The sequence below is a fragment of the Echiichthys vipera genome (assembly GCF_963691815.1).
Source record: "Echiichthys vipera genome assembly, chromosome: 17".
Classification (NCBI taxonomy): Eukaryota; Metazoa; Chordata; class Actinopteri; order Perciformes; family Trachinidae; genus Echiichthys; species Echiichthys vipera.
In genome coordinates, this window is record NC_139842.1 from 17,119,040 (window position 1) to 17,190,793 (window position 71,754).

The window sequence follows — 71,754 nt, forward strand, 5'->3', positions numbered from 1 at the left end:
AGAAAGACACTTCAATAAGTCAACCCGTGCCCTGTGTAAGTGGCAAGAATCATTTGTGATCCCACTGTAAGATACATTATAAAAGAACGTTCATGCAACCAAGCCTCTTCCTCTGGTGTCCAGCTACAGTATGGTGGCTGTGGTGGAACTTTGCTGTTTTTATAGACTATTTTTTTTTCCTTTTTGACCTTCATCTGACCCGAGATTTAAATCTACTTTTTGAGATAGCCCTTGACAAAATAAAATAAACCAACACCTAATCAACACAACCAGAAGGGACAGTGATAAAGAAAAAAATGCATCAAAGCCAGACATTAAAACAACAATTTCCTGGGAAACTATACAGTAAAACATTTGCATTCTCTCATTTCAGACAACATAATGGCTGAGGAAACGTGAAATACATGCATCTAATATTGCCATCCTGAAACATAATCACATATTACTTAACGCAAATATAAATATACATGAGGCACTTGGGTGAAATGTAACAGGATGTCTCACTGTTGTGCTTCTGTGAGTGGAGGCAGAAAAAGACAAGGACGGAGTGACCTGCACAGTTATTGTGGTGATGAGAGGTCATTTCCTTTCGACTGCCTTGACAATGGTGATTTTTCACTATTAGGTTCCATTAGTTTTAGTTTAAGGCTTTAAGAAGGAAATTATCTGGTATAATTTGCTATCACAGCGTGTGAGAAATGGTGCCGAGGTTACTTTAGTAGTCTATGCTGCAGTGGGGGAAAGTCACAGCCTTTTATACTACCATAATGCCAAAGTTAAAGGAAGAATATATTTAGATAGAAATCTGAAACAATGAAAGACTTTATGAAAATGCATTTGTTGTGGATGAAAATATATTCTAATTGATTCTCTATCTAAACCATATTTATATGATACATCAAGTAATACAGGGAAGGGTGGAATACCCCTTATATAGGTATTTGATGGATTTGCACGTATGCATCCATAATATAGAACTTTCCGTGTAGGTGGGCTTACAGTTACAGTATCCCCACACAGGTTTGTCGAAGCAAAGAGGAACTAGTAGCAATGGGTGATTCCACAAGAGTGTATGAATATTTTAACCTTTTAGGAAATTTGTTTATTGGTGAATATCATTTTTATGTCTGTGCATTAAGAGATAGAGTTTGAAAGCCATTAGATCCTCTGTTTTCTTCTTTCTTTACTTCTCTTTTTGGGCTGTTTTTTATTTGAGCGCTGATAGGTGTAGTTATTCTGTGATAAAAGGTGCGTCACTGTGAGTGCATGCATCACAACCAGACAACAGTTACACACCATTGCAGACCATGAAGATCTTCATTGTTGATTTTCCACCAACTACATCCTAAACTGAACTGAGTTAACAAGACTAAGTGCTTAAAATGAATATTTTACCCAATTGAATAATTGCATTTGTTATCTGAGGGCAATTTTTATCCAAAACCCCCGACATAATGATTAAAAGGTGTAGATAGAAAATAAATATTGAATGGTCTAAGACAAGTTTAGTCTGCAAACTTGCAACATGTGGACAACAGAAAAACTGGTCTTCCTCTTCCTCATTGCAGAATCTACATTGTGATTGTTCAATGTTAACGATATTAACTTGTTTTTAGGAGAAGTAATCTTGTAGAATATCTTCAATTGAAAGACATCTGGCGTGTGGGTGTTAAGCTGCACTGTACATCCAGTAAGCTAGACAGCAACACCTCAAGGCTGACTAATTACCATGTGATATTGAAAAAAAAATTGTGGTTTCAGAGGGAGTTACATGCTGTTACTATACTTCTGTGCAGCCTCTCTGCTTGTCCCTTTGCTACATCATTAAGTCACTTCCCCTGCCTGTTGTTCACAAAGAAATGATTACGGAACAAAAAAAACACCTAAAGGTGGATTGGGGTAGATGAGTGTATCAGTCTATAACCATGATCACTCACTGCCACAGGTGATGCAGACTTTTGAATTCACAAATATATGATAGGTACATTAATTTCTTCACAATCAAAATATGACATTTAACTGTCCTATAAATATAATAATAATAATATTAAAAGGTCTCATTTTCAGGTTCACACTTGTTTTTGGAGTTTCAACTAGAACATGTTTATATGCTTTAATGCTAAAAAAAAAAAAAACATGTTTTTTTTTTTTATACTGTCTGTCTGAATATTCCAAGTCAAAACCACAGCCCAGTGGCCACTTGGGGCAGGTTTCAGGTTTCATAATAGAGCATTTTCTCATTGACCCCTATGTTAAATAGTCTGTTTTCATAGCATAATTAAACATATTTAAGGCCTGGTACAAAAAACAAACATTCTAGTTTGTATCTTCATGTCATATCTCCATGGCAACACTAAGGGGGGTGATCTTTTTTGTACAAGGCTAGTTCCATTTTATTCGAGGTTAAAGTTTATGAATAATTAGGGGCACGGCCTCTTAAGTAACAGCTAGCCGCTGGCCCTCACTTCTCCTTGGAGATATACGTCAGCCAGATGGACGTATCTCCCTCCCCCCAACGTCACTCAATGCCTTTTTTGTTAAGAGGAAATGAGACAGAGTCAAAGTCTGACAAGATGGCTACTCCCGTAAGCGAGGACGATTGGGTCAAGTTGAGGGGAACGGACCTGGACGAGATTCTACATCCACTTTATCTACAGGAATATACCTGTATTGATGCTCTGGCTGAAACATTTAAAACGTTTTAGCGCCTGTCTCTAAGACCTCCTCCTGAAAAAGAACAGTCTGCTCTGATTGGTCAGCATTTCAGGATCTTCCGCATCAGCGCTCTTGGTGTCTCTGTACCGTCATTGAAGCTGGGAAATGACTGTAACAGCACTGTAGCAGCACTGCCTACCTATGTATAGCATTGTTGTGACATCACAACCATACAGAAGCCCTGACGCCTGGTTTAAATGTACAGTTTCTGAATAAAGGCTGTGTGCATTTCTCTGTGGATTGAGCATTGATACTTTCACAGTACTTATATAGCACCTCAAACTGCTTTATAATTAATTTGCAAAATTGTATGGGACATTTAACCGCTAATGCCTGGCATTTCTTCTTCTCCTTCTTCCATCCCTAAAAAACTAAAATGATACAGAGCAACAATCCCAAGTAATCAGTAAGTTGTTTTTCAAGCATCATGTTTTCTTTTTGCCTGAGGTTTGCTCTTTCATGGCAAGAGATGTTCTCTCGTTTAACAGAGGGCTGAGAAAAATGGATGATAGAGCGATTCTGAAACAAAATCAGAACAATAAAAGTGGATACAAAAGGACTGCTCATCCTGCATAGCGAGGCGAGTCCTGTCACAAAGAAGTTTTCAAAATGGTGGCTCCAGCCTAGGCTGACAAGAAATGAAAAGGATGGCAGCAAAACACCATTTTCATAAAATAAAGCCCAGACGGGAAAAAAAGATGAAGCCACCATATAGTGAGGCAGTGGAGATTGGGACTGTGCAGCAGAAGGACGGTAACAGATATAGAGAGTTAATGGGACTCAGGTGCTGCTCATTGTCTCATCAGACCGCCCTTCATTTCTCTCCGTCTCCTGACCAGCTACCCAGCTCAGCCCTGCTTTGCCACGCACATCCATCTTTTACTGGACTTTTTTCTATTCTTGTTTTCATACCATTCATGTTGATGTGTCTTTTTACACAGCATTACAGAGACCGCCAGATAAACTTTCATTCCGACAAGTGTCTCATAAACAGATTCTTAAATTGTTTTCTTCAAAGGCTTTTTATAGTTTCCTGTGGCAAAAAGGCAAAAACAAGGAACACCCCAGAGCGGCCTTGTGCACATACAGAATATATAAAATACCAGTTAACTATTTTCCATGGAGACTCTGGTTTTAACATAAATTTATACTGTAAAGAAAGAAACTCAAATCAAAGTCCAATGATGAGCTGGATTATGGAATTTGTTCCACTGTTTGAGTGATATGTTGTCTGTTTTGATAGATTACTGTATGCCAACACTGACAATGATAATCAACACCATTTTGAAGCTGAAAAGTCCTTCGTGTTAACAGGATCTTTGCAAATGATATGAATATTTCAAATCACAGCTTGAATCCAACAAAACTGCTTAAAAAAAGGTACCAAGTATAATTCAGTCCTCTTGCATAACAATGAGGACATGCTTTTCCTCTACATTCATCAACCTCCTGCTGCGCTGCACTCTGAGAGAATGTTAGATGCTTTGCCAAAAGTGTTGTGTTTGTATCCTGCTGGTAGAATGACAACTCCCCCAATAGGTGAAGTCTTACACCTTCCAGGAATGAGACAAGTCAACCATAACAACCAGTAGAGCACCGTGAGAGCATGTAGACAGCTCGTCCGATCTCTTTCCCATTTTGCTTGAGAAAAACAAACCCCAACACAGCACCTCTGGTTGCAAAACCGGCTCTCCGTACAGTGCTGACATAAACCCACGAGGCACCCACTGTACAACCATGTCAAGTTCTGCCTTTAGCAACTTTGGAATGATTAATGAGCAGGCGCACTCCAAAAGACTCCCCTGCTTCCTCTCTTACTTTCAAAGTAATCCAGGGGGAGTTCCAGTCATTACCTGAGATCTAAGTGGGTGAATTTGGCTTCAAAGTCTTGGATTTGATTACATCCTTCATTTATATACTTGCAGCCCAGCAGACTGACATAAAATGGTAACAGTGACAGCATAAGTGTCATTTTGTCCCAATGGCTTAAATGTTTTTCAGAATAAAATGAGAAAATATTTACAAGCTGAGAGAAAATGGGTATGTTTAAGTAAACAAGTGGTTTATTAAATTCATAGAGCCGTTTTAGCATTTTGCCCGAAATAATATAAGCCTTCTTGTCTAGTATGTAAATATGCAAACATGAAGTAAGATGTCATACAATTAGCCTTTGTACCATCTGTCTTCTGCCCAGTCTTCATTCCCAATTGCATTTTCTTACTTTTCTATCCGCCAGCAAGCAGATCGGCTCCATGTTCCCCAGAAGATAGCTCCAACACCTGTCCCATGACAAGTTAATTAATTGGAAAAGAAAACAAAAACCCAATTAAATCATCCATGTTTCTGCTCTTTGCACAGAGCACTTCAACTCAGAAATACTCCATGCATGCATGAAACAACGATGATTCATTCCGTGATGATTACTGTAGGCTTTTCTTTCTTTATCAGAACCGACTCAAAAACAATGTTTCTTTTAGGTAAGGTGGAAAAAGGCCCCACAACCATTAAACACAAACACAGAGATGTCAAATAAAAAGGAAAAATACTATCATTGCAACCATGTCAACTCAAGTCAAGTTTGTTTGTATAGCCCAAAAACACACACAATGTCTGAACAGACCAACATCATTGTGGCGTCATGGTAGCTTTGGGGGTGTACGATACTGACCGCGTAAACGCAGCATCCACGTCTAAAATCTGCTCGGGGATCTTTGTTGCATGACATTACTTCTCTCTCTCCTCATTTCCTGCCACTTCTCTACCATCCACTATCAAATTAAAGGCAAAAATATGGTTTAAAAGTCACAACATCATTGGTTTTTGACCCAATTTAAGCTATGTAGGAAAAGAAGCAAAGACTCCTCATGGCAAATACAAACTACGAGTGGAGGAAGAAGTACTCCAATCCTTTACTCAAGTAAAAGTAGAAATACCTCTATAAATACTTACTTCAAAATGTTACTTAAGTAAGAGTTAACGTAAATATTAAAAATGCTTTTGTGTTTGTATCACTAACAAATACATGTCAGAGCATTTTAATGTAGTTTGTCAATACGGGGCCAATTTTAGATATTTTGTATACTACTACTGGATGTGTTAGTAGTATAGTACTGCATCATGTCCTTTATAAATGTTATAGTAAGTGTCAGATAAATGTAGTGGAGTAAAGATGTATTTATTTACATCCCACCACTGCACATTACTCATATGAATAGGATTTTCTAACATCTCAAATTTCATCAAAGTTGTTGAGAACTTTAATTGCAATTTCCCAGCTTGGGATCAATAAAGTATTTCTATTCTATAATTCACATTAATTCTATAATTAATTATAATATAATACATTTCCAGTTTAAAATATATATAACGTCCTTTTTGCCTCCTCATTCGAGTTGATACGTATGTAGAACAAATTGGTAGAATGTAGCTGAGTTGAGTCGGATTAAAATTACGTTACATGAGATGAATGGATTTTCATTACACTGAATTTTCAAAGACATTTTAAAATTAAGACCATAAAAACAAAAACAATGATTGATTGGATTGGATCTTGTATTTATTCTATTGTGAACAAGTCTGAATTTTAATACTTGTCAACTCTAAATCAGTAACGCATTAGTGTTTTCATTATTCTATCCAAAGACACATTACAAATGCTACTGAAAGAAAATCTATACAAAGATTTCTTTCCCAGGACTCTCTCCTTTTTGAGTGACATATAAAAGACAGGTCGTTTGGGTTATTGTTATGTGCAGGCAGAGCTGAAGTGCAGCACAGAGGGACAGAGGTGACAGTTGTAACTGCCCTCTCAGCTTCAGTTTTTTGCCGTGGCTCCATAAACCTCATCCATGAGCAAATGGTCTGTTTGTTCTGAGATGATAATGAGATTATTAAAAATTTAGACCTTCATAGCAGGATAAAGTTGCATAATCAAAAGTAGTAGGGCTTCACAGATTGATGCCAATAACTGTGAATAATCTAGTTTTTATAGTCTAAAGCCTGTTTGTTTCTCTCCTGTCTTCCTCTCCAATCAATCACAAACTGGAAAGGTTGTAAATTATATTAACTCATCTGTATCTTGACAAATAATCTGTATTTACGCTGAAAAAAAAAAAAATCAAATTCATACTTTTGAATTAGCTGATTCGTAGGAAACATGATATTAAGATCCGACACTTGAAGTGTGTACAAAGACTGATAACTGGTCTTTGTTTCTAGTCTTCAAAGGACAGCTGATGATGATAATGAAGCATTATAATAAATGAGCTCCAGTGGGTTTAAAGCTATGCTCAGTTTTAAAGGCTTTGAAACAGAAAGCTGCCACTTTAAGCCATAGCGTTTCATGAGCTCAAGTACTGCAATTAGTAATAGTGAAGACGTAGCTTATCAGTGAAAGAAAAAGATGCGTGGGAACATGTGTTTAAGTGCAAATGCAAAGAAAACAGTAGAAAGTGATGGTTCTGATGTGACAAACACTATATATAATCCTGTCCTACTCTTCCTCTTCCACACATCAATTTAAAACAGTCCTTCCTCGCCAAAAACACAACAACAAACACCATACACATCTTTTACTTGGCATGGTCCCAAGTGCTAAGTTGGTCTTTGTTAAGACCAGTCTTTATAACAAACTTTGCGTTGCAGCAGCCAAACTTAAGCCTAGTCTTTTAGTGATGCGCGTTCATGTGAATGCCCATGTATGTAACTATGGCGATACATTGTTAACAGTCTCCTGCTGCCTAGGATCATCGTGAGGATAGGCGCAGAGACCTAATAAACGGCTAAAACAATGTTTGAAAACAACCGTAAACTGCCTATCTAGGTGTGACTGCTTATAAACCTCTAAGTATTACAGTTTCTTCGGAGATTGGGATAAGTCTTTAATGTAATGTTAAATAATTTGGGAAACGTTGTTCTTTGTAGAATGAAGAAAATCTAGCCTCGCAAGACCATACTGATCTCGCAAGCTCCATTGTATTTTACTCGCAGATCAGTCTGGTAACCTACAGCAGAGAAAATTTGGAGAAGTTTGCCAAAGCGACTGAACAAATCAGGATTGGTTTTGAGGCGTCTCGAAGTGTGACGCAACAAGAAGAGACTGTTCAGTGTAAACAACATGGCGGCTTCAGCGGATGAGATGAGTGCAGCTATCGAGAAAGCCACTCGCTAACGTTTTTTTTCTCTTGGATCCTTCTGTTGGAAAATGGACCGGGAACCTGATATTGTGCCTTTTATCCGTAACTTCGCGTTACACAAATGGGAAATATCCCTAACCGACATGTTGTTTACTTTCTGAGCTTTGCCTTGACGCTGTTGGTACGTCATATGCTTCTTTGATCTTATTGGTTTAGTTTGGCCTGTCTATCACCAACATAGGTGGTGATAGGCTGGTGATTCATCCAATCAGCCAATGGTATTCTCGCCTCTTCCAAAAAGTTCTCCAACCAAGAGTTCCCAGATGGATATCCAGAGCAAATGCGAATTATGCGAATTAATCCATCTGGTGGAGACAGGTTAAAGAAAATCCACATTGGTAGTGAAAATGTTAACATAATTAGCTTTTAGTTTCCATCTGCATATCCCATTCCACACACACTCGAAAATGTCAGGCAGCTCATATGAGGATGCAAAATGGTGCAACTGCGTGCAACCTGTGCTTTGTTCTCCATGACCTATGTTTTGTTTCTCTCTTGTCCCTGTAAGCCTCCTCCCACAACCATCCTTCACCCTGTTTGCAATAATGTTCCTGACATTTTCCCGCAGGACTGACGCAACCTCGAAAAAGTAAAGATCAAGAGAAGATTGTTTGATTATTCACTGACGTGTGTCCTTTTGTAAGATAGCGCCAGAGAGGAAAAACATTTTAGCACGTCACGGTCGGAGACGCAATGGAATTCTGTGGCTCCATCAACATTTTTGAACAGGCATGAATATTTTAATTGCATGCTTCATTTTGAACTCCTGCATTTTCAGAGAGTTTCATTATGTCAGATGGCTTGCCAAAACATCGACGTCATTAACCGAAAGTGGCACCAATAAAAATAAAAGAGTTGCGTCATTGCGTCCTGAGATTTCAGATTCATTTAGCTGTGAAGATGGTATGAAATTATCATCATAATAGTAGTCATTACTTTGTGTCAGTGAATGCCTGTTTGGCTCAGTCTGCTAACATTCAGGGACAGGCTCAGGGAGTGATGAATGTTGTCACACAAGCAATTCATTTTGGCAGCTCAGGTCAGCCAAGGGAATGAATGGCATGGTGGTTAGAAATGATATTACCATTTCTTTAATTTCCTGTCAATTTGAGTGTACCAGTGTGTTAATATTAGAGATTCTGTTTGTTTTATTATTGAGATGGAGCGAAATTTAAAAAGGAAACATTTTCTTTTATACTTTGCTTTGTGGCATCTCATGAACATCTCTTGCACTGCATCTGAAAACGATAACATTTTCTAATTGTATGTCTTCTGCAGGCCTTTGACCCCAGAGCAAATAACATCAAATGATGAGGCTGTACCCATTTAGAACACACTCGAGTGAACACAACTTTATTCATAATAACCTGTAAAAAGAAAAAACTTGTTTATGCAAAGAAATTCCCAGGTAATAATTGATTAAGGTCACACTAAGTGACAGCTGATTATACTCATTATTAAATCATTAGTCACCTCTTACGCATAAAGTGATATCACCGATATGTAATTTACATTGTCAAAAGAAATATACAAGCTTCTTTATAAGGGATATTAGAGTGTGTCATCTTTGATAGCCTGAATAGCATTGCACTATTAAATTGCATGCAAACATATCCAACAAAACAGAGAAATCAAAGCCATATAAGGAGGGTTTTTGCAACGGATTTGTTTTCGAAATTCAAACAATTACAGAGTCGATTACAGTATCTCAAAACTGAATTCAAAATGTGCGCCTCTCCGACTGTTTTTCCTCTCTAAACTTACTAATATTTACATCTGAACCTGCAGCTGGCCAGAGAAGAATGAATTAACCTGTGAATGCATCATCATTCATCATGAATACGGGTGCTCAGCTCAGGTTGAATTTACATAAATCTCACAGTAATTTTGGAATAATTTGAATCTAAATAGCAAAGGGCTGAATAATCAACAAGTAATGAGAAGTAAAATTGGTCATCTGATCAAATATTTTGCTATCGGCCTCATCAACAGGCATGGCTGCTCCCATTCATTCCAAACAATCATATTTAGAGGATGGTCCCTTCTATGCAGTTTATGGAACCAAGAGGCCTGAATGGTTCAGTTCATACCTTATCTCTCATCACTCCTGAGACAGAAAGGCTAAATATCAAGGCTATATTAAAAGGCTATAGGTATAGTCTGATTTTTAAAACAATACTAATGTATCAGTAATTTGAAGGAGTTGTTTTACAATTTTAGTTATGCTAACATACATTCAGATGGAAAATGTAATAATAAAAATAGAAAGGCAATTACTATAATACATTTTTACATACTAAAAAATACCTATTGACTTCTATAAAGTTCAGTGTTTACCATTTTTTTCTAAATTCATAAACACAAGAACAATACAGCATTATGCACATCATCCATAACACATAACATACTAACTGTTGATTATGAGACGTTATTAATCTGTCAATGGCAGCAGGGGGCCCAAACATAAGGACGGCACTCAAAAAGTTAGCCTAAATAGTCAATTACTATCAGTGGCTTAAGAAGGTAGATGACAGATTTCTTTGTATCTAAAACAGTGTTCTTGTTGTTTCCCACCAAGCTTAGTTTAGCTTAGCTTGCTGATAAAATAGGTAGTATTTCTCTTTCCTTCATATTTCCATGTCTTATTATTAAAATGTAAAGCTCTTCATAATCTTCCCCCTGCTTATCTCGAATACCTCTTCCAAACCTACACCCCCCTCCTGCTCCCTGTGGTCCTCATCAGCAGGTCTACAGGCACGACCAGCCATCAACCTCAGCACAATGGGTACCAGGGCCTCTGCTGCACCCAAACACCTTCACATCTGCGTACTGGACTCCATAACAGAATTCAAAACTGATCTTAAAACCCATCTTTTTAAGCACACAGTACTCACTTTAACTGCAACTGTGTCCAATTTTGAATTGAAATAATTGCTGATCTATGCTCTAATTGTTTTATTACTGATTTGGAGTACTATGAAAGGTGCCATTAAAAAAAAGTATTATTATGATTGAGGATATGAGACAAGGGGAGCTCATAAAGTGGCTATAAAGCAACCATTTACAGCTAAAAGACTTGCATCAAACATGACACCTGTAAAGTCTTTGTTTCTTAACCATTTCTAACTGTAGGGGCCATAAGATCCAACTCTTAGCAAATGTTATAGTAAAAGTATCTTTGAGTAATATTAGCTTAAAGTGGTTTAAAAAAGGTCATTTCTGATTGCCACTAAAACTTCATTTATACCTTAAGCGTTTGTGTGTCTGCATGGGGCTGGTTCGGTCCACATGGCGTAAATGAGCTACGCGTAGCAAGCACCCCTACAGTGGTACTCAAGGTGTACTTCAGTCCAGTTGGTGACATATGCACTGGTATGCACCTCGACCGTACCTGATTTTCCAAGTACAAGAAGGAGGAGAGGAAGAATACGGATAGCAAAGGCATAACATTGGGCTCTTCTCATTTCTCCATTTTGTGCCTCCTCGTCTCTTCCATCCTCCTGCCTGTAATCTAGAAACTGATCTCAGCGCGCCACCTTGAAGGGCGTCTCTATGCCTAGAATCATCTTGAGGAGGGATGAGGCTTTCCGGAGGAGCTACGAGCAGAGGACGCACAGTCTTTTTGGTACCTGAGACGTATAAAAGAAGCGTGACACAAAGGTTGAACAAACAGACCATGGAGGCTGTGACAGACGTCATGTCTAATTGACGTTGCTCACATCTCAGGTAGGAGGGACTAAGATGTGAGGAGAGGAGGTGAGGAAAGGAATGGAGGATGGAAAAATAAGAAGATGGATGCTACAAATACAAATACCACCAACCGCCATCTGGAATAGGGCTTGGAGTGTTGTTTCGGAAACGCTGGTCTGAGTGGACCCCCTAAAAAGGTATGAGTGGAACAACATGTGCATTCGTGTGGCTGGTAGAGGTCTGCAGATGTCAAACGTGGAAGGTTTATATGTGTAACTGAGCCTTTAGAATGCATGAATTTGGCCGTTTCTGTCATCTTTTATTGTTGGCTATGCATAAAATATTATTTACTAAAAAGAGAAGGGGGCCGACTGAGACACCATATGCAGGGGACCTAAATTATCTTGCTATGCCCCTGGTGGATGGAGTCATTGGGCCAAGTCAAAGAAGAATTATTGTTATATTTGCAAGGCCATACTGTGACTCTCTATATAGATCTATGTGACATCCAATATATGACTGTGTCTTTCAAAATGCAGCTTTGATAGAAACATCCTTTTATTTCATTACCTGCGGTTCAGAGCTCTGGTCAAAACAGAATTAAATCAGTATAAAAAAAACACTGAAGTAAACAAAAGAAATAGTACTTTCCAAAGTGTCAAACACAGTGATTTAGTCTTAAAAGAATCTCAAAAGAAATTCTGTCTACTGGGCTGAAAATATTTTCACAGGAAATGGACATCTCTCTGCACTGTCAGAGAGCAGAGCACGACAACACTTGCTGTCTGCCAAGCCTCAGTATCATCCCACTTCCCATTAGTCATGCTGTATGTGACTCTGTCTTAGGTTGTCCCTTCAGAAGCGCTCAATGAGAGAATGATTACATATTTCTACATGGTTGGCAGTGCAAATTATTAGCATAAGCAGCACTGGTAAATTACTCTCAGTAACTAAGCAAATACCAAACTGATTGTGTAGAACACACTATGAGGCAAACAATAACTTCAGAGAAGACACAACATTGGGCTCTTGAGGAATCTCACACTGATGATTCTTGCATAGGTTTCCATATTACTGATTCATTGGCGCTACTGTGTTGAGTATGTAGGGATAAAAATCAGCACCGGTAGTTTGTAGTGTGTCTGTGCCTGCAGCCGTGAGCATCACTGATGCCTCAACAGTGCCACCCTTTGATCAAAGTTATTATGTAAGCCTCTTATTCATGTCCCCTCATCAAAAGCACAATCTGTGAATATCCACAAAAACATTTAAAACAGACAAATTGTTAATTTCCGGATAAAAGACAGCGCTTATCATTTTAGTGACTTTCTGTACATTCTAGCGAGGAAATATCTCTCCGCTGACTCCTTCCTGCTGGCGTTTGGCTTTAAAGTTTTAACACTACTGAATACACTCAAGAGAGTCTTTTGGAGTTTATGAGCGAGGATCCCGTCCCAGTATTTACAAACCAGAGAGCCCCCCGGGTGTAAAATCTTCTCAGCCAATTCTATCAAAGACAAACACATTGTGATGAGCTTCTCGTGGTCCATCCCCTGGAAACCGCTGGCGTTGGGCGCCATGTCACTCAGGATGACATGAGCCCGGCCACTGGGGAGCAGCTCCAGCAGCTTGGTGTGTGTGACGGGGTCGGTGACATCATGGCTGGACAGGAAGTGGGCACCGTCCAGAGGTGGTATGTTCAGCAGATCAATGCCAACAACTGTACCATGTGGTAACGCTGGATCTAGGACCCGAGAAAACATTTAAACTAAATTTACAAGAAGTTATTATGTGTTTTATGTCACATCATATTTGATGTGTTGTGGACTGACAAAGCAATGTGGTTGTGTTATTGAAATCCACAGTTGATAAACAGGTATTTCCACACAAATAAGTGCTGACAATATAGCATTACCTATTTGGAAAATACAGCAGGGTCCCATCCTATAACTCAACAATCTGTTACTTCTTTCCTTGTCTAAAAGTGTTTGCATTAAACATCCCATACTATACTGTTCATAGTTTAATATTACTCACACAATTATAAAGCTGTAATTAAGGATATAAAGTAAAGTAGTGGTTGGTTGAATTCACAGTTGGCGGCCCTTAAAACCCATTGAGGTGCTTTTTAATCTATCTAGTCACTAGTTTCCATTAGTTAGTATGAAAATACACTTGTATAGACTTTTAAAGGTCTTGAGATTAGAAATCCATCACATTCAACTTCTCTTCTGCTTTTATATTTGTTGTTTAAAACACATTAATGCAGTGGAGACTTTTCAAAACAGTCAGCACACTTGCAGACTGCATGTTTAAAAATGATATCTCTGGACTTTTATTTCCTACTGGATTTTTTTAGAGCAGCTGAGGGCTGCATGTAAGATTCAACCCAAGTCGCTGCCAAGGACTGGGCCTTTATAGGGCGTGCACTCTACCCTGGTGAGCTAGTGGCTGCCCCTGCATGTTCATTTTATTTATTTCAATTAAATGAAAACCAGAAATTGACTGCAAGGTAGGGAAGAAAAGTCCAAAATCCAAAGTCTGAAACTGTAAAAAAAAAATCTCATGAGCAGCTAGGTAAGGATTGACAGCATTTGTATTGCATGGACAGACTTAAACAGTCCGTTCAAAATCTCAGATACTATAAAACTGGATAACATCAATGTGTCGCTCTGATTTACTCCCGTCATTTGTATAAAATTTAGGGGCTGTCCCGACTGTCAACTGCAGTGTTGATTTAATGTCTAACACTTGTTAAATGAGTCACTTATTGCTGATTGCTTTGGAAACTCTAAAGCTTTTTATTAACCTAATAATGATAACGCAATAACAATAACAAAAACGTTTGAAAACTGTCCATCATGTATAACTTGCTGCAGCTCCGGCCTGTCAAACTGTGGTTATATTGTTTTTCCCTAACATACAGCACCACAATAACACAGAATGTATTACATTATTACATCAGAGATGGACAGACACTAGATAAGACAAATAAAAAGTCCTATCAAATAAAACAAAATGAAAAATACTCAAACAGAGATATTGAGTAAAATAATTGCCTAGAGTTAATGTTTTAAACCACATGCTCCTATCTTGGTCAATACTAATAATATTTATATATATATATATATATATATATATATATATATATATATATATATATATATATATAGCACAAAAAGTTACAACGTGCTTTACAGGACAAAAATAATAAACTTGATTATGATGAAAATGAATGAATAGTTTCTCCAGTAAGTTAAGAGAATGAGATATTTGTAATATTTTGCTCTTTAAAGTCAAAAGCATTGGAAGATATAACATTCTCCAATAAAAGATAATGAAAAACTTCTCCAATATTCAGTCGAGGGCCTAATAATTCAAGGAGGGTAGCTTAGATCTACAGCAGGCCGGCTTTATACCTAAATTAACTGAATCATAACCTCTGTGACACAGCCTCAACAACACCTGAAGATCACAGCTTTAGTTTTGTATCACACGTCCGGTGGTGTCCCTGTTATTTGTTCCCCTCCTCCTCCTGTGTGTGCACCTGTCTCAGCTCCCTCACCTGTCCCGGCGGAGTTGACCCTGTGGACGGCCACCTGGCTCCAGGCTCCAGGTGCAGCTCCGCAGTCTACCACACTACATCCAGGCTGTAACAGTCTGAACTTATCATCTATCTCCAGCAGCTTGAAGGCGCTTCTGCATCTGAAGTGTTGTGCGTGAGAAGCTTTGACATACGGGTCTTTGAGCTGCCGCTGCAGCCAGCGCTGCTCGGCGGGACTTTTACTCTTTAGCTTTTTCATTAAACACACCGAGGAGTGGAGACGTCTCCTCTGTAGGGAAAAGCACCACATTGCTTTTCACTGTGCGAGGTCATGTGTAGCGTAGGGTAAACTGCGCATGCGTGGAGAAAACAACTCATCATTGGTCAAAGACAAAATACTGTGCGCCATTTATATGTCCCCTTACTGCAAAACACCGACAACAACAGTTCCTACTTGGGATAGTCGTGTTTTTTTTCAGCTCAGTGTCACTGACACTACGCTCTTAAGAGCAAAACTTTTTTTTTTTAACATTTAAATGGAAACTATCTGTCATGCATTCATCACATCCCATGCAATAATGCCATGATTTATTAAGGGCCTTAAACATACCTGAAGAAATCTTATGAACACTTATTTTAATGTAATTTGTGTATTTTTGTTACTTCAAGTATTGTATTTATACATTTCTTAGAATATTAAACTTAATCAACAAAGTTTAAAATGTTTTATGTGATAGAATATTCCTATTTTAATTTGGTATTCATCTAGTTTCTACATATTTAGACTGTTTATTGTACCCTAAAGTTGTAATGTGGATTTCCTCTCTGGAAAGCAATAAAGTCTTACATACTGTATATATAATATATTAGCCGATTGCTTCCTCTGATATCTTGAGTTGTCTGATTTCAAGCTTTTTAACCAATTAATGATGCTTTATAAATACAGTATATTATTATTATTATTATTATTATTATTATTATTATAGTTATCAATTATAATAATAATAATAATAGTGCTAGTTGTAGTATTATAAAAAATGGTATTGTGTTAGAGATCAACACAAGAATACAAACGTACAATGCAGTTATTTTGTATTTTCAATATTTGTCATAATATAACCATACATCGAAAATATTACACAATATTTGCACGTAATCCTCGCATTGTGTATCGTCTTAAATTAATAAGTGTAAAATGAGTTGTGAAGAGTTTCATTGGAGGACACGTTGGTTGGTTTCTAGTCGAACATATTTCAAGGTAACACATTTCATCTGATCTCCAATGCAGTCAGACATAGACATATAAAGATGAGACCAATCCGTGCTTTTACACATCAGCGCGTCACATGATGACGTCTGCAGCACCTCAGGCGGGAGTCATTCAACGTGAAGTGTGTTTTTAAGCACTAGTTTGTTGTTTCTCCCGTCATTCTTTAGGCTCAGAGCAGAAACTGAACAGGTGAGGATGGTAACGCACACCTGACTGAGCCCGTACAGTACAGAACACGAGCTGCTGTTGCTTCAGGCAGTGTTTTCATTGTGTTTGTGTCGCTAAACTTCCTCACTTCAGATGAGCTCCAAGCTGCTGACCCTGGTGCTGGTGGTGCAGCCGGGCAGAGTGCTGCTCGGCATGAAGAAGAGAGGATTTGGGGCTGGGAAGTGGAATGGGTTTGGGGGCAAAGTTCAACCTGGAGAAACCATTGAAGATGGTGCAAGGAGGTAAATTTGTCAGTGGTTGTTGTTGTTGTTGTTGTTGAAACCCCTCAGTAATCAGAGACCCATTTGTTAGATTTCAATCATGTGTCTTCTTACATATTTCTTTCGGATCTTTTGAAGGAAAAAACAAAGTTTGATCAGCTCTAATTGATGTCACAATCCATTTTTCAGCTCCACAGTGCATATTATCCCATCACATAGGCTATGGTAGGCTCACGCCTTTAACATGCTTTAATAAAAACAACATAACACAATATATGGAGCTGTAGGTTTGACTTTAAAGTGTGACATCCCAGAAAAAAGATTGTGGGCTATTTCGCTTCCATAACATGTCTTCTTTCAGACTAGTGGAAAGGAAACATCCAAAATACACATTTAGGTGTTTATTTCACTACACTTTATCTGGTTGCGTTGGTAATTTCACCTAAATTCACCAAAAGTTAGCACTGCATTATTGCTCACTTACATATTTAAAGATAACATTTCAGCTTGAAATAAAGAACGAATTGTCTTAACGTCAGTAATTAACTGGGGAAGTTTCATATTAGTAAACAGTTTTATCTGATTTCCCTGCAGTGTCTTGTAAAATGTTTACAAATTAATTTTTTTCCTTATGTTCTGAGCCAGAAATCTTCCTTTTACAGAGGAGTTTGTTGTTATATCCTTCATAACCTTATCTATACAACATTGTATTCCTAAAAACACAGCAAAAATATATATATATATTTTTTAAAAGCTGTTGACAGCATTTTCTGATTTATGTAGTGATAAAAAGAGAGATCCAAAATCCCCTTAGTAAAAACCTTTGACTATGTCAACAAAATGAAACAAATTTTGAACCTGGCTTTATCCAATGTTCAGATTTCTGTTCTGGACATGTATGCAAATGCTCATGCTCACATTTCATAGGAGAATACATCATTTGCATAGTTAAACAAAGGAGATTCACAAAGTTTCAAGTTTGAAAAATGTTTCATGTTATCTATTCGTTAAAATGTTTATCCTGTTAGGAGAGGATAGAAAAATAGAGAAAACTGCATTCATGTTGAGTCTGGCCGATGTGTATGGATCATCAGTCATCAGCAGGAAGTTTGTTCCAAAGCTAAAGGAAGGAAGCCCTGAAGGCAATCAGGCCCCGTACCAAGATTGTTTTCTCTCAAATATGAAAGAGACCTGCTCTGTGTAAAGAATATTGAACGGGTCGATGAATCAATAATATCAGAAGGCTATGTCAGGGACACTTTGGCATGGAAGCACTCTGAAAATCCTGTCAATATTAAAGACAGCAAGTGACCAAACCTAGTTCTTTGTATCAGTAAAAATACTTTATGTTGTGCTTGTTGTGTTGACTGTTAACTCCATTAAAACAACTGATTGAATACATTATTCAATCAGGAAGTGTTGTGACTCAAAACATTTGCACAATCCATTGGTGTGTGTTTAGTTTCATGCTGTTCAGCTACAACTAAATAAGGAAAGGTCTCTAATGTGAGATACAATATTTAAAGGTAAAGTATTTTACTATATTTACCTTTGCTTTCTTTGCAGGGTAATGGCGATATAAAAAATGAGACAATAATAAAGTAACAAGCTGGTAGAAAGTGCATCAGAGCAGGACCTAAAATGTCTGCACTTTAAGAGCATTCTGTATATTCAGTGATTAACTTTGAAGGAAGTAGTCGGCTGCAAATGATTGTTCTTGAATGCACCATTCTGGGTTATTTCTCAAAATCAATCTGCAGTTTTATATCATCATACATCATCATATCAGTTTTATTACATTTATAAGGAAAAAAATAAATAATGTGGCAAAAAAATCTTGCAAACTCAGGTCTTACTTCATAGATTTTTTTTTTGAGCTCTCAGCTACATCTGGCTGTTTTCATCAGCGAATGTCTTCGACTCAGTAGAAACATCCCTTCGAGTCCATTTGTGAACACTGATATCCCTTTACGTGCTTTTAGTGTCTGTGTGAAGTGTGCTGTGAGTTTATTTTTTTAAAAGACACCGTATCAAATATTTATTTGATGTTTTTCCATTTTTAGAGAACTGCAAGAAGAATGCGGCCTCACGGTGGATGCTCTCGAGAAGGTCGGAAATATTAAATTTGAATTTGTAGGAGAAACGCAGCTGCTCGACGTCCATGTTTTCAGAGCTGACGCTTATAATGGAGAACCAACGGAGTCAGAAGGTAGGAATTCCACTGCAGCACACTGAACTGTGAAGAACTGAAAGCAGGATATGGTTAGGGCTGGGCGTTACGGCTTATAAATATTACCTTGATATTTTTAAGCTATGCAGCTGTAAACTATATATATATATATATATATATATATATATATCGATAGTTTCTTATTTCTCTATCTGGTTTGATTTAACCAGTTGACCCATTCTCGTGTATATGACATTTTAGAGGGCTTTAATTTTAAAATTCCACATCTGAATGTCCTGAATGACACTGGGGTGGTGAACAGGATAATGATTGAAGTTAAACAGGTGGAGCAGGTAGCAATTAAGCTTTCAGCCATGCTTGTTGCTTCTGTGCATAACAGTGTGACATCATTACGTCAACCAGACAGAATATTTACAATGTGATGATAAATATTTTATAAAACAAGTATCTCAAATCATTATGATTGGTTCATAGCCGTGATATTACCACATACTACTCTCTGCCAAACTCATGTTTCATTTGTTCTGGCAGGCAGATAGGTCTGGCCCCTCTCCCCTTCAGACAGATTTCCATCCAACCTGACGGTTTATCACATGTGGGGCAGATGATGACTGACACCCGAAATTCTATTACTGTATTGCCTATTTCTCACATAAAATGTTTTTAGTAATGCACTTTTGAGAACTATTTATCTGTAATTTGGGAAAGTTTGTGCCCTGCACTTCTTAGTGCTCTGATTGGTTGTAGTTAGTTTGCCTTTTACTGTCCCTCGGGAAACTAAAATGAAATGATTGGCCATGTGGACATACTAGGATGTTGAATTCCTTTGCACAATTCAGTATCACTCCACGTCTGAGGAAATAATGTTACCTTACTCTCAGACAGACTTTGGGGAATGCTAGCTGCTAGTGTAGTCTAAGTTTCATAGCAAATGCCTCAGGAGGGCCTATTTCACTGAACATTATTGCTTATTACTTAATTAATTTAATTCATAACTAATTCTATTTAAATTGGAGTGTCTATAACTTATTTATTGTCATATGTGATGACCATTTTATGAACGCAATAGCTCACTTCACTTGTTTAGATAACTGGACCTCGAAAGCAACATTATAATATTTAACTAGCAATAGTTTTAAAACATTTGCTTTTATAACAGAAGTGCCACTTGTTACCATGTGACAAAAAATCATTCACTTCAAGAATTTGAAGAGGAACTGTATATTTTTATTGTATATAATTCCAACTAAGTGAAGTATACACAAAAAACTGTCATCTGACAAACAATTCTTTGGTTCCCTTTAATCTAGACTTCCTTTTGTGTTATCTCAATACCAGTCCTGGATTCATGGCAATTATAGCTTGTATAATGAGGCCTTCTGAGAATCAAAAACACTTCGGTACAACTTTTAAAACCAAATAGACCTCAGATTCTTCTAAGTAAATTGATTGAAACACTTTTCACAGATGTGACTGTCAGCAGGGAGAGCACGGTAATTAAAAGGAAGAATCACAGTATTTTCTCAGTGGTGAAGTTTTAAAGACTGTAAATAGACAAGAGAGAAGAAGCCTTGAACTGAAGGAATGCAGAGATGGCAGTGATCTCTGTTTCCTGAGAGGCTAGTCAAGGTCAACTGCGTGAAGTTTAGAGACACACAGCAAAGCGCCGCACTCAACCAAAGGGTCTGGAGGTCAAGAGAAGTCAAACAGCCACGGGGTGAAGAGATACAGGGAGGAAAAGGCTCCAATGAAATGTGCTGGAGTTGGCAAAAAGAGAACGTAGCGCTGGTAATACTGATTTGACGAGATAGGAAACACCAGCTGAAGATTTGGGACTAATATGACTTCAAAGTGTAAAGTTTCAGAGGCAGCCTGAGCAGTTATCCAGGACAGGATAACAAGAGTTAGCTACATATTTTGTTCTTTTGTTTTTAAAAAGAGAGAGCCAACATTTCCCCTCCTAAAGGATGTATTTAATAAATTCATTCTTGTGATTTGTTTCTGTTTCCCCTGAAGAAAATAATTATGCGTCCATACTTTTGTCAGCACTGGCACTTAAAGGGTAGCTTCACACTTTTTGAAGTCATTTTTTTAACACAATATGAACGAATAACTGCTCAATATAATTCTTTCAGTTCAGTTAAATTCAGTATCCTTTTAGGCACAAGTTAAAACAGACAAGAAACAAGACAAACACAAATTGACAGACATTGATAAGCGCACAATAAGAGATGATGCAAGTGTACATTTGTGTATATAGTACGTAGGCTTCATACTTATGTTGCACCGTTGTTTTAGACATGCATCGATCAATTAGTTTAACCTCATGTTTGAAAGCAGTGCCAGATGGAAATACATGCTTGTTAAGTTTTATTTTATTGACTATATAGGCTATTGACTGGGCCTGTAGTTTGAAGTAGGCTATTTGAATTGAATACAAACAAACATTTGGATTAAAGTATACTATAGTTCTGTTTGTGTTATACATTGTGAATGGTCATGGACATTTGATTATGGAAATTTTGTCAGTAAAAATATGTGGAAAACATGATATGGACATTAAAAAAAAATCTTACTTTCCAATTTAAAATGTCGTTCTTTTTCCTTGTAGACAGATTTTGAAATTGATTTTATGAGTACCGCGTTGATAATTATGTCTGTCTGACCCTCCTGTAACAGTTAAAGGTACATGTTGTTGAATTCTATGGAGGCAGTGTGGGAAGTGGTGGCCTAATGGTTAGAGAACGAGCCTGTGACAGGCGGTTTAAAAAAAAAAAAGGTCTAATTATTTTCTCTCTTGTTTTTTAGAAATGAGGCCTAAGTGGTTTGAATGTGACCAAATTCCTTTCAGTCAAATGTGGGCTGACGACATCCTGTGGTTCCCCCTGATGCTCCAGAAGAAGAAGTTTGTCGGATACTTTAAGTTTCAGGGTCACGATGTGATTCTCAGCCACAAACTGGAAGAGGTTGGGGAACTTTGAGACAACGTGCGTTTCTGAGGACATGACTGCAGCAAAACGGCATCAGCCTTCCGAATTTCCTCTTTAAATTTTGAAGATAAATCACTGTTCAGAGTTTGTTCTCCAGCTTTGTGGGAGGAAATGGGAAGACGTTAGCCATGTTAACTATACATGGTGAGTGTTTACATGTAAAATGACTGTAAAATATTAAGATTCAACTTTTTGTTCTGTAACTCTTCACATAAATACAGATCAGTCAAAGCAGCAATTTGCAGACAGAAATTCTGTTATTTTATTTTTCAGGATAATTGATATAAAACAATTCAGGAATGATTTCTTTATTGAAATATTTACAATATCTACAGTAATAATTTTATTGGATTTCATAATCTGTGCAAGTCAGTTATTCCTGATACAATTTTCTTGCCAAAACAAATATGTTTTATACCGTATGCACAGTATTACAGTTTCTTCATAAAATAAAAGTTGAACCACTGTATGCGCACATATCCTGATTTGCATGTTGGCACCATTCCTTTCACCACAGTTCAGTGTATTTGATATGATAGTTGGTTGCAGTTTGTGAGGTACTCGGCAAATTTTCCCTTTGATTTTCTTCCTTAGAAAAATACTTAATGTTCCGATTAATTATGTGTACAGACAAAAATGCGCCCTGATACACATTATTATACAAATTTAGATTAGGATTTCTCTAAATGTGAAAATTAGCCTGCATCTATAAAGTCATATGGCCAAAAATCTTCCAGTGAAACTACAAAAAGACTGTCTTTACACGATTCATTCACAATCTCTCTATGCTGACTATGCGCAGTCACTCTTGTTAAACCAACCAGATATTGCCCGACTCCCTTAGCCTATCACCTGGTTGCTGCCAACCTTTAGATCTGCTCTCCTCAGTTTAGAACAAACCGATGCGACCCTCCTCCACCCTATTCACTTCCAGTCTCCATAACATCCAGCGCCTAGTCCTGCTCAGCTCTCAGTTGTAGTAAGGACTCATAGTGTGCTTTAACTGTCTACGCAGTATCATCAGCGATTATTGTGTGTGTTAAGTAAAGTGAAGTACATATTGATCTATCACATCTATAATAATGCATGCTTTATAATTACGTTCATTGTTGGTGGTAAGAATCTGTGCTGCATTGTAGCATTATAGTCTTAACTACAGTTGATTGTTGAGGTTGTGTATAGGTCGTCATAATGTATTATAAGCCCCATCAGTCAACCTTTAGTTTATAACAAGTCAAGAGTATCTATAAAAGACTTGAACTTATATCTATGTTTTATGTGTCTATAGTGCATCACAGAGAATGATTGAGTGTAGTCATGAAGCATTATGAATGAATCATAACGCACCATAAATGCCATCATACTGTACTATATCATACTGCAAGTCTCTGATTGAAATAAAGGTGGTTATTAGATGTTTACATTTCAACTGTGTAGGAATCCTGTTATTTATTGCACCGCTGTGTGAATTTATATAACTTCTCTTTGGTAGTAAATCAATAGTTTATAGTGTTATTATTGACATTATGCCACTAGTGCTAAAAGTTGTCGTTTTTAACCAATAAATCACAAATATCTGCCCTTTGTAGTATTTTGGGCGTAGGTCTTTCAAAATAGCTTATAACATACACCTGTGAGTCAATTTAAGCTGAGAAAGCAAATATGTGGCTTTACATTAAGACACTGAAAGGAAGAGAAATAGCACAATTGTTCATTAAAAAATATAAAGTATGCTGCTACACATCCTTATGAACTCAAGTCTGTATCAAAAATGCATTGGTGTAAAGTTATTCAGTAAGTAAACTCTTCATAATTGGAGATTTAAAATAATCCCATCCTTTAATCAAGTGTCTCTCTCAATTTCTTTCAGCTGTCTTAGTGTATACAACTTCTTACATGGTTGAGTTATAAACAGGTGTTTTAGGGAAATGAGTAGGATTTCATTAATATACTGTCATCCCTCACATCTGACATGCTGACTGGTCCCTTGACAAATAACATTTACAGGATTTTCCTTCCTCCAATATTTCCTGATTAATCAGAGCATAAAATAACAGACTTATGAGCCCACTTTCTTTTCCAGTTACATGGTTGATGAGCAAATCCCAAAATGAGCTGAGAAGTTGAGAATCCATTTACATAAAAAAAAAATACTCTTATTTATGGAATGCATATTGTGTAATATAGAACATTTCTCTTTAGCTCACAGAGCAAGTTATTTTCCAGTTTGTGATCCCCATCAGCGGCAGTGTTTCTCTCCTTCCCCTTGTTGTGTTTTTAGATTTCAGATGAGTGGTTTCAATCCGTTATTACCACCAAAGAGACATCCGAGCTTCGGCTGGAGTTCATTCCAAACCGCTCCCATCTGGAATTAAAGCAAAAAGCCACTTGTCTTTACCTACATTTTCATGTACAGCATCACATTAACACAGCGTTCCCACAGATCTGTAAAAAGTCTTAAAAGGCATTGATTCATTAATCTAAAGATTCACCGGTATTAAATATCTGCTTGCTAGTGGTCACTGTACTTGATTTTTTTTCTTTCTAGGATGGCGAAGGCATGACCCGCCCTTTTCTGTCTCTAATTGGCTCACCATGATATTTGTACCCTAACAAAACTCAGTAGGGTGGGTCATGGCTTTGCCATCCTGGGCAAAAACTTTACAGTCACTGTCCCCTGGATGACATGATGAAGTGCAAACTCTACCAAAATTGTTTATTTACCTAAGATAATGCGTCACTACTGAAACCAGTACAATGATATGCATACGAGGCTTGGTGAATTTTCTGCAAAAAGTTTTTTAAACCCAGTATGATGGTAATCCAGGCAATGGAGTCCCACATGCAGAGTGAGAAACACTAAATCAGTCATTTACCCACTTCTGGTGTTTGGGTGTAAATTAACAAAAATGGTTAAATATAACTTTCCTTAAGCTTTAGGACAATCAAAATATTGCTTAGTGGTTAGCAGATAATATTTTTCAGGAAACATACAAGTGAAATTATAAGTAATTAATTAATAATTAAGTACTTCACAATGTGGCCAGCTTGGAATCTTAGTAAAAAAACCTCAGGTTCAGATAGAGGCATCTAACAAAAGAAAACATACTGTGTGCTCGATCTCATTGATTGAAATGTAAGCCATCTGAAATCCTACATAAGGAGAGGGTATATTTCCGGTGATACCATCCATCATTATGAGTTATTTTGTTGGACTTTAAAAGCCAATTTAAAACTGATTTGACTCTCTTGGAGCATCTGTGGAAAAATGATTTTGAGCAGTCTTACCTCTCTGTGTCCTTGGACCTGGGAGTTAACAAAAGCCCCCAGAATATGGGATGTGATTGGAAGGTAGATGAATATAAGCTGCGTCTCTTGGTGAAGGCAGAACAGGGAGAAGTAGTTGCGCAGCTCCATGGTCTGAATGGCATTTTCTTGCTATTAACAGAATAATACAAAAGAATAATTGAAAGTTGTCATCATTGAGGAAAACATGATGATTCTCATAATTTCATAAGACGATATCAGAGATTACATGAGGCCAATAAAGCTCTGTTTTAACAGGGAGAAAGATGAATCCCATAAATCCTTCCATTACATTTTAAATGGCTCTCAGATTTGATTCACAAGTGAACTACTGCTTAGTCTTTGTCACTGACACCAACACTGGTGTCTGACACTGATGAAGAAGCCCTTTAGAAGCTTGCATCATGCAAAGGAGTTAAACAGTCACAGTTACAGGACTCTGCATGCATGTAACAATACAAGCCAGGGTACATTAGTCTCACCACATTACTCTACTATTAATATCTGTTGTTGACCATGCTAGCGGCCAGCTGTCTCATTATCCCTTAGCCTTTCTCTAGTATCAACATGAGGTTCACGTTTGTGTCTTTTTTTGTGAGATGTCTCAATAACCGTTATATATAGATTGACATGTCACATGACATTCCCTCAGGATTAATTGTAATTATTTTCGTGATCTTTTCTGATTTGTGGTTTAGGACGAAATAGATGGGCTGCAAAACTCATGACATTTTGGTCAGCCTCCGCTTGTGCCTTGTGTTAAACCTGGAAGCCCAAAAACTTTTTTTGGCTTATGTGACGGGAAAGCAATTCTGATTTAACTAAATAGGTGTCATTTTGTGATCTGATATCCAGTTCTTATAATCCACCCATGATGCTGACATTAGCTATTAGCTCAAAGCAAACAAAACAAAATGCTGCTCATTTCTGACATATCAAACACCTTGTCAGTTGATGTGGTAATTTCAACACTTAAAGTCTTAAGTTACTGAGTCACGGTTAATAACGTGACTGATTGAACAGTCGCCTGACCCCAAACAGAAGGTACAAACTGCCACTGTTGAAATGCATGACCACATAATGCCAAGTACAGAGAAACCACAGTGACTAAGAGGAACTACAGTCACAAGATAAAAACCAACAGGGATACAGCTGTATCCAGTACATCAGGGCTATTGCCTGCTTCCTTTCGCTGCCAATGTTAATCAATCGGGTTGTTCAGACAGACAGACAGGACGGACAGGACAGACAAGACAAGGATGTGCTGGGGCGTGGAGCTCCCTAGCCTGCTCGCAACCTGTAGCAATATTTGACTGGTTCAGCGTCTGGTCTATTTTCTCTGTGTTCCTGTGAGCGATTCTAATCAGTGTGTTTTCTTGCCATATACACACATATATATATATATATATATATAACTTTTTTTGCTCGGCCACTATGAGGCTCCAGATGTGGCCCAGGGGACACCAATTGAACAGGCCAGCAGTTATCATCATCATCAGCATCATTCTATCTGCCCAATACACTGAATATTTTCTATATATTTGTATGCATGTGTGAAAATATCAAGTATGAAGGGCTACCTGACTGTATTTAGGAAGAGTGTATAAGCAACAGACACATTCAGCACTTTGTTCATCAAAATCTAAACTCAAACAACATGTCATCAATCAAGAAGCATCCAGACCGCAGGAAGAGATCGACTACCTGAACAATTCGTGACTCCAGCTGCTCCACAGATGCCTGCTCTTTGGGCTGCACTGTGGCGCTCATCATCTGCCTCTTCATCATACCGTATTTGTGCAGAGCTCTCTGGTGCTCGTGGAGCACGCCTTTCTCATGGCGCTCACAGAGATCCTAGAGATAAAAATACTTGCATAAACATCATTTGCCACAAAATGGCACAGTACACAACAGCCTTTCTCATGGCGCTCAAAGAGATCCTAGAGATCAAAATACTTGCATAAAGATCATTTGCCACAAAATGGCACAGTAATATAAAAAAACAACAACAGTAATACACAACAGCCAAGGGTGATGGGAGAATAGTTTGTACAAATTATGGCATTACCATACATATTATAATTAATAGATTTAGTAGAGAAAAAAATGCCACTTTATCTGCCCGCCGGTCCCCTTGTAAAATGCAACTACTAAGAACTACATTTCTAAGTGAGATAGACTGGTTGGGTCTGACAAAAATAGGGTGTATTGATGTTGAAATCAATAATTACATAATAAAAATATACAAATAATAAACTCCTATGGTACTTTTCTTAACAAGCTTACAAAGTGCTTTACAGAAAAACAGCAGATAAAACCAAAAACAACACAAAACCGACAGAAACAGTGGGACCAGAAAAACATAAAACGTAAACACTGGAGGATAAAATAATAGATAATGTATATATTTAAAGCACGGGGTGGTGCTTTCTTATAAAAGAAAGTTTTAGTAAGGGATTTCAACATTTCTAAGGTGGCAAGTCTGATTTCAACAGGTTCCACAGTCTTGGGACTGTTACAGAAAAGGCCCGGTCACCAGCAGAGCAGAAAAAAAAACAACTGAAAAGTGAAACAAACCCACTCTGTACGATTGCAGCAAATCCAGGAAAAGATTCAGTTTTTCCACAACATCATCCTCTTCCCGTCTGCCCTGAGGACATAAGCAAAACAACATTTATTACCCACGTACCAGTTTTGGACAAGCACATAAGAGCAGGTGGTGGGGATGAAGGACTGAGGGCTGTACCTGCTGAGCAGCTTTGTCAGACAGCACAGCGAACTCCACAGACAGGCTCTTCAGAGACTGACGCAGGGTCCCCCAGGTGCTTTGTGAAGAGGCCAAGGAGGGAAGAGACGAAGCGTCTGAGCCCAGCGTACTGTCGAAAACAGCGTTATTACAAGACCAGAATGTTAAATTGTGGCGTCTTAGCTGCCAAACTCATTTCAAACTAACAACCATGAAGAGACCCGACAACACAGAGGATTTGGAATCTTATTAACATTTGTTTTCTCAGTCCAGAACCTCTGCATACTAGAGAAAAACTCTAACTTTATACCCATTGTAATGAAATACCTGAGCTCTCTGCCAAACATGAGAAGATCAGTTGCATTCTCCTTAGAGCGTTCCGCCATTTTCTCGGCTCTGTCCCGCAGCTTCTGGAAGCTGTTGTGAATATTTCTAATCAGCTCTCTGCTTGTCGAGAACTGCGCCTGAATGTCAGCGGGGAGATATTCCTGCAAAACGGATCCAACAATTTTACATACAGGTGACTGTTTGTGGAGAAATACATCAGTTTTTGTTTCATTGTATGTTACAAACCTTCGCCTGGGTTGCCATTCTGTTAGTCATGAACTCATCGCCTGTTTTCTTGTAAGTGTCACGCAGCTTAGTCTGAACATCCTGTTTGGGAGGTTGGAGTGTGTGAGTGGAAAAAGACAATGAGTTACTGGAACAGGATGCATCTCACTGTCAGTCATCATGAAGATAATGCTTATTGTGCAACAGCACCAAGCAGTGAGTTACAAAAATACTACATACGGAGCCACTGAAGGTGAGGAAGGTCTTGACCAGCTCGTCCTCTGAGAAGAAGGGATGCCGCGCCACCAAGTTAATAAATCTGCCAAGAGCACGTCTCCTTCCTCCAATGAACTCACGCTCGGAGACAGAGGTCAGGACTGTGAACAGATACCAGAGAAAACACCATGAGTACACTTTGACCAAGAGGGTTGTTAACTTTCGTAGAGCTGGGGCTATAAACTATAAAAGGGTTAATGGTTAGCATTAACTAATTTTACATCCATATATAAGGTCAAATTATGTAATGTAGTATCATCTTTATAGTTTCCATATTTTAAAAAATAAGAAAACATGTTTTTTGCTATAAAGAATGCTGTAGAGTATCAAAACGCTCAATCCACAGAGAAAATGCACACAGCCCCTATTCAGAAACTGTGTCTTGAAATTAGTTTTCAGGACTTCTGTACACTTGTGATGTCACACTACGTGCTGCTACAGTGCTGCTACAGTCATTCACTGGCTGCAATGAGGATACAGAGAGCGCAGTTGTGCAAGACCCGTAAACACTGACCAACCAGAGGAGACTGGGCTTTTTCGGGAGGGGGGCTCGTTTAAAGACAAGGTGAATACAGGAATATTCAGACAAACAGAATGAAAGAACTAATGTGTTTTTTGAACATTAAAGCATGTAACCATGCTCTAGTAGAAAACCAAAATACAAGTTTGAACCTGGAGATGAGCCTAAAATGGCACCTTTAAATAGATCAAAGGAGATCTCAAAAAATACATTTTAGCACTGTATCAGAAATAATCTCTTTCCATCGGACATTAATCTGTGGTTGAAAATCATGGATGTTTAAATTGAAAAATACAGAAAATGTTGCGGAGGAAGAACAGCAATGGTGAAAATTAAGACCAGAGATGTATTTGCTTGGACTGATGAAGAGGTGAAACTGTAACTGAAAGTAACACATGAGCATAAAGTGGAAAACAATGGTGGAAAACTATCACATTTTTAGTCGTTACATACGGCCACAAATTAAAGCAGTACGGGGAGCATTATCTATCTCTGGAGATAGATAGTAAGTAAAGGAGTACCCACACAAGAAGGATGAAATCACAAAAGATACATTTTAACATCTAACTGATAGAGGCGCAATGCTATAATCAAATCTGTATATTTGCTGTTTTCAGAATGTTACTGAGGATCAGAGGAAAAGAATGCAATGAAATTGGCGAAATAGCAGATTTACATGCGTGGTATCTTTAAGACATTCTGTACTTAATGAAGATCTCTAATTGAGAGAGTAAGATGTTTTACAAGGATTCATCAGAGTGTGTGTGTGTGTGTGTGTGTGTGTGTGTGTGTGTGGACATAATTATCATTCCGAAGCTATAATAAGTTATGAATGAACCGAAACGGGGCTTATACTACGCATCACTAGTCTCCTTGTTTCTTTCAGGCAACTCTGATAAATGGTGATGACTGTGTTCGAAACAATGGAGCTTGTACGAACAGTTTGTATTAAAATGTAACATTTGTTCTTTATTAAGCGAAAAATAAAAGCTCAGCTACCAGAAGCACCCAGATATTTACAGCTGACCTTTGAGTAAAAGCACATAAACAAAAATACAAATACAATACTCTCAAAACAAAGTTGGAGGAAATGCAGAAACAAAGAAATACAATGGTGACTGTGTGGATGTCAGAGTTCAAGCAGAGTAACATACCTCCCTTTAGCATTCTTTTAGGTGGCAGTGCTGGCACGACTCTGTAGGCAAATCTCTGAAGCAGAACCTCATGGAAGACATCAAAATCACTGTAGCGCCGGTAAACTGATATTTTATAATGCTGAAAAACAGAAATCAAATAAAGAAATGTACGTTTTTTTTAGGAAACTTGGGTACATGGGTAATAATAGAAGGAATCTGTACTTTTCTTCATGTAGACTCCTAATATTTACTCAACAAAAACCACTGAGAATAGTGTAACAGGGGGCCCAGAGTAAATGACGCAATGCACACATGTTTGAGAAATGAGAAGTAAGAAGGAAAGAAATGATTCAAAGTAGGGGTAAAACATGAAGAATACTGCACCACATTTCCAGCTCTCCTTGTTGTTGAGGTTATTATTATTATTAACACAATCATCTACATGCAGTGGGATTTACGGGGAGCCCTTGCCTGGCTGGTGACCTGGTACTCCACATGTTTGAGGAACAAGCCCTTCTTCTCAGGTATGAGCTCCACCTGGACTGTGTCTCTGACCAGCAGTTTTTCCAGCGTCTGAGATATCGTCAGAACGTCCTCCTGAGCCGGCTGCATCCTCAGTGCGTTCAGGTCCCTCGGCTCTCCAAGCTGAGGTTTTGGTAACTCTGTCAAGCACACAACCATCATCAACTTCAAGAAAAGAAAATGTTTTCATGATTAAATTAATAAATCTAAAATTTAATTAATTTCCCTAATGGTGAGGAACGCTGGTGTTAAAAAACGCTTCTCTCTTTTCAACACATTACTACACGTCTTGCTCTATTTGTCTTTGGCGCAGTATTGTCCATGGTGTGTGTTATTCATCCCTTTCTGCGCATTCCAAAAAGGTCATGAACTGAATGTAATGTACTGCGACAAATGCAGAAAACTTGTTCTTGTGCAGATGAGGAAGTGGCATGCAGTTAGCTGCCATACTGCCTACACCTGAAATAACAGAGAGAGCCTTAAATAATCACAGAAGGTTGGGAATGAATCTAACTCAAGCACGCATAATGGCTACCTCTATGAAAACCATGAATCCCCCCCATCATCTTCCCACTGTGGGACTAGTAAAAGAATTCAACACTAAAACATACTGTAGCTAAGGCTTCTCTACCAATATAAAATAAAACAAATGGCTGAGTTAAATAAAAATGCTTGGTTTTGCTTCTGTTGGAAAAGATACTAAAAGTATGGTGTGAAAAGTATATTTTTGTACAAATACATTTAATATAAACAATCCTAAATATCCCTTTTGTTACTTTATAGTTTTGACGACATTATGCAGTGTAATTGAAGTAATAGATGGGTGTATCCCAGCGGTAAACTGTCACAGAGAACTTATGTTGGGAATAAAACCTTGAGTCCATGTGAGCCAATAAAAGAGTGACATTTGCTCTGTACAGATGAAATATCTTAACAGTAGGGGGACAGCTGAGGTTGCCCTCAGACACACAGGAATCATCAGGCTACTCATTAAGCAAAACCTTTACTGCGGTCACTGTCACCTACCTTGTATGCAGTTGTCCAACAGTTTGGGGCTTGGTTGCTTTCCTTGCTGAGCGAGGGCAATCAAAGCGAGCGCTTTATAAAGTGACAACTTGCTCAGGAATCCATCTGTGGAGTCAACATGCTCAGCAATCTGAGAATGACAAAGACAATATGACACAAAGGTCACAGATTTTCAGTCCAAGAGCTAAATTCAACTGTGGTTTGCATTCCTCTACGCAAAAAAAAAGAAAATGCTCACTAGACACAAAGGCGGTGATATGCAGGAAAAAGGGAAATGCTACTGAACCATGACAAATATTACACAGCAATTTCATAACACCTTTGTGTTGTAGCATTAGCTTATATTTCAGCATGAAAGGAGCCGAATCGGACAGATTTTGAAGTATGTACAGCCCATGTCTTTAACAGTCTGCTGCCAACACAAAGCTTATACCAACCTCCTGTTGATAAGACAATACACCTATATCAACATTATTGCCTAATATCAATTCACAACACACAATGTCTTAGCAGAATCAAACAAAGGATTATGTTTATCATATACTCAAGTGTTTTAATTATGAATGCATTTCTTTGTTTGGAGCCACACAGATCTCAGCCTTTTTAATTTACCAATCATGAATTATTTCATATTACAGTCCCTGAAACCCCAAGTCTATGTGAGCCAATCAGAATGAGAAATACTTTAATAATCCCAGGAGGAGATTGTTTAAAGTTCAAATATGATAAGTGGACATAAAGAGTATGTGGATGAATGGATGGGATACACAAGATATACAGTATAAGTCAGGCACATACCAGGTAAAAGTGTGATACTTGAAATTGATATTAAGTGTTGTTTATGGTGGGTGCTGCCTCTGTATCAAACTACAGGAGCAGATTTGAATAGACCGTTGCTTGCTGCAGCCTCACCTGGCCTATAACCTTCTTGGAGAGGTCGGTCCTTTGGAGCAACCGCTGAAAAACTTCAACCTGTACTCTCTCATCTGTCCTACAGCAGACGGCCTCATATACTTCCCTGTAATAGGCAGGAACTGAGCCTAAAAGAGGAACAACACCTATAGCATCACAACCTTCCAAGTGTAAGAAATATCTGATCAGCAGCAAAGCCCTATTCAGATCTTACTTCACAGCAATACTGAGGTTATGGTGATCCTTTCACCTTTTATAGGACTGCTCATTTTATTTCCCATCATATGACTTTATATTATGCCAACATAGATTGTACAGTTTTGCTCTGGTGATTTCAAGGGAAAGTATCGAAAGCAGACAATCTCAGAGGTTCAGTACATACTCAACCTTATCATAGCTTTACAGTGATAAGTAGATCAAAGGAAGATGTGAAATCTGAGCACCAACTACAGCTAAAATGCTGCAATGCAAAACCTACTGGGTTTCACGTGGCAGGAAAAATGCATTAAAACTTCCATAAACATGCACCCATGGCATTATCTGTACACAGAAATAGACACTATTCTAAAGAAAACACCATCAGGCGCATCGAAATAAGACCATCCACTCGCGGAGGGGTTTAAGATGAAGCCACTTCATTTTGAGATCTTAATGTTCCCAAAAGTTCTCATTGGTTAGTTCACATCGCGACTTCGCCGAAACAGAAATAGCAACGCTTTAAAACATCTAATACTATATTTTTTTGACTGGCTTGACACTTGCAACAGCAAACAAAACAACAAAGCGATTGGGGAAATGGTTCGGCAACATTGCGTTAAGAAGAGTATAAGAAGTTTGGCTCTGTACCTTCATTGATCTCTCCTGCCATGGTTTCAGACTGTCATGTGAGCGCAAGAGCACCTCCATGTGATTTCCTGCAGAAAAGAAAAAAAACAAGTCATTTATTTCTTAAAGTTGTAGTGAGCGCTGGCTAAAGTCCACCTGTGGAACAGAGCAATATAAGCTCACACTTACATGGGCTCACAGCTAATGAGTGTGTCATTTCCTGCACTAATCTAAACGCTTAGGTTTTGCAGGAGTGGAGAAGCGCTGGTGCTGGTGCTTGTGTTTGTATCAAAGCAGCTCAATGGTTAGCTCTATTAATGCGGTCTACTTTTCAGCACATAGCCTGGGAAATATTCTCTTGTTACGACTTGTTTGTTTCCTGGTTTCACTTGTGCAAGTTATTTGGGTTTGATCTTGATCTTCCTCATTCTTTAAACTCGACCTAATAACTAATGCTGCCTTCATGTACTCCTCGGAAGTTTTAACTTCTGTGGTTCGAAATACTGGCTTGCCCGGTATTTAAATGCCACAATCAAAATATTTTATATATATATAACAGGTCAATTAAAATGCATAATTTAATATTCGGATATATTTTCATATATTACTAATAATATTATATATTACTACTAATATATATAATATATCCGAATATTAAATTGTGCATTTTAATTGACCTGTTTGGTTTGTTGTGCACATCAGTTTTACCATTTTGTTGAGATAGCTTATGCCACAAAACCCTGTCAATACTACTACTACTACTACTACTAATAATAATAATAATAATTATTATAACTTTTATATAGCAAATTTAAAATCTAAAAGTCACAAAGTGCTTTGACTGACAAAGAAAAGGCAAAAGCACATTCAATTCCACACACATATATACACATCACCAAGGCGAGATAAAAGATAGGGCGCAGTGATAGAAAATGAAATTAACAGATAAGGACAAATACAATAACATAAAATAAGTACAGAAATAAAATTAATTCAAATAAATGAAAAGATGATAAGGTAAAAATATATATTTAAAAAATGGTAAATAAATAAATTAAATAAATGTCAGATGAAAAGGTAAAAAGACAATTCAAATAAATACATAAATACGTTAAATTAAAAAATAAAAAGATAAGGTAAAAATACAGTAAAAAGACAATTAAAATAAATACATACATTAAATAAAAAATTGAAAAGATACGGTAAAACGACAGTAAAAAAGACACTAAAATAAAATAGGTAAATAAATAAATGAAATAAACAAAAAGACGACATCAGGTAAAAGCAAGTATATACACGTGTTTTAGGAAGTCACTGATTCAGCAAGCCTGAGATCTCAGAAATCACCGTCTCTTTCTTCCCACTGACAATGCAGTTCTAATATATCCGATACAACCTGAATATGTCATTAAATCCAAACAACATGGCGCCTCTGGGTGGCGCTGCTGGGTCATTTTTGTGCCGGTGAGGTGGGCTTGTTTGCTGGCCGGGGCCGGGTAAGCTGCCCGCTGGGTGAATGTCGTGATCAGTCGCCGTATTTGGCCCCGCTGACTCTTCATTAATATCTGGATGGAGGTTTTACTCGGAGGTGCTTGTCTGAGCTGATGGAATAAGACTACAAGAAGAGGAACCGAGGAATTATCAACTAAAACAAAACAGGATGTAACTGAACCGCAGAGCAGAATGTCAATTGGAACAAAAGAGACTTCTTGTTGTTATTCGCCTCCCTGCTCGAGTCTCAGCGGACCGAACTAACCAGCAGCTAAACCGGCTAACGTTAGCCGAGTTAACGCTAGCTACATTGCCGGTAACTAGCTTTGTTTAAAAATAATAATAAATATTTTATAACAAATGTAAATGGCCCACGGTGGTCGAGAGTTTACAGCTAACAGTATAACCGCATCCCTGCTAGCGACACAACATTAACTTTAAGTTGACATGGTAACAAGCTAACTAGCTTCATGTCGCCCCGGGTTACCGAACGTCGTTAGCTTCTAGTTAATGTTCCATCAGTGTTTAAGTTAGTAAACTGTTGTTGTGGTCGTGTTCGTAATTACTAATTGTATGTCATTTAATACAGTGTGAATAGCTTTTTAAATTATGTATTTAATTTAGATGAATTATTAAATATTTTGCAGCATAAAATGTGTATACTATGTCCAAAGCAAGCTACAGTGTTCAAATGCGTGCTGAAATTTTATATATATATATATATATATATATATATATATTGAAAACACTTGTTTGAAATGTAAGCTATATGGGGTGGCATATTCAGTATAACACAAAGAAAAGATGATCTCCATATTTGAAAGACTGAAAACAGCATTTTCTGACATTTTTGCATGAAATATACCTTTTGGCGATTAATAGATTATCAAAAGAGTTGGTGGTTATATTTCTGTCGATCTATATAGTCGAGTTTCTTTCATTTGTCATCCTGTAGAAAGCTGTCTCAAAACATCATGTTGGTTGTTTATAGGACAATCACAACTAATTTAATGTGATGAATAAGAGCAATAATACGTGTACTGAACGCTGAGTATTGTACTACATACAAATATGTAGTTAACCACAGCTATAAGGTGCTGCAAAAGCATAAAAAGGCACCTTGAAATGTGCTTTCAAATTTGACTTTGACTTTGGAATAGGTGTAGGAACCCTGAAGCAAGCTTACTAGCATCCTTTCTCATGTTAGATGAGCGATATTGCCCTTTGTTTTTGTCTCTTATCCCGGATTTAGACAGACTTAATAAAGTGGATTCCCCTCTCTGTGTTTACAGTTTCAAGCCACCTTGCTTGCCCTAATTTTGGTGAGTGGATCTCATTGACATTTGCTCGCCATGGCAGCAGTGGTCAGCTACTCTCCACCATGGTGGGTGAACCTCATACACAGACTTCCCCATTTCAACTTCATGTTTGAGCAAACGAGCAGTGATTTCCGACCAGAGGACTGGGCATATCAACAGGTAACTAAAACCCTCACTGACCGCTTTACCTTGTATCCAATAACCCTAGACTTTGTGATTCCCATGCATCCTACAGGAATGTTAACTCCTAATGTTTATTTCGGCGTCCAGTCCACCTTCAGGAGCAGGATAATAAGGATAATATTATTGTGTTCATTACTTTCTTCAAGTGTGCAGCATTTTATTTAAGTTAAATTACTAGTGTTCTCAATTACATATAACCTGTATGCATCTGTTCCTCCCCTTCACCTCTTGATCCATGTCACCATCTGTGTTTAGCTGGTATATCCATGCCCTGACCTTTGCCAGACTCCAACCAGCTGTCATTGTATAGTTTGAACCAAACCACCTAACTTGACAAAAACGGCCATATACATGCATCCTCATATACGGTATAACGTAACCTGCATTTGTTTTACCAGTGAACTCTGAAGTATATTTTGTAAAAAACCTTTTCTACTCTAGATGTCTGATGATTAAAGAGGTTCAACTAGGGCCAGAAGTAGACTGTACATCCTGAGAACACTAAGACTGGGGGAGGGGTTTGCAGTATTGCATTTGTTGACGTTTGTAATAAAATCTCTAAATTTAGGTCAAGTGGCACTTTATTTTTGTATTTCAACAGTAGTTTTGGTGTGTGGTTTGCACCCATCAAAACTGTTATGTTCCAATTTATGCAAATTCCATTGTTTTCTCTTCTTCCTCAGTTGGTGTGCAGGTTATGCCTCTAAGCACAGTGATTGACACAGACACTTATTAGCTTTGACCCACAGGATCCAGGGAACGGATGCTGCATATATCCTGTTTGAATTAAAAAAAAAAAAAAAAACGGTTGTGTCAGATGGCACAGCATTAACTTTGGATTAAGGTTTTGGTTTAACATTCAACAAAGAAATCCTGCAAATCCTCTTAAGTAATTCAGTGGAAACTGTTGATTCAACTGTTCAATTGACTTAATCTGTTGTCTTGTAAGATGGGAAGTTGTTTATATTATTATTGCTATGATGGAAAGTTAATTATACATGCACCATTTCACCATAAAACTGTCCTTAGTTAATTTATTAAAGGACTTTGTTCATGCTGCTCCTTTTTCAAAATGCATTATTATTCTGTGGTGCTGTGGTTTTTAAAAGGCTCTGAGAGAGTGTGTAATGAGTAGCAATATACTGTAGTTTCAGAGACTGCTGAGGACTGAGGGAATAACGGTCCAGAGGGTAATTTTCAGCACAAGTGAAACTTGGCAGACATGGCTAGAAGATAAAAGATAATGGTGGATCCCTTTGACTGTGGAAGTGTGATTCAGAAAATGCAGAAGTGAATCATAGTTCCTTAGAAACGAGAAGACATGTTCCAGACATCATGATGCGTCATCGACAGCACTGAAAGGCATTCATGTTTGAAAATGAAAATCTATATACATCTTTATTTAACTTGACTGGTTTGTGTTGGTTTGAGATATTTGGTATCAGAATTCTTTAGATGATCAATGAATTAGTGGTAACTTGGATGGGCGCAGATAAAATTAGCATTTTAAGGAATGTATTGTTCACCTGCGGTGGCACTGGATTCCTTTTTCTGAAAAAGTTCATCATTGTACCCCCGCACAGTTGTTATCGTCTAGCTCTCTGAGGTGTGCTTGGAGCCCTTTCCTGGTAGGATCCAGAAAGGGTTCATTGGCTGGATAATGGCTGCAGCTGAATGTGTTTGCCTCTGAGTGTGTACTGCTAGATGTCCAGTGTAAACAGTATCAATGTAAAAAGATAAGTGTAATGGATTATTTTATTCAAATGCACTGGTGATACAGCTGTTGGAGCACACTCTGCTACTCCCTTCACACCGTTTTCACAACAAGAGCAAAGCACAAGAGGTCATCATTAGAGTAGCTTACTAAACCATAATTATTAACCCACTGTGATGACAGGGTGCTAATTATTATCCATGCCACGCTCTCACGCAGACTTAAGGGAAAGTCTTGACTTGTCAGCTGTCAGTGGTGCTCACTGTAGGACTACTTAATTCCGATGCAAACTTCGATGCATTTAAATGTGTCCCTCTTAACTCTTGCAAAGATTATATTTAAGCAATGCACCAAAATTAGCATGCAGTAGGATTATAGTTTTACCCCTGGCTGCACTCAGTGAGTCCTGTTTGTTGGTTTGAGACTGTGCTTTGAGCCTGCACTTGTTCCAAGACTGAGTTCAGTCACTGCCATCAAACCGGTTGACACAACCACTGCATCAGGGTGTCTGTCACTGTGATGCCACATAATAAATCGATCAACTCTGGGTTTTTACAAAACTAAAGTAGCAGGATGGTAATCTGCCTAAGCTGTGAATCTTCTGCAGTATACAATAAACACAGACCCTCTGTCTGACATACATAGGAAGTGCTTCTGTTGACTGAGTGGTTTCACTTTGAATCATATACTGCTCTACTGCTAGCTTTGAAATTCTGCCAGTGTATAATGTGGATAGCTGTAATGTGCAGTAAATGCTAACAGTTTTGTCTTATTGAGTTTTTTGGGAAGTATTTATCTCTCAATTTGTCTTTCATTATGAAACTTTTAATACTATATCACTTTATATAGGGCTTTTATTGTTGTTGTTTTTTATTTGTCTCTAAGAGATAAAAATCCACAATTGGTACCGTACTGACTCTGCCTAAATCAACAGGCTCTTTATACTTCATCAAAGCACCACTTTTCAAATTACAGAGAAAGATGAGACATGTTAGTTTAGAGAAGTTTTCTCTTGATGCGTGCTTAACTCACTTGTGCGCAAAACTTCAGTTTCATTTAGGACAGAGATGGTGCAAGCTCCAATTTTCCAAAAAGTATAAAGCTTCTGGTGTAGACAAATCAACAAAATAATACATTTTTATGTATAATATATCCTGCCGTTAAGAAGGCAAGCTATTTGAAACTATGCGCTCTTATAAAGACTGCTTTGTGGTGTTTCTCTGTGAGACACTTTGGAAGTCCATTATCTCCACTGTTATTGATGTCAAAGTGGTATCAACACTAAAGTTTCCATAATGCCATCCTTCTGTGTCCACCAGTCTATCCTGTTACTGGGAGGTGTGGCGCTCGCCTGTCTGGCTGTGGACCTCCTGTTCCTGCTTATTTATTCCATTTGTCTGTGCTGCCGGCGTAAAAAAAACGAGGATCAGCCCAATGCTGACTGCTGCTGCACGGCCTGGTGTGTCATCATTGCAACACTTGTCTGCAGGTAAGTCTAAACACATGATCACAGTGGTGAGGATTCAGTTTTCAGACCCTCAGGCATAGTTAAATGTCCTTATCATTTAACACAGGGTCATGTTTCCTTTATTCTGAAAAGTTTTTTCCGGATAACATCATCCTCACATTTTGTGTTGTTTGGGTTCGACCACCTTCATGCGTCCACAGCAGTGGCGATAGAGAAGAGCAAAACACACTGATCTTGCTATAGGTCACCTGCCGTGACCAGCTGCACATGTCTTGCAAGATCACAACTGTCTCACCAGGTTTTTGACAGTTTGCCAGAGAACAAACAAAGATAAGAAGGCAACTATATTTCAGGTGCGACTAGTCTTTAAGGTGCATACTGTATGCATTGGCAAATGAAATTCAGCAGTTGTATTCTCTATTTTGCATTCAAACACCCAGAGACAAAGGGCTAAGTATGTAAATTATATGTACATTTTGTGGTCAGCACTAAACACGATGGGAAGTTTGCCTGAAAAAACAGCCTACTTCCCTGAATCTTATGCCTTTTTCACACATGCACTGCAAACCTGAAATGATCTAGACAACATTACGCAGAGGAGCTGTATGTGAGAAAACTGTATAGTAATACAGATAGAAATTAGATTTGTATGTGTGCACACTTTATAGACTCAAAGACTTTAGGGTGCTATATGCATTGGTTCAATTATATATTTTGTCGTTTTTATTTTTGAAGTGAGTGAACTGTACCATCTGGGCATGCTTTCTATCTCTGCATTTGTTCCCTGTTTTCCTCCTTCTGTCGATGTGCCACTGGAGAGCCAGCACGGTTGATTCAGAGTAGCACAAAGAGCTTGGGGACCTGATGAGTACAAGAACTGCATTACAATCACTGTATCTCTTTGTGTGTGTGTGCTTGTACCCATGCACAAATGTTTTTAAGTGAGCGCAGGAAAAACAGATTTGGAGAGATCATACATTTCTTTGTTTTGTTTTCTTCTGCTGTGTTTTATTTTGACTCTACACTTGGCAGCATTGCTCAAAGCACTGCACCACTGTTAAAAATTTCGGGAATTATCCTAATTTTTATTGTGTGTTTTCACAATTTTTTCTCTATTATTGAAAGAGCAGTTTCCACAGGTTCATCATCACAGCAGGGAGGTTGGTTTGGGTTTTGCTGTGACGCTGCTCCTTTTCACCTTTTTCACACACTGCAGAGTGTGAGAGGAAGAGATTAGCAGCCCTCCCGGAAACAGGGAAAAAAACCCATTGACTCACTGAGTGCTGTTGGCTGAACACTATTAGACTTCTGACTTTGCTTGGAGTGATGCGCTTTTCATCATCCTACTTGATAAAATCCACTCTGGCATACGATGGGGGTTAGCACCTGCAACACAGGCAGAGATATCGGATCTTGCTACAAATTGCCTCTCAGAGTACAGAAAGGGAGTTTATTTTTTTCACTGAAATATACAAAGCACTGTCACTGTGAATAGTTTCTACTCTCTACTGTATCCAGATGGAGGGTTCAAATTGCACACAAAGAAATTGTCAGAATACTTTGTTTATTTTTGTTGATGTACCTAAAGAAACAGTTTTCGGAACTGTTTTTCTGCAACCTTAGGCCTGTCTCTGTAAATGAGAGCTGATCTCCTGCCTCAGTGCTGCCTTTGTCAGCCGTAGTGTGGGGTTTGGGACATAGCTGGTCCATTCCTCTGCGTTTCCATGGTTCTGTATGGAGTCTTTCTGCTGGAGCTGAAAGGAGCCTGTTGACTGGGGCCTGAACCGGCAGGGTTAATGTAGAGTTCACACGCCTCTCTCCCTGCCTCGCTATCCTCCTCACTAGCTCTCTTCTCTGTCTTCTCTCTGTGTCTTTTTTAGCTAATCCCTCCTCCTCACCACCCTGTCTCCCCACCCTTCCTTTTGTCTCCCCTCAGCGCTGGCATTGCTGTCGGTTTCTATGGGAACGGCGAGACCTGTGATGGAGTGAATCGTCTGACGTATTCTCTGCGCCATGCTAACCGCACAATAACTGGAGTGGAGAAGCTGGTAAGACCGAGGGCACAAATTATACCAATACATTTAATAATTCACCACTCTTCTGCCATGAGCATCCTTAGTTTCCCCTTGCACTAGAGCTGTGTCGTGAATCCCTTTTAATTCAGCTCCATCATGACCTTGTTTGTCCCTGTGCTGGCTCTAGGTATATGACAGCACATCCTCATTGAACCAGACTGTAGACAACAATCTGCAACAGCTTGAGGGCCAGTTTGCGCAGCATGCGGACTACCTGTCCATCATCCAAAAGCTGCAGGGCCAGCTGGATGAGCTGGTCAGACAGATGGTGGAGATCCCCTTCTGGGACAACAGCAACATCTCCTTGGAGGAGCTGGCCGTCAATATTGAGCTGTTTGACTGGTACAGGTAAGACTGTAATAGTGCAGTCCAAGCACTCATTCAAACAAGAAGTGCCATACAGAATAATGTAAAACATAATATATTCAGCTCATTTCTGGTGCTGCAGAGGAAGGAGTGGCAGCAGCAGCAGCAGCAGTGAGCCAAGGATGCTACAACAGACCATGATTCTTGTGCTACGTCTTCATTAAACTTGCAATGCAGACACACACAGACTCTTACAGAAATTCACTGAGTTGTGAAGACTTTGCTGTCGCTCATCTGGGTTCACATATTGTCGACAAGTTGAAAGGCACTTGGTCTCTTCCCAGGCAAGACAGTTGACTGAGGCCGCTCTGTTGGATAAGCTTCTGAATTAAGATCTCTGAGTGAATTAGGAAGCAGATGCAAGCACAGACAACAAGGACTGTGTCGTACTTGTTCAGCATATCATTAGGCAGCTGACTTACCAAGAATCTCAAACCTGCACTGAGTTTTTTAATCCTTCGTGGCTGAGTTTGCTTAAAATGATTAATACACAAGTGGTTTATGAAATGGTTAACTATGTTTTTCATGCAATGTCACGGCATGATTTTTAAGCAGAAATTCTAATATGCATATTGAAAATGCACTTTGTTTGTTTTGAACAATCTTAGAAGAAAGAATTACTAGTTCTAAATATTTTTTATAGAATAAGAATTTTGCTTTTATGAGCTATGAGTTTGAATTGTTGTGCTTGCTGAAACGATTGAGCTCTTTTCATTAGGAGATGGTATACTTTGCTGCTCTTGGCCATTTGTTGTTAATGACATTTGTCCTCACAGGTGGCTGGGCTACATAGGCCTGCTACTGTTCGACGTCCTCATCTGCCTTCTGGTGCTGTTTGGCCTCATTCGCAACTCCAAGGGAACGCTTATAGGGTGAGTCTCATCACAAGCTCATGGGCACAAGAGCACTTAAGGGAAAATGGTTCCACCCTGGGAAATGATTTTAGCTATTGTCACAGAATGGGTGGCAGTTATTGTACACAAACCCTTCAACTGATCAAGGCCACCATGTCATTATAGTTTAGTCAGGATGAATTAATGCCCTATAAAATATCAGCCCAGTCACAAGTCACTAAGCATAATGACCCTGATATCCTCAGTATTTGGGTGATTACTAATGACACTTCATGACACACTTAAATCTTGCCTTGATATTTTAGCTCCTGCTTTATATTCAATAGAGCAGGCATGCAAATAGGCTATTTGAATTTTATAGGCACTAAAGGTCTGCAGAAGAAAATGAGACCACTGAGTGCTTCCCTATTTGTATGTTAATGGAAGATAAGGGCTGAAAACAATTCATCTGTATATAGTAAGTTATATACACAGTGATAGTAATGCTTTCAGTTAGTTTGCCTTGGATTTTTATTTGAACAATGGCCAATGTAAGATCTTAATAATGATTTAACAAGTAGTTATTTAGCTTGCTTTTTCCCAATGCCACTCTCTTCCTACAGCGTCTCCAACACATCATTAATTAATTTAAATAATTAATGTTATCTGTTGTGTCAATCTGTTTATGGGCCTGTCTACTTTCTCCTTTTGTTCTTTCTGTAGTTCAACCTAATCATTCACAATTTCAAAACAATGTTTGGAGTTGAGATTAGTGTTTTACCCACAAAAAACTGGCCCAATGTGATCCATGAGAAGGATTGATACATTCTGAAGGACCAACTTAATCAGCTGAAACATATCTCCAGCTACGCCATACAATCCTGTGTGGACTGTTGTTGTACACTTGAATAGTATTTCTCTGACACTGCAGGTTAAAGGTACCTAAGCTTTTCACCTCCTCTTACTCTCCCCAGGGTCTGCTTGTTTGGTGTTGTGGCTCTGGTAATCAGCTGGATCTCCCTGGGGCTGGAGTTTGCTGTCACTGCGGTAAGTATCTCCACCAGAACATAATCATGTTTACCAGGTGGAGCTGCACAGTTCATTATGTAGGATTGGATAACACGATTTATGTGTGCTCAGCCAAGGACGGTAACATTTGGCCTTGGAGGGGCATTTTATTTCAATTAATCTGTACAGTTGGCATGTCAAGATGTCTATAAAATGTAGATGGCAGTGACAAGAAAGATTGAAACACCTGTATTATGCAATACAAGGTAATACAATACAAAAACCTTGTGATAAATACAATCTTAAAGATCCCCTCCACACTTAAATATTGTATATGGGTTTGTACCACAAAAAAAAGTCAATTTTACCTCTTTAAAATGACATCTTCTCCATTAAAAAATATAAAATATGCTAGTATTGTTAGACTACTACATTAGTTCTCATAAATATACATTTCACAAAAACTGAATTTGAATACAGAATCATTGTATTATGTTGCATTACAATTACAGGGTTTATAGTTTTCTCGTCATTTAGCGTTTTCCAGAAATGCCTAAGATTAATAGTGGTGAGACTTGCTAGCTATAATATCGCTGCCATTGTTCACAAAAGATCAAAGCAGCTAATTTGGCTGCTTTATGGAGGGAAAAAACTACTTCATTGATGCTGGGATAGCGTCATCCTGTAATGTTGTAAATATGTTTTTAAAGCTGTGATAAATGACTTCCATGTTCCATCCAGCATGACAGTGCATCTAGTGTGTTTTTAGTATTCAGCAAAAAAGTTGTGACGATTGTGCCTTTTATCTTTTTTAAGTCTTTATTTTCTTGCTTTTTATTTTGTAGACCTCCAGTGACTTCTGTGTTGCTCCTGACACATATGTCACCAAAGTGGCAGACCAGTATGGAGTCATCAATCAAGGTATGAATCACTCATGGTACTGAGAAGCAGGTGTTGTAATGAGTGGGTTTTGTCTTCACGCTAACAACTCTATGAAATGGCCAATATTTGTCAGCTCAAATTGTAGAGGACACATGAGCCTGAAATATTTAATCCCCTCCTCCTTCCTGGTCTCAGTGCTCTGATTATTGTGTGACAGTGAGGCAGCATTGTTCTAAAGAGCGGGGCTTGCCCTTCTCCATGGCCCATAAAAAGCCTCTAAAAATGACTGCCACATCTGCGGTAGGGTCAAGAGGGCAATGAGCTTCCTTTTATAAGCAATACAGAAGCCTCTAACACATCTCGTTTTAGTAATTGCCCAATCTGTCACATGATGGGGTGGGTGTAAGGGGAAAAAATGATTATGCCTCGGGTGTGAATGTGTGTGGAGAGGATCGGAGATAGTATATTTCCTGCTTCCGTCTTTAGTCGTGGAAAAAAAAGATTGTGAACACCCAGGACTTCCTGCCGACTTGATGTGCTTTTTTTCCATCATCAGCTGAACAATGCGATGTACAAGTTGCCCTTTTCTGCTGATTTATAGCGATACCAATTTTTGAGGGGGAAAATGCACCGATCACCGATATGGCGGTCGATATAGTAACAATTTTGAGCTGTGATGAAAAAAGTACTTTCTATGTGGATTGCAAAGGTCCTCAGAAGGCTGCTTTCCTAAACAAATAACTTTATTAAAGAACATTTAACAATATTATCCATATATGTATATACATGTATAGATGCTAATTGTTGAATGCACAAACCAAGTTTTTGGTTAGTCAAAACAGAAATCACCTATAAATGTTGTAATTCCATCTATACCAGGAGCACCGACTTACTTTATGCACTTAACAGTTAAACAGCTATTACACAACACTGTACAGCACTGTGCTGCAGCTATGAAGCTGTATTTTTCCCCCAGGCTGATCATGCAGCATGGGGGGTTTCTCTTCTATTTTTACCCCTGTAACACATGCTAACTATTCATCAGTTAAAACAAATCTATTCATATTTTGACAATGTAATAAAGTTAACCACTATTATGGCTATTTTGCAAATTAAAAAATATATATAAAGTACATGATTTCGAACCCCAAGATATTATTCACCTTGACATATAGGTTACATTTACCTAAAAATGTCAGCTGTAGAAAGGGAACATCTTACTTGGTTGTTATTTTCCCTTTACAGCTCGTTCCTTACTGAAAAATCTGTGGATAGCACAGAGTGTATTATTACTGCAGGAGATTTATTGCTTTCCTCCCCTCGATGGCTGTTATATTTTCTTGAACAACCATCCTTTCAACAACCCTCATAGTTTTTTTTTCATTCCTCATCTTTCTCCTCATTGCACAATTATGTCAGACACATGGTCTCAATCCAAGCAGAGTGAAAGTTAATCTGTGCAATTTTTCATGTTGCAGCCTGTATTTCTCCATTATTGGTTTGGGTTCATTTGTGAAATACTTAACAAACAATAACAGCAGTGAGGCACATGAGCTGCATCTCTGATAAATGAGGCAAGATTTGTTCCAAGACATAACCTTTTAAAATCTGTAAACCTGTCAATACTTAAGCACTCAAGCATACGCATTCTGTTTAAGTAGTTCTTATTTTGAGTAGGTTAGTCTCTCTTTTAAAATATTTGCTCATTCAGTTTGGTTGACATCTGACAATTAGCAGTTTCTCGGGCTTGGAGGAGATCGAAAAAAGCTTGTAAAACAAAATATACTCAGAGCAACTGTACTGAAGCTCCAGGGACTGGAAGCAGATTCTTTTTGACTCCGTCCCTGCCAAAATGTTTAACCTGGTGGAATAAAGTAATGCCAAATGGTCTTGTGACCAGACCAGAGCCACATCACTGATGTCCTTGAGCAAGACGCTGAACCCCAAGGTGTGTGTGTGTGTGTGTGTGTGTGTGTGTGTGTGTGTGTGTGTGTGTGTGTGTGTGTGTGTGTGTGTGTGTGTGTGTGTGTGTGTGTGTGTGTGTGTGTGTGTGTGTGTGTGTGTGTGTGTGTGTGTGTGTGTGTGTGTGTGTGTGTGTGTGTGTGTGTGTGTGTGTGTGTGTGTGTGTGTGTGTGTGTGTGTGTGTGTGTGTGTGTGTGTGTGTGTGTGTGTTATAAGGCAATAAGGCAGCCTTCGGTTTTTTCACCTTCATAGATTTCATCCATCAAAATGGATGGGGGGACTTGGTGTTTACGCCGGACGGTCTGAACTAGTGTGAATGGCCACTAAGCCATAATTGGGTTTTCAGTGCGCTGTATATTGGCAGCAAGTATTCATCCTTAGTCAGTACAGTTGGCATTGTTTGATATCAGAAGTGGGCCCAGCCCCATGGTGAGGCTGCTCTTCCTGATATTTGTGTGTGTGGGCGTATGTGTGACAGAAGCTTGCTTGATATGTACTCCTCTATAGCGGAAATCCTCCTCTCATGAGTTCACTCAACTGTGTGGGAAAGAAGCTCCCACGGCAGTGAGTGTGGACGTCACTCACACCATGTGTTAGGTCGGTGGTGTTCTCACAGCTTGTATTTGTGGACGTTGCTGTTGCTTTTGAGTCACTGTGGATTTCTCATCGACTCCTACTCACTGCTGTGAGTTAGTACCCGGAGTAGGTTGTAATAGCATGCGAAAGTCCAAAACTTTAAATACAGTCTATTTCGGTTTATGGTGTACTGTGGATACAACTTTGGTCATGTAGTAATTTTATCATTAACCCAGGTAATGATTAAACCGGTCTTTGAGCTGTTTTGCAGGAGGCGCTGTGCAATAAGAAGGGTTATACCTAAGCCTCTCACTGGCTTTTTGTCCTGTTGTTGCTGCTGCAAGTGTTGCGGCATCATTGGAAAAACACATTCATTCATACTATGATGGCATGTGAACTTTATTCCCTTGGAACATTTCACCTCAGAGCTCAGGATTTGCTCAGCAGGAGCACTGTTAGAGAAGCAGTAAAGGCAAGGCAAGCAGGGAACAAGCAGCAAGACAGAGCTAGAAAACAACATACAATGTCTCTGCATCGGTCTGTTACCTTGCTATTGGCTTCTTTCCCAGATCAAAACAGTGGTGGATGAAGCAGTGACTCAGGGAAGAGAAAACACACTGCAACATAAAAAAGAGATTCCAAAATCAAGAGACATAGATAAAATGTAGCTTTTGACTGCAGTTTTTAACTCCAGAAGTGCACTGTGCTCATTCTAGTCCTTAAAACAATGTACAAATCTTTGACGAGCCCCTATGTCAGTTATTCTAAATAGTCAACTCGTGTAGGGCTGCAACCATAGTATGAAAATATGGACTCTCTATTACGTTAGGTTTCTGAAGAGCCAAAATGAATGTCAATGTGGGCTTTCACCATCTTGGCAGTGCCTTACTCCGCCTACTCCCGGTCAATCCAAAAATGGGCAAAGAGGTGGAGCATGGATGGAGCTGAGGCTGGCCGAATGAAGCCTACAGTCTATGATAACCACCTGTGACGTCATTCACATGTCCCTGAAAGCAGCCACACTCTTAATTATGCATAACTATAAACCTTAATATAATTGAAACAGTATGATGGCAACACACTTTCTAAACGACCTCAAACCTAGTTTGGCGTTTTTGTACTGCAGCCTCCTGTAACTTATTGGCCAATATATACAGAAGATACTGACATATCTGTATTTAAATAATATCAGCTGATTAATCTGCATGGTCGATTTATGTGGTCGGACATTTGGTAATGAAGATATTGTTCCAGTTGCAGCACTACTTGTGAATGTGTGGCTCTGCTTACTAATTCTGTTCCCACTGTCCTTTTTATTCACAGATATCCTGCAGCACTACCTTAGCTGCAGTCTAGAACAAACAAACCCCTTCCAGCAGGTTTGTTGCATATATTACTACTTTTGTTTCTGCATGTTTTGAGTTTTTGACATCAAATCATTCACCCTCATAATATTCTAGATGTATTTTCTGCATGAGGTTTGATTTATGAGAATATAAGTGGGCACAATGACTCACTCCCATTGCATAAAATGTTGTCCATGCAATAGTACAATATTTTCCAGTCTGCCAGCAGCTTTTCGTGTGTGTGTGTGTTTGTCTAGAGAAGAGAAATGACACTTTTACCGTGAATCTATAGTTTACTTTAATGGACTACCTTCATTTCATCTTGCAAACCACATGAATAAATCAGAACTTCTGAGTGCTGCTGAAGTCCAGGCATCTATTGTTAGTATGACTGTAGGAAGTTATATATACAGTATGTAAAACCTTTTAGCTCACATCTATAAGCTGTCGGCCTGCTTCCATTAGACGTCCGGTTGACTACAAAGAGAGACAACCAAAAGCACTTTGTAATGTTTAAAATAATGGATATACTTTTGAGATGTGCCGGGCTGCTACAGTATTTATTCTTCATTTCAGAAGCTCTCCGGGAGTCACAAAGCATTAGTGGAGATGCAGGATGACGTATCTGAACTGCTGCGCTCTGCCACCAGAGAGTATAAACAAACTCAGGTATGTTTCCAGCCCCATCACTACACTCTTTGCTAGACATGCCACATTGCAGTGTAGCTGTTACCATAAACACTCCATAACCCCCTCCACCACCGGTAGGCCACAAGCTGTCCTGTACTATTGTACTGTTTGTGATGACAGAATATCCCAGTGAATGGGACATGCAGAGAAGTGAAGTGCACCTGTCCACATAAAGATGTGCTGACAGCCCACCTGGGAGCTGCATTATGTCCATTTAGCTGCATTAGGCTTTCACTGGCCCTTGTCAATACAACACTGTGGTATTGTCCAGCGCTGGTCCTTACACTGTGTTGACAGAGGCACAAATGAGAGCGGACATTGGAAATAGAGAGGCATATTTCACCTCCCATACCCACACAGAGAAATGTGCTGAGTTTGTGGAAATGTTTATATCAGGCTATCAGACGTATTATACGCTAGAGCTGTGATGAGAACTGGAGGAAGACGGGAAAAGGTCTATTAAAATGTATCATACATTAAAATCTGCTTTTTCAGCTGCAGCTGCTTTGTACTGTTGTATATTGATGAAAGACACTGATGCGTAGAATGGATAATCAAATCACTATTTCAGTCTATTTGCAAATGCTCACACCTTCTGTTTACAGGCAGGAAACTACCACTTTTGTAATGTAGACAATGAGAGTTATGCTTTTGTTCTGCAATGTTTAACCAGGTGCCAAAGTTGGATTTCAAGTCAAGCCTGTTTCAACATTGCTAATTTTGTGTTTTTCTACCACTATTTCCAGGGAAGTTTAGAAGAGATCCAGGGAATACTGAACACCACAGAGATCAGTCTACATCAGCTCACTGCCCTGGTGGACTGTCGCAGCCTGCACATGGTGAGCAGGGAAGAGAAGACTTACAAACTGAGACATTCTTATTGTAGAGTCGCTCCATGTTTGATGAAAAATGCGCCTGGAAAATGATTTGTTCTGACATCTTTGTAGTGCAGCTTAGTTGTATAAAGCAGCTCCTCTTTTTATGCTTGTGCAGTTGACTACACCTGTCACCACAAATAACATTTGCCTTGCTGTATGCGAGTTCCTGTCCAGTCGATGCTGGCTTTGTACCATTTATGAAGCTGGCTGAATGACAAGTACTCGGCTATCGCAATGCTTTAGAGAATTCTCCCTCAGCAGCTTCCAAATTCCAAGTGCACACGTGCAAGTGGAGCACTTTCTTTTTGCTTTCTACTCTGCCTTCTCTCTTAAACATTCACCTGACAAAGCTGATTACTTCATGAAAATTACAATATCTCCAGTAGAATACCAAATGTGGTCCTGCTGTGCAGTGCATACTGAATGGAGATCCTCAATTATGATATTGTGGGGTGTAGTGCTTCTTCACAAACTTAGATTAAAATTCACTTCCTTCGTTCTAGTTCGCCAACCGTGAGCTCATTGGTTTGACCTAGTTTCAAATGAGAAATCACAGCAGATGCACTTTAAAGACCCTCCTAGAATCCACATGCTGACAATTTTAAAACAGCAACTCTAGCCTTCATTCTTAAGTTTCTCAAATGGCTTCAGATGTTTGGCTGCAGTCTCTGATCCAGTCATACCTGCTATAATAAAAGTGGTGTCTCCCCGTTCCGTAGGACTTTGTCCAGGCCATGACGGGACTGTGTTATGACGGACTGGAAGGCCTCATCTACCTCGTGCTCTTCTCCTTCATCACCGCTCTCATGTTCAGCTCGATTGTTTGCAGTGTGCCACACACCTGGCACAGTAAGAGGTAAGACACCTACTGGCCACCAGTACACCCTTCGACTCACAACCACATAGGAACCAGCGCAAAAGCTTTTAAGCTGGGTTTGTATGCAGGAGTGTGTATACATCCAGAAATTATTTAAGAGGATAAGCCTATCAATTAATCATGGTTCTTTGGCATTTCTTCTAACCCTATTCAGCGCTTGTTTTCACGCAGCACGGTTGTGAAGCAGACAGTAATTCAGGATAAATCTACACTGATAGGAAAACACGATTATTTTTGTGTAAGGCTGTGTTTACCACTGGGACGTGTCCAGAAGGCCCCAGCTGCTTCTTCAAATAGATTGCTTCCCGTTATCCTCCCTAATTGAGCCGAGTTGGCCTAAATCTATCATAACCAGCGCCTGAGCTGGTGTCTTTTTTTGCAGCCGAGGGGTGAAATCATTCGGATGTCTTTGTCCTATCAGCAGCAGATAAGGTTTGCAGGATGGCTACGAGGTAGCAGTAGTTTTCCCAGCCGTCAGCTCAGCTGCGCCACATAATTAGCTGATTCCTCCGAACAATTGGGGGGCATGTTCATCAGTTTGATCTCAGCTGGTGCTTCCTGTTATAAAGCAAAGGCTTACACGCTACCAGTGTGTTTTCTCAGTGGTCCCTGCTAAGCTTGTTAGTTTTACTGTTACACAGGGCTACAACCAACGGTTATTTTCATTAAGGTCAATCTGCCAATTATTTTCTAGATTAATTAATTAAACTTGTGGTCTATAAAATGTCGGAAAATAGTGGAACATTTCAAATTCCAAGTCTTTAATCATTTAAATATTATTTTAAACAGAGAAAAGCCTTAAGTCTCCGTGTTTGAATACTGTCTTCCATTTTTGCATTAAAAATTACTTTAACGATTAATGGATTATCAAAATAGTTGTGGTTATTTTTCTGTTGTTCGATAAATCAACTAGTCGATGCAGCTCTACTGTTATAATCAGGCAATCGTACTCATTTAATTTACCCAATGGGGAATTTCTGGGTTAAGATTGGTGTTATTAATCGATTCATGAGTAATCTGTCTTTTCTCTGATATGCACAGACAAATAAATGTATTCTCATCTCATGGATAAGATATGCAAGAAAAAGCCTGTGGGATGAACACTAGAGGGCGACAGGCTCCATGATGTTGGTGTCATTATTCTGACAGACCAACAGTTCAGTGCATTGTTGTTACTTCACTACTGAGCTTCATTGTTTGAAAAGAATCAAGTGGAATCATGTTCTCCCTGCAGAAGTAGGCCACTGCTTTTATTTGACAAGGTGATGCATTTATTGTCCTGATGCAAAATTAGGGCTTTTAATTTTCCTGCAGAAACTGAGCCACTTATGAGGTCATTTTTACCGTCTTTGTTCAGTCCCATTAAGGTCAGTGGAAAACTGCACCGTCTTTACTACAACAGAGAATTCATCGCGCTCTCTCTTCCTCAGGCGGTGACGAGTTAATCAAAATGTGTCTGAAAATAAACACAAAACGTGACCATGTGGCACTTTTATGCTCCTTTTGTTATCAGTTAGATAGCACAGGGGGTCCATCTGGTGGCGGTGTTTTTAACGTGCTGTGTGATTATTTTTTTTTGATTTTTTTTTTTTTGCAGTAACGAGGAGGACCGTGAGGATGAGTCTCTAAGCCACGGGGGAAGGCACAACCATGATAACCTGTACCGGGTGCACATGCCCAGCCTGTACAGCTGTGGCAGCAGCTACGGCAGCGAGACCTCCATCCCTGCCACAGCCCACACCGTCAGCAACGCACCTGTCACCGAGTACATGTAAGTCACCACTGCTTCAAACTACTGTGGATTTGAGTATGAGGCCGCTGTAAATGAAAGGCAGAAGTGGTAGATAATTTATTTTCACAACCCTGCCTGAGGTTGTGCACAGTGTGGCTGACGTTAGATACGCCATGTACTCAGGAGCCAGTTTTTATGTCCCCAGAGAGAAGCTAAACTCTCCTATAGAAAGTCACGCAGTGGACAGCAGATGCAGCTGTTGCTCTCCAGCTGTGAAGCCTGTGAAACTCAAAGCTCATGAGTGAAGCTCAAGGAATCCATTTTCTGGCTCTGTACTTTAATGCCATGGTATGCTGAAAACTGACGTGGAGAGTTTCATGTTATACAGTATATTGTTTCATATCTTTAAAGTAGTGTGTAGGGGTTTATGCACTTCTCAGCTTGTTGTGTTTGATCTCATTGTGTGTTTAATTCGACAGGGCTCAGAACGCCAACTTTCAGAACTCTCGCTGTGAAAACACTCCTCTGATAGGACGAGAGTCTCCTCCGCCCTCGGTAAGTGTTGCATTTCCTGTAAAAAAATACAAAGAAAACCTGAGAGCTATAGAATTTGGCAGCCTTTTTGAACAAAAGGATTCAGGAAATATGGAATCAGAGGAAGAAAAATCAGGAACTAAAATTGGAACTTTGCATCTTCCTGTTTGCGTTTCCACCACATCTGAAGAACCTTGAAGATTCAACCAATTAGATCAGTTAAAAAAAAACATCTGTATTTGCAACACAACTTTCTTAGTTATCCTGTTCTTTTTATTTACTCTTGTGTGACTTTGAAAAATGCAGAAATGCAGAGGAGGAAAATAGGACTGAAAACTCCAGCGTGTCTGTCTCCACAGATAATCGGGGTGTTTGATGGTCATTTGTCTGTGGCAACATCAAACCACCAGAAAATTGTTTTATTACCGTCTTTCACTCACTTTATTTCCTCATTGCCACTCTCTAACTTGCTCTCTCTCGTCCACACATTTTCTCTTTCTCGACAACAAAGCCTGTTTTTAATTTTTTTGTTAAAAAGTTAAAGCAGCCATGGTGTCTGTGTTTGACCAATGAGCTCCAATTATTTCCTAAGCCATAACAAAGTACTGCCTCCAGACCACAGACTTTATTTAAAAAAATTTAACTGTCCTAAAGGAACTCAATTTAGTCCCTGGTACCTCTGGTCCGAACGCAGGCTTAGTTCCTGAGTTCATCAAAAGGTGCTTGATCCCATTGGAAAGTCCCGGCGTTGTAAAGGCCTTATTGTTTACCACTGTACATCATCAGAAAAATAATACATCTTCACTTAGCAGCCACAGAAACATGGATAGACATGATTAGATATGATGGTGTATTTGAATTGAACCAGTATTTGGAGGGATCATTCTTTATGTTTCTTCGTGAGTATAACAGCAAATCTCTTCCAGTTCTGGCAGCAATGTACAAAACAACAATGAATTTACCTACATGCATCAGTATGTGAAGTGCCAAACTGTCACCTGACATAATGTATATCTTAGATAGCAGTGTTTTCTGTCTTTTATTTGATACAAGTTGGAAAGAAAATACACACTTGTCCTGCACACTTTGACAATGTTTTTGTCCTCAGACCTTTATCGGGCAAAGTTCTTAAAGACAAATGGCATCATACATATATGGTTACTATATTAGCACCTTTTCCTGGGTGAAAGCCTATAGCCTACTGTATATATGTATGGTTCTGTTTGTCTGTATGAGCTTTGCCTGATAAAGGTCTGGGGATCGAAACATTGTCAATAAAATCAATACAAGTGATGTACAGTGTGCAGGATTCTTTGTTTCCTTTCCAAGTCAAGACTTTATGGTGTGCAACATCCTTTTTTTTTTTAAATTGCAACTTGATACAAGTTAGACAAACTTTGACCATGTATTAGGAACAAACCTCAGTCATTCCCTCCTGCTACCCCCTGGCCTGAACCTCTAGCAGAGATCCTCCCCTCCCTGGTGTCCGTGTGTCTTCCTGGACCTAGACGCTGCTTTGTGTATCATCTCTATACTCTCTTCTTGTCGTTTTTTTGTTTTTTTCCCCGGCGAATCCATACAGTTGTATTTGACTGCCGCGGACAGTAACAGCGGTCAGAGCTGGCAGTTAAAGCCTTCGGCGAGTTCAAGATCGTTTTGGTAACCTCATCTGCTATGCTAACAGGTACAAAACATGCCCGTCTCCTCCACCTGCTGGCCTGTTCCTCCTCTGTACCACATCCCAAACTCCCAGCTCCACTCACTCCCTATTCAGGTCCCACCAGGGCTGCTGGACCACCCCACTCCCCACTCCCCCTCTGTCCTGACTATTGCTAAGTCTCCCACCTGGTATCTCAGCTGATCTTTGTTTCCTGTGGCCCTGGGCTGCATGTTCCCCAACCCCCCCTGCACCACAGATGTATTTGGAGGAACATGTGACGCTGTGACACTGCCCAGAGGCTCACTGTGACAAGTCAACGTCAAATTAAGAAGCCATAAAATGTTTTACTGATCATCTGGATCTGCTTTGTTTTGATACTTTGGTTTGAGGCTGAACTTATACGGGGTTAATACTAGGGATGTCACGATATGAGATTTTGATTATTACAGTCAGAGGAAATATCACAATTATTTAATCAGGGAATTTATTATTCAACACTATGGAAGGAAAAAAGACACAAAAGCATTATTTTTGGCCCGTTCTGAACATAATACAATCAAGAAGTGATCAATAATGAAAATAAAAATTTGTTACAGCCCTACTGTACAAATTATACTTTCATTTAACATCCAAGGTAAGTCATGTTGGGTTTTTCTTGAGCACACGTCTGTGCAAATACTCGTTCACATCCTCAACAGGCTGTCCCAGTTGCTGATCATGACATTGAGAAAATATATTACAACTGAAAAGCAACCAAGTCAACTTTAACTCAAGTTTCCACATGAGTCTGAAATGCAGCCTTTTTGTGTTCGTATCGCCTGTTTTCAGAAAATGCATGGGTGCATCCTAAATGTATATGAACGTGCACGATGGTTAAAAGCAAAAAGAATACATTAAACACCTCCTTGTACTCTGATGTCTCCGTCTTCTGTAGCTGACGCTGTGATGTTCTTTCTGTATTTGAATTATTTAACATCCCAGCCGCGCTCTGGAGTAACTCGTTTGGAAGGTAACCTGTGCAGGATTTTCTCTGATACTGTAGTGCTTTGATATGTCCGATCAGTGTATTTGTATGTTTTTCCACTGCTGCTTTTGATGTTTTATTTACCTGGGCTTTCTTATTATTGAATAGATAACTTAGCCTTTGAATGTTTGCTTTTGCAACCCATCCTTTTTTTCCAGGCTTTAAAACCTGCAGTCATATAATAATGAGAAAATCTTCAAAGGTTTTAAAGATGTGATGTTACCCATTTCGAGTAAAAAACAAAATTCATGTTTTGTTCTGTGTCACTTTTTCTTTGTTCATTCGCAGTACACTTCCAGCATGCGGGCAAAATACCTAGCCAACAGCAGACCCGATCCCAACAGCAGACCCGATCCCAACAGCAGACCCGATCCCAACAGCAGACCCGATCCCAACAGCAGACCCGATCCCAACAGCAGACCCGATCCCAACAGCAGACCCGATCCCGGCAGCAGACCCGATCCCAGCGGCAGACCCGATCCCAGCGGCAGACCCGATCACAGCGGCAGACCCGATCACAGCGGCAGACCCGATCACAGCGGCAGACCCGATCCCGGCGGCAGACCAGATCCCAGCGGCAGACCAGATCCCAGCAGCAGACCAGATCCGAACAGCAGACCAGACCTCAACAGCCCTCCTTCAGCCCACTAGACTACACTGGACTCATCCTGTCTGCAGAGCTGACATCTCTGAAGTCTCCCATCCAGTCAGTCAGTTATTATTTTTCATATTTCTCTGCTTTCCTCCACCGTCTCACTTGACTTTAAAGTGTAAAACCAAATGTGCTTTTTCCTGATTGGTGAACCAAAACTCATGGAATCCTGCAGACCACAGTGCACATACTATTTTCCCCCACAATCCTCGGCTGATGTTTACTTTTGCAAGAATCCTCATCGGTGCTGGGATCTGGAAATCTGATGTGACAGAGCCTGGACTTGACTTTTACACTCCAAACTTATTATTTCTTTACACCTGAAAGCACCATGTCATGTACAGTGTCACATCTAACAAGGCAGTGCAATGTCGAGGACTCTGGAAGTGCTCCTAGACTAACGCTGATTACTACTGGTTGTTGTTTTTGTTTTGTAAAGTACTGTACTGCACTCTGTGGGAGAGTAAGAAAAAAATGCCTTACACATAGAGGAGGAAACAACTGTTTTCTTCCCGCCCGAAGTGTAGACATTATTTCTCACAACGCACTCAACGTAGATCAAAATGTTGTAGAATAGATTCATTTCAAAGTGCAACCTCTCATTTTTCTGCTCGTAAAATTTAAAGTGCAAGTCTATGTTTGAGGTAACAAGGTTTGTACTATTCTCCAGTTAAAGTGGCCATACTGTATATTACACGTACACATTGGCTTGTTTTTGCATTTTGTGTTTAAATCTGATGTCTGGGACCAGTTTTCCTGCAGTGTTGCACGTCTTACAGGTCTGAAATAGAAACGTCTTTCTTCTTGGGACACTGTTATTATTTCCTGTGGCATTTTTTTTTAATACATTGATGAGCCACTATTCTACAGCACTGACTGTAACTTGTGAAGCTGTGAACTTGATTCTGGCACTCTCAGAGGATTTGATTAGGACACAGATGAGCTGCGTGATGGAAATGGAAATGCAGCTGGATGAAGATGTACATCCAAAAAAGAATGAAACCGCAACATTTTTGGGGGAGAAGAGACGTTTTATACTACTGGAAGCAGAAATTTTTTTTTTTACAGCCCTTTTGAAGACGATGGTGAAGCAGAGGAGGACAGAGTTGTGCGTGATGTCTTCTGCCACATTACTCTAGACTTTTTTTCCGACAATCTGCCTCTTCACCAGACTGCTTGTTATTCTCTCCACGTTCCTGTTGAGTTGTACAGCCTCATCTCCCTTTACTGAACTAGAAACTGTCCACACACATCCTTGACTCTGTCCAGCAATGATCTTCTCCACTAAATGCAGGTTTAGAGTCAGAAATTCCTCTCACAAGAATCTTTATGTGACAAAATGCATTTCTGAGTTTCTGAGAGAAACTTTAATGCATTGGCAATGCAGTGTCTCACAAATGTGTTTTAGCATTTATTTAAAAAAATAAATAAAAAAAAGTACATATGAGTGATTGGATGCTGTGAAGGGATTGTGATAACTCGCTCTACAATCTGGAAATGATCGAAGGAAACCTGCTGACTTCCTGTTGAAGCGTGACGGATCCTTCAAAGGCGGAGTGAGATGTTTGTTCTTCTGCAGCTTCAACTCGCTTTTCTTGGATGTGCATTGTGATCAGTTCAAGAGGTGTGTTGTTTTTTGAGACTGTGCCAACAAGTGAAGCACAACTCTTTTACTATCTGAATATCTTTTTAAATACTTGAGGCCACTTTGTAAAGCTGACAGCTCCAGGTTGCCTGTGCCAGAAAATGAGCCTGACCTTTTCAAATCATTTACGCTCCGTCAAACTTGATTACACTGATGCAACCTTTCTCTTTTTGGGTAGTAGTCATATTCTCTTTGTTGTTTGTATTGCAAGTCGTTTGTACAGATTATAAACATTTACAAAATTAAGGAAAACCAAGTGGCTGAAATTGACATTTTTAACTAAGCGTATTCCATGTTTGTTTGTTTTTTTCTACTTGATTTGCTTTTAGTTTGTTTTGTTGTTGTTGGTTTTTTTTCATTTTAGAATTGTAGCAAGCACAATGTGTTGCTTCATTAATGTGAATACGGTAAATAGATTTCAATTTGAGTTTTTTTCTGGAAAAAAATCACTCTAGATGTAATCTTTTTTTTATATATATACATATACATCTTTTTTGCAATCTCTAAAATGTGTACATGTAAAACCTGTGGTTATTTTGAGCTGGAATGCTGTGTTTTTAAAAATTAAACAATCCTTAACTGTAGTGAACCTGCTCGTTGGATGTTCATTTAAATATTTCCTAACCAGGAGTTGACACTAGGTAGCAGCAGAACTTCACTGTCAGCTCTGTTGTCACCCCAATTTACATTTACAGAGGCACTATTTCACTGTGTTTAAGAAAGCACAACACAGAAAACACAACTCTTTTCAAGAATATGACAAAATACGCAGCAAATGGTTTAAAGGTTTATTTTTTTACTAGATTTATACAGAAGTATATGAAGTATATTTTAATGCTGCCTATAGTCTGTATTTTTTGCTTTCTTCTGTTTCCTTGAAAGTTTTTGAATTTGAGGGGGGAAAACAGGACCTTGACAGTTTTTGAAAATAGACAGGAATAGACGTGGGTCATTGAAATTGCTTGAAAGTCTGTCTGCAGTTAGCATGTCATTTTCCTGGTAAAACTCTTCAGTGTTATACGTAAAAAAATATATATATATATTGTAAGTAAATAACCTTGATCCGTGTCTCAAATGATGCTGTGTTGGGTCCTTGAATTTGAGGGAATCTGGCCTGAGAAGTCCTTAAATTTGATATTTAAAAAGGTGTGGGGACCCTGCTTGAGAGGTATTTCCTATTCTGCAAGAGAGACCTGACCAGACACTGAAGATCATCCAACTAGATGTTCTGTAACTTCTCTCAAATATGGCTCTCTTGGCGTTGCCCGACTTCACTGTGCCAAACATTGGTGATCTTAGATAAACACGCGCAACCAATTCCTATTGACATCATCAGAACCATGAATGAAATACTTGAATTTGTGATACCCATGTGAAAATTTGTTTAAAGCAAAGGGATTTGAGGTGATCTCGAGGTTAGAAATTAACAATTTAAGAAAATATAAACTACTTTGCGGGCAAGTCGTAGCGGTATTTCTCCTAAAGATTATGAGTTTGTTGGCATTTATTTCTTATGCAGTGCAGTGACAGACCACAGGCCTGCACGCAGTTCACTTTGAGAGGAGCAGAAAGGCAGTTTTGTGTTCCTGACCTCTCTGGGCCGACAGCAGGCGAGAGGTCAGTGTCAGCACCGGGCCACCAGTCTGGTTTTGTCAACTTCCTTCATTCCGCCAGCCAGCTGCTGTCGACCCAAACACTGAGGAAGTCTGGGGGTTGAAGTGAATTATAAAACGATGGAGGAAGTGGACCTTCTTTATCTTAAAAACATACTTGACATATTTGGACCAGGAAATGCTTCACTGAACTTTCATTATTCATTCAAAATGGGACTTTTTGGTAAAAAAAATTACACTGCAAAAATATCAAAATGCACAATTCTTATGCAGGAAACATTTCTCTAATCTGTCGAGGTATTTTCTATCTCGAAATTTGAAAATAGAGATTACATCATATCCTGGGTTCCCTGCTGTTTATTGTGGGGGGGGACCTAAACAAAAAAAGCATGATGGAGGCAGACAGGTTTTTACAACCCATCTTCCACACACAGACCCGAGGATGCAAATGAAATTTCACACGGTCTCACTGTCGAGGAAATTGAATTACCCTGCTTGTTGCTGGACTAGAGGAATGCATTACTAATGCTTTGAGGTGGGGAGCTGAATGGAGAGGGAGGGCAGGAGGGGGGAGGAATGGGGTGCACCCTCTCACTGCCCCCCTCCTCCTCCCAGACACTTCCTGAGTCTGGCTGGGCTTTCTGCCAGGTGGTCGGACCACAGCGCTCCTTTTCCTCAGTGCCAGGCAGCTGCAGGACGGCCAGGAGACACGAGAGAGTTAAAGCTCTACAAGGCAAGGCTTCCATTTAAAAATGCACCCGTTTAATCAGCCTAAAACACCGTGAAGGCCTTATTATTGAGTTTCTTTCTCTCTGTTCAGTTGAAATTTTGGTGATAAAAAAATTCTCCTTGCAGAGAAAGAAATGATGAATGACAGCATAAACCTGTGGGTTGGAATGTTTTAGTTAGGAAAATACAAGTCATGTCTACAAGACATGAATGATTGGCATTTTCTAAAGCACCATCCCATAAATATTTAGATGCATTTCCTACTACTACATTGAATTCATTTCAGTATAGCAGCAAACTGGAGGACAATAATAATCTGCCATTATCTTTTAGTTAGCTGTAAATACTCATCATTGTTGCTTTCAAGAAAACCCCCACATCTGGTTTTGAATTCAAAATCTTAATCTGAAAAGTAACTGCAGCTGTCAAATACATGCAAGGAAGTAAAAAGTACAAAATTTCTCGAGTATGAAGTGCATTTTTTTTCCTCCTGCTGCTTTGTTGCTGCGGTGCTTACGAGGAAGAGGGAGTCGAGGTAAGTGGGCGCCTGGTTTGTCTCTTTTGTTACCGCGCTCAGATGGAGGATGCCGTGTCCTGGGAGTCACCGCTCACGTTATTCACACCTCATCTCCTCCTTTGTAGGCTTCACCCGGGCCTGTCAGAGGGAGCACGTACCCAATAAAGGATTTATGGAGCTGTCTGCTTCTACCTCTCCTCACCTTTCTACTCCTCCTGCACACACTCGCACTGATGCTTTGTGACTTTCTCACAGCTTTTCCTCCCTATTCTTTTTTTAAGTCTTCTGTGTCTTGATCCAGTGGTCCACCACCATCTTAAAAAATAACCACATTAGAGATTTAACCACATTACCTCAACTCACAGCCACAATGTTAAAGGTTTCCTTATTACCAAAGTTACAACAAACATTGAAATACACAATTTATACGAGGAGAGGGTCATGGTTTTTGTATTCATACAAAGTCCATGTATTTTCCCTCCATGACACCAGTTACCCTCTTAAAGTGTGTTGCAGCAATTCCTCTGCCCTTAAGGTTTCGGAGCTGGTGTATTATTATAACCATAGCGTTGAGTTATCACCGCCTGAGGTTGCACTCATTTGCATCTGATTTGCATCTGATTTGCATTTCTGCAAAGCACCATGACGCAGTTGTTCTATGCTGATGCAAATTGCCTTCATATAACACATTTTATTCTTCTGTATAAGCTAAAGACAATAAAAACAGTCTGTTTATGCTCCTTAAAAACTTTCTGCAAAGGTGTCAACATTATAAAAAAGTGGCATGCATAAACAGTATATCTAGGAGAGAGGAGTGTACTGTATGTGACATTTTAGGGCAAAAATGTGTTTTATGTATGTATATATCAAATTAAAGCTCTTTTTCTACTGCCTAAAGGACACATGTGTATTCTTTACCAACCCAGAGTTATTAATCAAAACAAAGTATGGTCATTTTCGTTCTGGCTCTCCTGTAAACTTCGCTAAATGTCACTTACACCCTCCGGTTCACACCCCTCAATATTATATTTATCATTTAGTATTAATTCTGACATTCTGTGGTTCAAAAATTGAATGATTAAGTCTTGAATTTGACCACAGAACTGGAAGAAGTTTGCACAGAATGCTTGGCTTAAAAAAGAAACACTTAGTGTGAAAATCAATCATTTTCTTCTTTCAACTAAGAAAAAAAAAAAAGGCCCTTCTCCAAATTCCTCAAGTCTTCCACTGAAGTGCTGTTTATTACCAAGTTCAAGTCTCTCTATAGCGGGGTTATGTGATACCTGGATTATAGTAAACTCCCACTTGGTCTGTCTTTAGAGCACATGTTGAGCAGGATTAAGGCCTGTGCCAGTTGCTGTGAGATCTCTCTGTGGGCCAATGGGACTTGTCCCGCCGCTCCTAATCCTGCAGACAATGCAGGCTGTTAATTGGCGACTGACTGATATAGCAAAGGGAAGTCATGAAGACAATGTGCAAGTGGCCAGCGTCTGTGTAATCCTCCTGCACTCTGAGGAATGTCTCTCTGTGGCAGCCCTGCATACTTCACCACATCTACTCCTAACTCCTCACCTCCCACTCTGGGGTTTCCCATTTTACAGACCGTTAGAGCCGCTGTTTTGTTTTTGAGTCAAACAAACACGAAGACAAGGACTTTACAGAGGTGTGAAATTTCACATCTTCCACTGATGGGAGGTGCGAGAAAGCACACCCAGGTGTTTGGGTTTTAATCAGAGGGCTACAAACTATTAACAGACTTAAGTGTTTCCTGTCATTCCAACTCAAAACGGCTGAAATAAGGGCATTAAGACCTGTTATTCATGTTCTTGTATTATCATGTATGAAATACAAATGAATATAAATTATTAATACATTTTTGTAAATGCAAATTAAAACAGCTGAAAACCAGAAAGATGTCGTGTTACTTTTTGACAAGTTTGAAACATTATCAACATTGTTTCATCAAGACATACTGAAGGAGATGGAAAACAACTAGCTTTCGCACCATTTTGCATCTCTTTTTGGTCGTTTTGTATCTTTATGGTCTTTTTGCACATCATTTTGCATCTTATTTTCAGCCTCTGTGGTCACTTTTTGTCACATTGTAGTGGTTTTACTATTTTGTGGTCCTTTTGCATCCCCTTTTGTATCATTTGACATTTCTTTTAAGTTGTTCTGCATCTCTTAGTAGTTGCATTGCCTCTCTTTTTGGCCATTTTGGTTTTTTTAAGTAAGTTAATGTTCATTTTCCGTCCTTTTGCATTATTTTTTATATACTTTGCCTGTTGTTTTGCATGACTTTATAGTCGTTTGATGGACTTTCCAAAATCAATGTTAATAGTCACCTCATATTAAGGCTCTGGTCAGGGGACCTGTACCCGGTGGGCCTGGTGAGTAATCCATCCATGACACTAAAAAGACAAATACCTTTCACATTACTCCAGTAGAGCGGGCATTAGGGGCGTAGCAACCAGATTCCATGGGCCCCCACGCCATCCCTCTGGTCTCACTACTGCTCTGACACTATTTTTTGGTATTTACACAAACCAATGTATCGAATGACAGTGTGATATACAAAACCTTATCTTGTGGGATTAAAATGAAAAGTTTAACTATTTCCAGTCACAACAAAAATAACTCTTTAACGGCTTTTAGCTCAGGCTGCTCATTACACTGGCGACTGGCGGGATGCTCTGTTATTTTTATTTGGTTTAAAAAACTGTATGTGGGCAGATTTCTCCTCAGATATAACTCAAAGTGAGACAGACACAAGTCATGCGGGACTTTTATATTTTGTAAACAGAACATGACATTTTGGAATTATCACTGGAAGATGAGCAGCAGCAGCAGCCTCCAGTCATATTTCACCATAGCTCACTGACAGTTAGGTGGGCGGCCAGCGATGGATATCTGCAGTTAGATGTTTGTATCCTTATAATCTCTCACCTGTTGCCACACAGTATATATACAAAACAGCACTCCTGACGCCGCTCCACTGCTGAGAGAGAGATGAGATGACAGACACGCGGAGACGTTACACCTGAGTTATACTTTCAATCATGACACTGAAGTCTTATTTAAAGACACGTGTGATAATTATATAAAAACTGCAGAAATCCTTCAATGTAAAAATACTCTATAAAAAATGTACTTTAAGGAGTACTTCGACTTTTTAAGAGTTAGGTCAGAAGATGTCACTCGTATCATTAAAGGTCCCATATTGTAAAAATTGAGATATGTTTTTATATATATATATATAAAGCAGGTCATGGTCTGTTTCAGACAGAGGGTGAATACAGGTACATGCCATAAAAACAACACAGTGACTAAAGGACATGAAGGTGGATGTCCTAGAGTGGCCGAGTCAGAGCCCTGACCTGAATCCTACAGAACATCTGTGGATGGACTTGAAGAGTGCAGTCCACCACAGAATCTGACTGAATTCGAACACTTCTAGACTAAGAATGGGGAAATATTTCCCAATCTAGGTGCACAAAGCTGGTAGAGACATGTCCAAACAGAATGATGGCTATAATTAAAGCAAAAGGCGCCTCCACAAAGTATTAAATCTGGGGGCTCATCACTTTTCCAACCCTGCTATTCTAGTTTCTAATTTTTTATTAATTTTCAGAAATTTTGAAAAAATATATGTCACTTGAATGCTGTAAGGCAAAATGTGCAGATCACGCTGTAAAAATATATATTTTTATGTATTATCATTTCAGGCTGTAAAACAAAAAAAGTGACTATTTCCAAAGGGTTTCATGACTTTCTATAGGTACTGTATATTCAGACAGACAAAATGAGAAAAATGTTGTTGCTTTGTATTTAAGCATGTGCATGTTCTAGTATAACCCAAAGTACATATGAACCTGAAAATGAGCATAATATAGGACCTTTAAACAAACGTGTACTTTAATTTAAGTAGCAACAACCGATTCGCCCTACCCGCTATATTAATGCTGTCACTACAAAGTCATATTAGTGGTTCCTCTGCCTCCCTGTGTGAGGCTGAAGGTTTGGTGTAAATTAAAATGCTAATAGCGTACACTTAAAAGCTCAGTCTGACTCTATTTGTTATGTTGTAGCTGCTGGGAACAGAGATAATTACGATAGTAAACGTTGAGGAAAGATAAACAGTGGAAAAGCACCAAAGTACAGTAATCACATGTAACAACTGCCTTTCATTCAAAGTTGCTCACAGATGTGACGAATTGGTTTGTTTGAAGGATTACTGATGCAGAGGGATAACAAACGAGCAGGAGGAAATGTTTTTTTGGCTCATTTACATCTCACTTTATTTATCTACCATTGCAATAGAGGACATGGAATTTTATTTAATGGACAAAAACACTTTGTAACACTGTGATAGTGTGCACGTCCCTTCAGTTATGACTTCAAAAAATGTGACATACAACAGGCAGTTTTGAGCGTCAGAGTTTAAAAAGATTGGAGACCGGCGCTCTAATCATTTGTTATGTATGTAAAAAAAAAACATATGCTCTTGTAGGAAAGGATCAAAGTGCTCCATATCCGATTACTGTTTGCACATTCACAGCTTTCCAGTTTCATAATACAGGAGTTTTACACTTAAGCCGCATGCCCTCTTTTCCCATGGATGCAGTGCCTGAGGAGGGATCTTTCTCCTCCTCTTGTATGAAGCTGATAAAGCATTTGCCACTGAATAAATGTTTTTTTGCTACCAATCAGACTGCTTTGATTGCTCTATGTTTTACAGGCTGTATGATTTCAAACTTCTGCGCAGATTTATTGGAAACGTTTTATGAGTTGACAGAGAGAAGACAAGAGTGCAGACTAACTGATGTCTGTTTGAACATGAGATTTAGACACATAAAAGACTGCAGTATTTCCCACTATACATCTCTGGAAGGCAAAGCTGTGATTAGGGTTTGTGGTGGGGATGTTTGCCTTGTGTAATTTGTCTCCCATACAAGGATTTGGTGCTCTGTGTCTGCCAGAGTTCAGCCAGCTTGTGCAGGAGGATTTTTTTTTAAAGAGTGGGCTATTTAATGATGATAATTAGTCAAATTACAAGTATGCTGTCTTCTTGTCAGCATTGTTTTCTCGACAGTGTAAAGTCCGGAGCGTACCTATGTTTCCCGTGTCCTATGTTCCCCCACTTTGTATGTGACCCGGGAACATACAAAGTGGGGAACACATAGGACCTTTTTTGGGGAAAACAGGGAACATCGGACCCCTTAAAGGTCATACAGTATGTGCTCCCCGGTCTGCTATTTTTTCCACAATCAGTGCTGAATTCCAAGGCAAACAGGACTACTTATGTAGACCCAAACCCTACCCCCTAACCCTGACCCTAACAAAATGCTGAATTAAATCAGAGAAGGCATAGGCTATGTAACCGGGGGACATAGGACCCGGGAACATAGGGATGCCCCCTTAAAATCCTGTGATGCAGCTTTTTAGACCAAAAACTCACCTAATATTTTCTACACATTTTATACACCGTTGGCTGCTTTAATCAACTGTATAATATTTTAGGTTTATCATAGATGTTCTTTATTATAGCCCATTTCCTCCGAGTAGAACTTAAGTGTTAGCCTAGCTAGCGTTAGTCGGTACCATAACTCCCCGTAAAACTGCAAATTGCTGTTTTTACACTTCATTTTTTGTATTGATTAACAGACTATATAGGCTATGATATGTTAATTTAATTCAAACATGGAAAAACTCTCAAATTTCTAGAAAACGAATGATAATATTTCCCAGTAAGTTTAAACTACTTTGTAATTACATATTTCAGTGCAGTGGCTCCTGGAGGGACACATTTTATCTTTTGGACTTTATCATTAATATTAATGATTAATGATGGAGGAGAGGTCACTCAAAAGTGTAGTGTTTGATTTTTAACTATGTTAGGTTATCATGTTTGTGGCATCTGAAAGGTAACTAGTGAATACAGCTGTCATATAGGCTAAATGTAGGACTGGGAGTGAAAAAAACCTTCCCACTGAAATGTAGTGAAGTAGACTTAAAGTAAGGTATTCGACAAACACCGTAAAATAATATAGTGGTAATAATAATATACCTCATGCATCAATATATAAATTCTAAGTTAAAATGAAAAATGATTTTGATGATGAAATGTCACCTTGAACTTGGAAGGCAGTCAAATAAAAACATGACCAAATATGTAAAGTTTCTCAGTGGTTATGCACTTTTATTCAAAGTTTTAGGTCCCACCGTGGGTCCCATGGTAGTTAATACCAGGATCAGGTCATAATCCCTGAGAAGCCAGTATTGGGAATGAACCGTTTGAACCCTCCAGATACTGGAGAATAAACACCACAATCAATTAGCACAGTTCAAAAATCATGTCCAGGGTCATTCAAAGCGTATTTAGCCCACAAAGGGGAAATAACATTCTAAACATTATACAATCACTACTAATTTGAACAAAGGGTACAGTACACAGTACTGTAATCAAAATGTACAACCCAATATGGGTAAGAGACGACACAAAGGGGTCGGATACCTCCATGTGGAAACACTCATGTTGCTCATGTAAAGTTCTCACCTCACAGGCCTCAACAGTAACCAGCCAGTATTATGTGTAAATACAGAACATTAATGTTAATAATAACAGAAAGGCTCTTCAGTCTTTTGTGCAAACTATTATAGACTGTAGCTCAGATTACACGTGTGGTTATTATTTAGATGTTTTTGTCTAATTCGGGTTCATCTGAGCTACAGGTCACTGGTTCTTCACTGTTGAACCTCTTGAGGTGAGCGTCTTTTCAGGAGCACACATCAGCTCATTTGAAACTCAGCTGTGCAATTTTTAAACAACAACAACCACAACAACAACAAAAAAAACTTTTTAAAAAAAATTCAAAAGCTGATTGTAACCCTGAATCAAAATCTCTTCCACTCATTATTTTTCCCTGATTGTAACAAATGCAAGGAGGGTTATTAAATACATAAGAATGAATAGAGAGAGATTTTGAGGGGTTATTTTTCTTTTTTTGTTTGTTAGTTTGGACACAAATCTGAGGCGTGTCATTAAAAGGATACGAATTGGGTCAGCTCAACCCAAAAAAATATCAAAAAAGAGAAAAGTGCTTTGTCCTGATACACCTCAGATTCGGTCGCGCAAGGATGCATTTGGAAATCTGCCTACTGCCAGCTCAGTTTACGGAGAGAAATAACACTTAACTTCAAAGCAAAACAATATCTTCATATTATAGCGTTTGTCCGGAGTCATCGGAGTTAAAAGATCTAAACAAAAATGCCTGAAAAAGCCAATTATTTGTGAGAAAAGCTAAAACAATGAAATGTTAATGTAAAGCTGGCAAAAAGGCTTGAATATATGACAATACATTCTATGAGAATTGCAGATACATTTACAAGCAACATATTCATCACAAAGCTCAACTGATTGCCTGCAAAGCTTAACGCTGAAAGCTACTTCCTGCCGAGAGCTGGGGTTCTCCGCCATAACATTATGGGGGAAGGTCCTGGCTCCGGACAGGAAGGAAAAGTCCCGATGCGGGCCGCACAGCAGCCCAGTAAAACGATTAAAAAGACAGCACACAACTGCAGTAACAATACAGCAGCCGTGCGGTCTGTTACCAAACACTGGTCCCCACGAGCCTTTCAGATACCGAGGCACGACGGGGACGAGGATGAGAAAGGAGCGGTCGCCCTAAAAGGCAACCTGAGGGGGACACCATGGGGTGTCTGGGTACAGAAGACAGTGCACAGACTTGAACCTGGAAGGCAGAGATGAGAAGGTTAGAGTTAGATTTGCTGAAAAGTGTGGCGAATTCAACCTGTGTCATTAAATATAGAACAATCTCTTACCTCGATGGATCCTCCTCCACAGGAAAAGCCCCTTTCAAATTAATGATATTACTCTTGTTTTCAAACATCCCATAACTGAGGGTGATCTGGAGGGGAAGAATCAAAACATGAGCAACAGAAAAAAAAAAACACAAAGGATACTGATCGTGGATATACAGACATATGAGCCCCTCACCTGCTTGTTTATCTCAGATCTTGACACTTGTTGCAGGTTCTCCAGATGGGAGTGGAACAGGTTGCTGCGGGTCAGAGGAACCCCCAGAACCGACTCGATGATGTAGCCGATGGTGCAGTCGTCGGGCAGGCGGATCTTCTCCGCCGTGTTCATGAAGTGGCCGCCACTGGGATGACGAAAAAACAGACTCTTGGTCAGTACTGATGTGACATTGACGCATTTTTGGTTATTTTCATCCTCAAGACTGAGGTACAAATGTTCTGAGTGTAGGTGCATCTGTATCTTACCTAGCCCATGGGCTCATCTTTAGTGCCAGACCACGGCTCACACAGAAGCCTGCTCCTCCAGTAGCAAACCAGAAGTTGACTGGTTTCTGTGAAAAAGAAATGATTGTTAATATAGCGAAAAATCTTACAAATAAAGATGTATAATGCTGAAAATATTATACACCATATATAAGAATCTTATACATACCATCTTATTGTCCCCCAGCCTCTCTGTGGCCTCTATGGGCCGGTCCAGGCTGGGTTTACCGATGTACATGTCCTGGGTGTGGGGGTACTGGGACAGGTGCTTCACCAGAGTCCGAACATTCATGTAGTTGTCATCATCTACGTGACAGAACCACCTAAGAGACAGAAGGATTATTAGATGCTGAGATATTCATACTGATTAGAAAAAGAAAAAGAAATCACCATCAAATTAAAATTAAGTCGAAGTGATACTTACTTTTTCCCTGACTCTATGAACTTGTCATATTCCACCGCCATCTTGCATGACAGAGCTTGTCGGCTATGAGCTGCAGAGCAGTTGGTGTTGATGGCGTGGCTCCCTGTGGCAACAATAAAAGAAATAGAGGAATTTTAGTTAAAGTTGACAGCATCAATGGAGCCTCCATGTATTACATCATCTTTCCATGAAATACGATCTTTTACAGAACAAGCCCAAAGCTGAATTTATGTGACTTTTGCTTGTTGAGTTCCCTTCCTAATAAAACAATGAACATCTCTGTTCTCCAACATGAAACCCCCCTCATAAAACTTACCAATTTTCTTTTTTAGCTCCTCATCCTCTCCATCCGTGAAGATGTAGGTCTGTAAACAAACAAGAGAGAATACAGATAAATGGACTTGGTCTTTTCAAATTCATCAAATCCAAACCACTTTGGATGATCATGTGAGGCGGTCACACGATCAACAGTGTGTCCGAAGTCCTCACATCCAGCCCGGTGTGATTAGCATCAATCAACATGCCTTTTATGCAGTGGAAAACACATTGAGTTAAACAGCCCCCTGCTCTAATAAAGGCCTTTTGTCCTGCATTTCGCTCTCTCCATGGCAACTATCCTGCAGCCCCAAAGCATCCCAGACATAGAACAAAGGAGGAGGCAGACTGTCCGCCCAACACACCCCATTCATGTATCCCATCCCCCGACTGAGCCCCTTCACTCTGGTGGACCTGCTGCTGGGCTTTAACATGTTGAATACAGCTAAAACACAAGCATAAAGTAGATAAACCGTGAGCACATTCCTCTGTGTGCTCGCTGCTGTATGACTGACAACCTCAAGAATGAAACCACGAGGCTGCATGCGCTTGTTAATTGTAGCAGTTACCCATAAAATGAGTTAACAACAAAGGGCACCTTACAGGAACACGCTTTAAAAAAGGTGCAGATTAGACTCCTCTTTATGATACCTCGCACACTGAGCAGGTGCAAGCTGGTGAATAGCGATGATGAAAGGGCCCTGAGCTTTGTAACCGCCAGCGGTCTGTTTACTCTTCACCTCAGGTGAGGCAGCACCTGCCGTGCATCACGCTACCTTGTCTACGCCACGTGTCTCTACACGCCAGGTCGTGGTGCCTTAACCCTCACTGATGGAGCACTTTTTGGGCAACTTTGACCCACATTCCTCCAAGTTCGCCGAGCAACTGCAATTTGTGACGTGCATCAAGAAACACGCTGCTGACTTAACTTGAATGAAAGGACGCAGCTTTCTGCTTTCTGAATGAACAGTTTGTGGAACAATCTCTGAGCAGATGTTGCTCAACACTGAAGCCATTGGCCGGTATTTGTTTTAGGAAGGGTGGTGGTTTCACTGGTGAAGGGATCAGAGGCTGG

The 71,754-nt window shown here is 39.2% G+C and overlaps 5 protein-coding genes across 6 annotated transcripts in view; 2 read left to right on the top strand and 3 right to left on the bottom strand.

Moving 5' to 3' along the window:
• Window positions 1-12,597: 12,597 nt before the first annotated feature.
• On the bottom strand, window positions 12,598-15,454 carry mrm2 (mitochondrial rRNA methyltransferase 2; the record flags this gene model as incomplete). Its single annotated transcript, XM_083930555.1, has 2 exons — window positions 12,598-13,344; window positions 15,166-15,454. The coding sequence occupies 2 exons, from the start codon at window positions 15,452-15,454 to the stop codon at window positions 12,914-12,916; spliced, it is 720 nt and encodes a 239-aa protein (XP_083786681.1). The 3' UTR covers window positions 12,598-12,913.
• Window positions 15,455-16,480: 1,026 nt separating this feature from the next.
• nudt1 (nudix (nucleoside diphosphate linked moiety X)-type motif 1) lies at window positions 16,481-22,054 on the top strand. Its single transcript, XM_083930746.1, has 4 exons — window positions 16,481-16,603; window positions 16,715-16,863; window positions 18,906-19,051; window positions 21,842-22,054. The coding sequence occupies exons 2-4, from the start codon at window positions 16,715-16,717 to the stop codon at window positions 22,012-22,014; spliced, it is 468 nt and encodes a 155-aa protein (XP_083786872.1). The 5' UTR covers window positions 16,481-16,603; the 3' UTR covers window positions 22,015-22,054.
• Window positions 22,055-22,107: 53 nt separating this feature from the next.
• Window positions 22,108-34,137, bottom strand: snx8a (sorting nexin 8a). 2 transcript variants are annotated; one of them, XM_083930744.1, is made up of 14 exons: window positions 34,034-34,137; window positions 33,866-33,933; window positions 33,020-33,147; window positions 32,108-32,237; window positions 31,031-31,221; window positions 30,578-30,698; window positions 28,868-29,004; window positions 28,649-28,729; window positions 28,403-28,563; window positions 28,076-28,205; window positions 27,911-27,979; window positions 27,034-27,183; window positions 25,312-25,461; window positions 22,109-24,388 (listed from the first exon to the last, which is right to left on the bottom strand). In XM_083930744.1, exons 2-14 carry the CDS (start codon window positions 33,885-33,887, stop codon window positions 24,308-24,310), a joined length of 1,551 nt encoding a protein of 516 aa, XP_083786870.1. In that variant the 5' UTR covers window positions 33,888-33,933; window positions 34,034-34,137; the 3' UTR covers window positions 22,109-24,307. The 2 variants fall into 2 exon arrangements, with proteins under 2 accessions (XP_083786871.1, XP_083786870.1); XM_083930745.1 differs by lacking the exon at window positions 33,020-33,147 and having other exon boundaries at window positions 22,108-24,388.
• Window positions 34,138-35,374: 1,237 nt separating this feature from the next.
• ttyh3a (tweety family member 3a) lies at window positions 35,375-59,321 on the top strand. Its single transcript, XM_083930807.1, has 15 exons — window positions 35,375-35,651; window positions 36,628-36,813; window positions 39,871-40,040; window positions 41,956-42,067; window positions 42,222-42,442; window positions 43,237-43,332; window positions 44,268-44,340; window positions 45,147-45,222; window positions 49,045-49,100; window positions 49,644-49,736; window positions 50,504-50,596; window positions 51,355-51,491; window positions 53,110-53,283; window positions 53,724-53,799; window positions 56,751-59,321. Exons 2-15 carry the CDS (start codon window positions 36,688-36,690, stop codon window positions 57,111-57,113), a joined length of 1,866 nt encoding a protein of 621 aa, XP_083786933.1. The 5' UTR covers window positions 35,375-35,651; window positions 36,628-36,687; the 3' UTR covers window positions 57,114-59,321.
• Window positions 59,322-67,896: 8,575 nt separating this feature from the next.
• lfng (LFNG O-fucosylpeptide 3-beta-N-acetylglucosaminyltransferase) overlaps window positions 67,897-71,754 on the bottom strand; it is a 7,087-nt gene continuing 3,229 nt past the window's right edge. Inside the window, exons 2-8 of the mRNA XM_083930585.1 lie at window positions 70,681-70,729; window positions 70,365-70,467; window positions 70,110-70,263; window positions 69,923-70,008; window positions 69,636-69,801; window positions 69,461-69,546; window positions 67,897-69,369 (exon numbers count right to left, since the gene is read on the bottom strand). Of these exons, the coding sequence (XP_083786711.1) occupies window positions 69,303-69,369; window positions 69,461-69,546; window positions 69,636-69,801; window positions 69,923-70,008; window positions 70,110-70,263; window positions 70,365-70,467; window positions 70,681-70,729 (711 nt within the window). The 3' untranslated portion in view covers window positions 67,897-69,302. The remainder of the gene's footprint in view (window positions 69,370-69,460; window positions 69,547-69,635; window positions 69,802-69,922; window positions 70,009-70,109; window positions 70,264-70,364; window positions 70,468-70,680; window positions 70,730-71,754) is intronic.

Bases quoted from the DNA above. Each gene is read 5' to 3' on its own strand.
- nudt1 (XM_083930746.1), top strand. From the start codon at position 16,715: ATGAGCTCCAAGCTGCTGACCCTGGTGCTGGTGGTGCAGCCGGGCAGA. The intron at 16,864-18,905 runs GTAAATTTGTCA...TTCCATTTTTAG, and splicing joins ATTGAAGATGGTGCAAGGAG to AGAACTGCAAGAAGAATGCG. The intron at 19,052-21,841 runs GTAGGAATTCCA...CTTGTTTTTTAG, and splicing joins AGAACCAACGGAGTCAGAAG to AAATGAGGCCTAAGTGGTTT.
- ttyh3a (XM_083930807.1), top strand. From the start codon at position 36,688: ATGGCAGCAGTGGTCAGCTACTCTCCACCATGGTGGGTGAACCTCATA. The intron at 40,041-41,955 runs GTAAGTCTAAAC...GTCTCCCCTCAG, and splicing joins ATTGCAACACTTGTCTGCAG to CGCTGGCATTGCTGTCGGTT. The intron at 53,284-53,723 runs GTAAGTCACCAC...TTAATTCGACAG, and splicing joins GCACCTGTCACCGAGTACAT to GGCTCAGAACGCCAACTTTC.
- snx8a (XM_083930744.1), bottom strand. From the start codon at position 33,887: ATGGCAGGAGAGATCAATGAAG. The intron at 29,005-30,577 runs GTATGTTACTCT...ATCTGTTCACAG, and splicing joins TAAAAGAATGCTAAAGGGAG to TCCTGACCTCTGTCTCCGAG. The intron at 27,980-28,075 runs GTACAGCCCTCA...TTATGTCCTCAG, and splicing joins CTGACAAAGCTGCTCAGCAG to GGCAGACGGGAAGAGGATGA.